The 72,089-nt window shown below is 39.7% G+C and overlaps 1 protein-coding gene across 3 annotated transcripts; it reads left to right on the top strand.

The window, feature by feature from the left end:
* Window positions 1-21,833: 21,833 nt before the first annotated feature.
* SCCPDH (saccharopine dehydrogenase (putative)) lies at window positions 21,834-59,826 on the top strand (the record flags this gene model as incomplete). Of its 3 annotated transcripts, XM_079698624.1 has the most annotated exons (12): window positions 21,834-22,023; window positions 23,964-24,076; window positions 29,656-29,736; window positions 31,864-31,993; window positions 34,090-34,139; window positions 40,058-40,188; window positions 40,848-40,965; window positions 42,976-43,095; window positions 43,185-43,241; window positions 56,679-56,790; window positions 58,052-58,133; window positions 59,199-59,826. In XM_079698624.1, the coding sequence occupies 12 exons, from the start codon at window positions 21,834-21,836 to the stop codon at window positions 59,302-59,304; spliced, it is 1,290 nt and encodes a 429-aa protein (XP_079554750.1). In that variant the 3' UTR covers window positions 59,305-59,826. The 3 variants fall into 3 exon arrangements, with proteins under 3 accessions (XP_079554750.1, XP_079554751.1, XP_079554752.1); XM_079698625.1 differs by lacking the exon at window positions 43,185-43,241; XM_079698626.1 differs by lacking the exons at window positions 42,976-43,095; window positions 43,185-43,241.
* Between the last annotated feature and the right edge of the window lie 12,263 nt (window positions 59,827-72,089).

Below are 72,089 nucleotides of genomic sequence, written 5' to 3'. Positions count from 1 at the left end.
CTAGTTCTTTCTCATTCTCCTTCGCTGATTCCTTTTCACCTTCCTCCCCTCTAAATCAACACTGTCCATTTGAACTTTCTGCAATTACGGAAACGTCCTCTATCTGGACTCGCAAATATGGTAGACACGTGTGGCTATTTACCACTTAAAATGTGGCTGGGGGTGTTCCCTGGTGGCCTAATGGTTAGGATTTGGTGCTTTCACTGTGGAGGCCAGGGTTCAATCGCTTGTCAGGGAACCATCCCGCATCCCGCATCCCGCATGCTGCTGCAGGAATCTCAGCTTCTGTACGGTGCCAAATATAAATACAGAGACAGAATTTAGAAGGAAAGAGAAAAATGTGGCTTTATTTCTTTGCTAAGCATAGTGGTGCCACAGTGGGCTAGCGCCTCCCAAAACTGCGCACCCTACCCTGGGGAATTAGAGAAGATTTTACATGTGGGGCTGGAAGTCTGGGGGTATATGATAAGGATCAAAGTAGTGAAGGTCTGGCATTCTTTTTCTCCTTGCATTATTTCAAAACAGTCATAGCTGGCTTCAGGCAGCCGGGTAATTGGGGCCCCGCAGCCTGCAAATTGGATCTGTTTGTCTCTGGTTTATCCGCCTGCCAACTTCTTTCTGAAATGCAAAAGCTACAGGGAGTGATTTGTTACAAGGGAGCATGGGGAATTTACATGAAGTTAGGGAGTGATAGGGGCAGGATGTAACTCACCCAGAGTTAGGGGTGACAGGTGCAGGATGTAATTTACATAGTGTCAAAGAATGATAGGTTAGCTTTGTGAAGTACAAATCTAGTTACAGACGTTAACTGTTAGTAACAGTTAAAATAAAACAAGGTGTGATTAACTCCTTCAGACCAGGTTATGTTTCTTCTCTAGCCTGTTGACTGTCCCCCTTAATTTCCTTGTTCTCAGGAGAGGAAAAGCTTCATTTCTATTTTTGCTGCAATAATGCCCTGTGGCCAAAATACAAAAAAAAAAAAAAATGTGGCTAGTGTAATGGCAGAATGGAATTTTAGATTTAATTTAAAATTTAACTGTAATAGCCACAAGTGGGTAGAGATTATTGTATTGAACAGGACAGCTCTAGAGAATGGAGTGTCCCAGGGCTCAGTTCTTAGACCTTTTCCTTTTCCTTTTTCTGCCTATACTCACACTGTAGGTAATATTAGCCAGTCACATAGCTTTACATACCATCCATACACCAATAACCCCAAACATATATCTCCAGGCAGATCCTACCCCTGAGCTCCAACAGAGAATATCAAATTGCCTACTTGACAACCCACACCTGGATGTTGTATAGACATCCCAAACTTAACATACCAAAACTGATTCCCTAATGTCCACCGCTACCCCACACCAACACATACCTTGAGCCCTTTTCAGTCCTTCTCATTTTAGCTCATGGTAACTCCAAACTCGCAGCTGCTCAGGCCAAATATCTTAGTCATCTTCAATCTCTCTATCAGTGCTCCCTGTCCGCATCCAATCCATCAGAAAATCCCATTTACTCTACCTGCATTTTGACCACTTCTCAGGAATTTCACTGTCAATATCCTAATCCAAACCACCATCACCTGTCACCTAGGTTATTGCAAAAACCTTGTAGCAGTTCCCTGAGTCTGTACTTGGTCTCTGTTTAGTGGATTCCCAACAAAGTAGTCAGAATAATTGCTTAAAGACAGGCGTAGAATACCTCTTCTGCTCAAAAGTGACTACTGTCTCACTCAGAGTAAAAGTCAGATCCTTACTTTGCCCTAAAAGCCCCTACGTGATATGACCTCCTATTGTCTCTCTGACCTCAGATCCTTCTACTGTCTCCTCATCAATCTGCTCAAACTACCCAGTCTTCTCACTGTTCCTGTAATGCACCAGGCAGGTTCTCACCTTAGAGCCTTGTTGTGTTCCTTTGTCTGTAATGTTCTCCCAGTTACTGCATAGCCAGCTCCCTCTTCCTCTTCAGGGTTTCCCTCAAAGCCTCCTCTGGGTGAGGCCTTCCCTGATCACTCCATCTAAAATTTCACACAGAACCCCATCCTGACTCTTCACATCTCTCTTCCCTGCTTTATTTTCCTCCTTGGTATTCATCACCAACTATCTAACATTCTGTATATTTTATTTATTATCTTATTTATGTCTTCCTAACTAGAATGTGAGTTTCATAAGGGCAGAGAATTTCATCTGGTTTTTTTTTTCATACTGCTGTATCCCTCATGCCTAGAGCAGTGTCTGGCAGATAGTAGGCTCTCAGTGAATAAGGGTAAAGTAAATGAAGGCAGGGAGGCAGGAAGAAGGACATCCGGGGTTTGGTCAAACTAGTAGTGCTTGTGTCATCAGATGAGTTTGGGATGCTGCATCAGTAACAACGCTGTGGTTAACCATATTGGAGTCTTAAGCCAAAGCAAAAATCAGAAACACTGTCTTTATTTTAAATTTTCATATTTTGTTCATCATGGATTTATTTGCATTAATTTTTATTTTAAAAAAATAAAAATAAAAAATGGAATAAAGACCTAAATGTAAGACTGGATACTCTAAAACTCCTAGGGGAAAACATAGGCAGAACACACTTCGACATAAACTGCAGCATTATCTTTTGGATCTGTCTTCTAGAGTAATGAAAACAAAAGCAAAAATAAACAAATGGGACCTAATTAAACTTAAAAGCTTTTGCACAGCAAAGGATACCATCAACAAAACAAAAAGACAACTTACAGAATGGGGGAAAATATTTGCAAACAATCTGACTGACAAGGGATTAATTTCCAAAATATACTAACAGCTCATACAACTCAACAACAAAAAAAACCCAAACAACCCTATCCAAAAATGGGCAGAAGACCTAAATGGAAATTTATTCAAAGAAGACATACAGATGACCAACAGGCACATGAAAAGATGCTCAACATCACTAATTATTAGAGATATGCAAATCAAAACTACAATGAGGTATCATCGTCCCTCCTTTCTTTTTTTTTTTTGCGGTACACGGGCCTCTCACTGTTGTGGCCTCTCCCGTTGCGGAGCACAGGCTCCGGATGCACAGGCTCAGCAGCCATGGCTCACGGGTCTAGCTGCTCCACAGCATGTGGGATCTTCCCGGCCCGGGGCATAAACCCGTGTGCCCTGCATTGGCAGGCAGACTCTCAACCACTGCGCCACCAGGGAAGCCCCCTCCTTTCTTGTTTGTAGAAAAATGTCTTTAGTCTCCTAGGCCTTGCCTGAGTTCCAAAGTGAGAGAACAGAGAAAAAAAGGAAAAGCAGTCCAGCAAGAAAAGTAATGATAGCTTAAACAATTCTTCAGGGATAAAACAAAGTCCTAGTTCTTCCTCAAGGGATATATGTATATAACAATCTGATGTATACTTTGAGTCATTCTGCAGAAATTAAGACCCTCACCCCAGTGGAGGATGGTGACTACATGCTGACCACAAGTATGAAGACCCCATACTTCTGGTTGGAACCAGAAGCTGATGATTAAGATTTCCAAAACATCACCCTGTTACTTCAACACCAACCAATGAGAAGAAAGTCCATGGCTTGCAACTCTCACCCCAAATGTTGCCTTTCAAAACCCTGCCCTGGGGCTTCCCTGGTGGTGCAGTGGTTGAGAGCCCGCCTGCCGATGCAGGGGACACGGGTTCATGCCCCGGTCCAGGAAGATCCCACATGCCGCGGAGCGGCTGGGCCCGTGAGCCATGGCCGCTGGGCCTGCGCGTCCGGAGCCTGTGCTCCGCAACGGGAGAGGCCGCAACAGTGAGAGGCCCGCGTACCGCAAAAAAAAAAAAAACCCAAACCCCCCCCCAAAAAAAAACCCTGCCCTGAAAGCCATTGGGGAGTTTTGATCTTTTGAGCATTAGCTACCCATTCATGTTTGGCACCCTGCAATAAACACTGTACGTTCCTTCACTAATAATACAGTGTGAGTAGGTTGGCTTTGCTGCACACAGGCAAGCAGACCCAAGTTCAGTTCAGTAACGATATGAGAGTTAAATGTGTAACTTGCAGAGCTGTAAATATTTGTAAAGTGTCTGGCATATAACTGGTGAATAATAGGTTGCTATTATTACTATGAGCCCACTGGAAATGCAGAATGAATATTGTGTCTAACTGCCCATCCTACCAGGAACCTGGCACTGTGATGTGTAGGGTTTCCTAAGAGGCCAGTGTTCCAAATTTTAGTCTTTGTAATACAAGGCTCAAAAGTTGATTGGAGGGCTTCCCTGGTGGCTCAGTGGTTGAGAGTCCGCCTGCCAATGCAGGGGACATGGGTTCGTGCCCCGGTCCGGGAAGATCCCACATGCCGCAGAGCGGCTGGGCCCGTGAGCCATGGCTGCTGAGCCTGTGCGTCCGGAGCCTGTGCTCCGCAACGGGAGAGGCCACAACAGTGAGAGGCCCGTGTACTGAAAAAAAAAAAAAAAAAAAAAAAAGTTGATTAGAGAGCTTGTGTTCATAACAGCTTAATAAAATAAGTCTCTACCTCCTGGCAGCAATAGCAGTGTCTAAAATGGACTTGCATAGTTCCTAACATGTAGTAGGCACTCAGTTTCACACAAGGTTAATCTTGGGGGGGGTGTTTTTTTTAAGTATCATATGCACTAAATATTACAGATAGCAGTACAAAAATATCAACACAATACTCTTTACAGATGGTGTGCTGGTTTCCCGTGGGCCTCAGCAGGAATGACACATTGTTTGCTGAAGATGAGAAGAGTCTATGAGACTTCTGTACTGGTACCTGATCTCTTGGAAGGCTCAATGTTTTCTTTTCTTTTTTATGTCTTTATTGAATTTGTTACAATATTGCTTCTGTTTTATGTTTTGGTTTTTTGGCTGCAGGCATGTGGGATCTTAGCTCCCCGACCAGGAATTAAACCTGCACCCCCTGCATTGGAAGGGAAAGTCTTAACCAATGGACTGCCAGCGAAATCCCGGCCTCAGTGTTTTCAGTGTTCAAGGGTGGAAAGCTGTTTGACTTGTCAGTTGGCAGGTAGATATGAATAAAATGTTTCTGAAGGATTATGCAGTTTTCGTGCATATTGGAAGATTAAGATATTGTGTATTGCTTCATGGGATGTTGTCTTTACAGTCTTTGGTTTTTAATTTAGAAATAGGTAAATTGAGAAAGACTATTCATGATTCATCAGGTCATTAACTGAGGACAGCATTGCCTAACCAAATTATACCACTTATAAGATGATGCACATGCATTTCACAAGTGAAAATGATCACTGCTTAAATATATATGTGCTTTGTTACATTTTTATCAAATAGGGCCTTGTCATCAGGCCCAATTACCTTTTTAGCCAAAAGGAAACCCAGAAAACAGGGGTTAAATAATTTGCCTATAACAAAGTGAATCATTCACAGGGTCAGGAAAATTAGATTCCTCTCTCTATTAAACTGATTTTTAATTTTATCAAAGAGCTTCTTCCAGACTTCTCTTGCTTTCTACAATATTCTTGATTCTTTCTCTTATTTTTTACAATACCTCTAGTGGTATGCTGGTAAATATTAACAATCACTAGGGGAAAAGTCCTGATTTCTAGCATTTGCCGATTTCCATGATATGAATACTCCCACCATGGCTGATTTCAAATTACCAATATGACTTCAACTGGCTCAAAAATTTTCTGAAAATTTAAAAACTGGCCTCATTGCACCACTGGCTACTTTGTTTGTTAAAAATAATAAAGCACAGATTTCTGAGGATTTGTACAAAGAACTTTTCATTAACAAACATTTTTACTTTAAATTAGAAAAAAGGAGGAAATTATACATAAAAGGGAAGAAAAAAAGAGAAATAGCTACTTTAATTGGCAAAAAAAAAAAGACTTTGTTTCTGTTGGTTTCCTATAAGATCAACCTAAACTAATTTGTTTTTACTGAGTCATGCCAGCAGGATGGGGAGAGATTGGTAGAAAGACTGGGTATCAGGAGATGTGCCTGTGTTGTATCATTTTGCAGTTTTCAGTATGCTCAGACCACAATGGTTCTAAATTTGGTAGCCTGTGAGGGAATTTCTGAGTTGGATTAGCTGCTTTCCTTGCTTTTTGTTTATATTTAGAGGCATGGCATTATCCACCAGAGCTCAGCAAGTAATTCTGGCAATCAAAAACACTTCTAAGTGACTCCCCACCCTTCCCCCCTTCACATTTTTTTAAAACATTTTATTGGAGTATAACTGCTTTACAATGTTGTGTTAGTTGGTGCTGTATAACAAGTGAATCAGCTATACAAATACATATATCCCCATATCTCTTCCCTGCTGCATGTCCCTCCCACCCTCCCTATCCCACCCCTTTAGGTGGACACAAAACACCGAGCTGATCTCCCTGTGCTATGCAGCTGCTTCCCACTAGCTATCTATTTTACATTTGGTACTGTATATATGTCCATGCCACTCTCTCACTTCATCCCAGCTTAGCCTTCCCCCTCCCCGTGTCCTCAAGTCCATTCTCTATGTATGCATCTTTATTCCTGTCCTGCCCCTAAGTTCTTCAGAACCATTTTTTTTTAGATTCTATACATATGTGTTAGCATACGGTATTTGTTTTTTCCTTTCTAACTTACTTCATTCCGTATGACAGTCTCTAGATCCATCCACCTCAGTACAAATAAAGCAATTTCATTTCTTTTTATGGCTGAGTAATATTCCATTGTATATATGTGCCACATCTTCTTTAGCCATTCATCTGTTGATGGACACTTAGGTTGCTTCCATGTCCTGGCCATTGTAAATAGAGCTGCATTGAATACTGTGGTACATGACTCTTTTTGAATTATGGTTTTCTCAGGGTATATGCCCAGTGGGATTGCTGGGTCGTATGGTAGTTCTATTTTTTAGTTTTTTAAGGAACCTCCATACTGTTCTCCATAGTGGCTGTATCAATTTACATTCCTACCAACAGTGTATGAGAGTTCACTTTTCTCCACACCCTATCTAGCATTTATTTTTTGTAGATTTTTTGATGATAGCCATTCTGACCAGTGTAAGATGATATCTCATTGTAGTTTTGATTTGCATTTCTCTAATGATTAGTGACCTTGAGCATCCTTTCATGTGTTTGTTGGCAATCTGTATATCTTCTTTGGAGAAATGTCTATTTAGGTCTTCTGCCCAGTTTTGGATTAGGTTGTTTGTTTTTTTGATATTGAGCTGCATGAGCTGCTTGTATATTTTGGAGATTAATCCTTCGTCAGTTGCTTTCTTTGCAAAAATATTCTCCCATTCTGAAGGTTGTCTTTTCGTATTGTTTATGGTTTCCTTTGCTCTGCAAAGCTTTTAAGTTTCATTAGGTCCCATTTGTTTATCTTTGTTTTTATTTCCATTTCTCTAGGAGGTGGGTCAAAATGATCTTGCCGTGATTTATGTCATAGAGTGTTCTGCCTATGTTTTCCTCTAAGAGTTTGACAGTGTCTGGCATTACATTTAGGTCTTTAATCCATTTTGAGCTTATTTTTGTGTATGGTGTTAGGGAGTGTTCTAATTTCATTCTTTACATGTAACTGTCCAGTATTCCCAGCACCACTGATTGAAGAGGTTGTCTTTTCTCCATTGTATATTCTTCCCTCCTTTATCAAAGATAAGGTGACCATATGTGTGTGGGTTTATCTCTGGGCTTTCTATCCTGTTCCACTGATCTATATTTCGGTCTTTGTGCCAGTACCATACTGGCTTGATGACTGTAGCTTTGTAGTATAGTCTGAAGTCCCAGAGTCTGATTTCTCCATCTCCGTTTTTCTTTCTCAAGATTGCTTTGGCTATTCAGGGTCTTTTGTGTTTCCACACAAATTGTGAAATTTTTTGTTCTAGTTCTGTGAAAAATGCCATTGGTAGTTTGATAGGGATTACATTGAATCTGTAGATTGCTTTGGTAGTATAGTCATTTTCACAATGTTGATTTTTCCAAGCCAAGAACATGGTATATCTCTCCATCTGTTTATATTATCTTTAATTTCTTTCATCAGTGTCTATCGTTTTCTGCATACATGTCTTTTGTCTCTGTAGGTAGGTTTATTCCTAGGTATTTTATTCTTTTTGTTGCAATGGTAAATGGGAATGTTTCCTTAATTTCTCTTTCAGATTTTTCATCATTAGTGTTCAGGAATGCAAGAGAGTTATGTGCATTAATTTTGTATCCTGCTACTTTACCAAATTCATTGATTAGCTCTAGTAGTTTTCTGGTAGCATCTTTAGGATTCTCTATGTATAGTATCATGTCATCTGCAAACAGTGACAGTTTTACTTCTTCTTTTCTGATTTGTATTCCTTGACTTTTTCTTCTCTGATTGCTGTGGCTAAAACTTCCAAAACTATTTTGAATAATAGTGGTGAGAGTGGGCAACCTTGTCTTGTTCCTGATCTCAGTGGAAATGGTTTCAGTTTTTCACCATTGAGGACGATGTTGGCTGTGGGTTTGTCATATACGGCCTTTATTATGTTGAGGTAAGTTCCCTCTATGCCTACTCTCTGGAGGGTTTTTGTCATAAATGGGTGTTGAATTTTGTCAAAAGCTTTCCCTGCATCTATTAAGATGATCATATGGTTTTTCTCCTTCAATTTGTTAATGTGGTTTATCACACTGATTGATTTGCATACATTGAAGAATCCTTGCATTCCTTGGATAAACCCCACTTGATCATGGTGTATGATGATTTTAATGTGCTGTTGGATTTTGTTTGCTAGTACTTTGCTGAGGATTTTTGCATCTATGTTCATCAGTGATGTTGGCCTGTAGTTTTCTGTTTTGTGACATCTTTGTCTGGTTTTGGCATCAGGGTGATGGTTGCCTTGTAGAATGAGTTTGGGAGTGTTCCTCCCTCTGCTATATTTTGAAAGAGTTTGAGAAGGATAGGGGTTAGCTCTTCTGTAAATGTTTGATAGAATTCACCTGTGAATCCATCTGGTCCTGGGCTTTTGTTTGTTGGAAGATTTTTAATCACAGTCTCAATTTCAGTGCTTGTGATTGGTCAGTTTAAATTTTCTATTTCTTCCTGGTTCAGTCTTGAAAGGTTGTGCTTTTGTAAGAATGTGTTCATTTCTCCCAGGTTGTCCACTTTATTGGCATATTGTTTTTTGTAGTAATCTCTCATCATCCTTTCTATTCTGCAGTGTCAGTTGTTACTTCTCCTTTTTTCATTTCTAATTCTATTGATTTGAGTCAGCTCCCTTTTTTTCTTGATGAGTTTGGCTAATGGCTTATCTATTTTGTTTATCTTCTCAAAGAACCAGCTTTTTCTTTTACTGATCTTTGCTATTGTTTCCTTCATTTCTTTTTTATTTCTAATTTGATCTTTATGATTTCTTCTGCTAAGTTTGGGGTATTTTTATTTTTTTAATTTTATTTATTATTATTATTATTTTCTTTGTGGTACGCGGGCCTCTCACTGTTGTTGCCTCTCCCATTGTGGAGCACAGGCTCTGGATGCGCAGGCTCAGGAGCAATGGCTCACGGGTCCAGCCGCTCCACGGCATGTGGGATCTTCGCCGACCGGGGCACGAACCCATGTCCCTTGCATTGGCAGGTGGACTCTCAACCACTGCACCACCAGGAAAGCCCTGGGTTTTTTTTTGTTCTTCTTTCTCTAATTGCTTTAGGTGTAAAGTTCAGTTGTTTATTTGAGATTTTTCTTGTTTCTTGAACTAGGATTGTATTGCTGTAAACTTCCCTCTTCGAACTGCTTTTGCTGCATGCCATAGGTTTTTGGTCATTGTGTTTTCATTGTCATTTGTTTCTAGGTGTTTTTTGATTTCCTCTTTGATTTCTTCAGTGATCTCTTGGTTATTTCGTAGTGTATTGTTTAGCCTCCATGTGTTTGTATTTTTTACAGATTTTTTCCTGTAATTGATATCTAGTCTCATAGCATCGTGGTCAGAAAAGATACTTGATATGATTTCAATTTTCTTAAATTTACCAAGGCTTGATTTGTGACCCAAGATATGATCTCTCCTGGAGAATGTTCCATGAGCACTTGAGAAGAATGTGTATCCTGTTGTTTTTGGATGGAATGTCCTATAAATATCAATTAAGTCTATCTTTTTTAATGTATCATTTAAGGCTTGTGTTTCTATATTTATTTTCATTTTGGACGATCTGTCCATTGGTGAAAGTAGGTTGTTAAAGTCCCCTACTATTATTGTGTTACTGTTGATTTCCCCTTTTATGGCTGTTAGCATTTGCCTTATGTATTGAGGTGCTCCTATGTTGGGTGCATAAATATTTACAATTGTTATATCTTCTTCTTGGATTGATCCCTTGTTCACTATGTAGTGTCCTTCTTTGTCTCTTGTAATAGTCTTTATTTTAAAGTCTATTTTGTCTGATATGACAATTGCTACTCCAGCTTTCTTTGATTTCCATTTGCATGGAATATCTTTTTCCATCTCCTCCCTTTCAGTCTGTATGTGTCCCTAGGTCTGAAGTGGGTCTCTTGTAGACAGCACATATGTGGATCTGGTTTTTGTATCCATTCAGCCAGTCTGTCTTTTGGTTGGAGCATTTAATCCATATACATTTAGGGTAGTTATCAATATGTATGTTCCTATTACTATTTTCTTAATTGTTTTGGGTTTGTTATTGTAGGTCTTTTCCTTCTCTTGTGTTTCCCACCTAGAGAAGTTCCTTTAGCATTTGTTGTAAAGTTGGTTTGGTGGTGCTGAATACTCTTAGCTTTTGCTTGTCTGTAAAGGTTTTGATTTCTCTGTCGAATCTGAATGAGATCCTTTCTGGGTAGAGTAATCTTGGTTGTAGGTTTTCCCCTTTCATCACTTTAACTATGTATTGCCATTCCCTTCTGGCTTGCAGAGTTTCCACTGAAAGATCAGCTGTTAATCTTATGGGGATTCACTTATATGTTATTTGTTGCTTTTCCCTTGCTGCTTTTAATACTTTTCCTTTGTATTTAATTTTTGATAGTTTGATTAATATGTGTCTTGGAGTGTTTCTTCTTGGATTTATCCTGTATGGGACTCTCTGTGCTTCCTGGACTTCATTGACTATTTCCTTTCCCATATTAGGGAAGTTTTCAACTATAATCTCTTCAAATATTTTCTCAGTCTCCCTTTTTCTTTTCTCTTCTTCTTCAGGGACCCTTAGAATTCAAATGTTTGTGTGTTTAATGTTTTCTCAGAGGTCACTGAGACTGTCCTCAATTCTTTTTATTCTTTTTTCTTTATTCTTCTCTGTGGTAGTTATTTCCACCATTTTATCTTCCAGGTCACTTATCCATTTTTCTGCCTCAGTTATTCTGCTACTGATTCCTTCTGGAGAATTTTAAATTTCATTTATTGTGTTGTTCATCATTGTTTTCTTTGTTCTTTAGTTCTTCTAAGTCCTTGTTAAACATTTCTTGTATTTTCTCCATTCTATTTCCAAGATTTTGAATCACCTTTCTATCATTACTCTGAATTCTTTTTCAGGTAGACTCCCTATTTCCTCTTCATTTGTTTGGTTTGGTGGGTTTTTACCTTGCTCCTTCATCTGCTGCATATTTCTGTGTCTTCTCATTTTGCTTAACTTACTGCGTTTGGGGTCTCCTTTTCACAGGCTGCAGGTTCATAGTTCCCTTCGTTTTTGGTGTCTGCCCCCAGTGGGTAATGTTGGTTCAGTGGGTTGTGTAGATTTCTTTGTGGAAGGGACTGGTGCCTATGTTCTGTTGGATAAGGCGGGATCTTGTCTTTCTGGTGGGCAGGACCATGTCCACTGATGTGTTTCAGGGTGTTTGTGAACTTAGGATGATTTTAGGTACCCTCTCTGCTAATGGGTGGGGTTGTGTTCCTGTCTTGCTAGTTGTTTGGCATAGGGTTCTAGCACTGTAGCTTGCTGGTCGTTGAGTGGAGCTGGGTCTTAGTGTTGAGATGGAGATCTCTGGGAGAGCTTTTGCTCTTTAATATTACATGGGGCTGGGAGGTCTTTGGTGGACACATGTCCTGAACTTGGCTCTCCCACCTCAGAGGCTCAGGCCTGACACCCGGCCGTAGCACCAAGACCCTGTCAGCCACACGGCTCAGAAGAAAAGGGGGGGAGAAAAAGAAGAAAAGAAAGAAAAATAATAAAATAAAGTTATCAAAATAAAAAAAATTATTAAAAATAAAAGAGTAATAAAAAAAAGAATGAATGAAGAGAGCAAGGAAACCAAAAAACACATCCACCAATGATAACAAGTGCTAAAAACTATACTAAAAAAACACAACAAACAAACAAAAAAATGGACAGACAAAACCCTAGGACAAATGGTAAAAGCAAAGCTATACAGACAAAATCACACAAAGCAGCATACAGATACACACTCACAAAAAGAGAAAAAGGAAAAAATAATATATATTTAAAAAAAACAGAATAGAGCAACCAAATCAATAAACAAATATACCAATGATAATAAACTCTAAGTACTAAACTAAGAGAAACATAAAACTAGAAACAAATTAGATGCAGAAAGCAAACCCCAAGTCTACAGTTGCTCCCAAAGTCCACCGTCTCAATTTTGGGATGATTCATTGTCTATTCAGGTATTCCACAGATGCAGGGTACATCAAGTTGATTGTGGAGATTTAATCCACTGCTCCTGAGGCTGCACAGAGAAGTTCCCCTTTCTCTTCTTTGTTCACACAGCTCCTGGGGTTCAGCTTTGGTTTTGGGCCTGCCTCTGTGTGTACATATCCTGAGGGTATCTTTTCCCCACCCAGACAGGATGGGGTTAAAGTAGCAGCTGATTAGGGGGTTCTGGCTCACTCAGGCCGGGGGGAGGGAGGGTTATGGAATGCAGGGCGAACCTGCAGCGGCAGAGGCCAGTATGAAATTGCAACAGCCTGAGGTGCGCCAGTATGAAATTGCAACAGCCTGAGGTGCGCCGTGTGTTCTCCCAGGGAGGTTGTCCCTGGATCATGGGACCCTGGCAGTGGCGGGCTGCACAGTCTCCCGGGAGGGGAGGTGTGGATAGTGACCTGTGCTTGCACACAGGCTTCTTGGTAGCTACTGCAGCAGCAGCCTTAGCGTTTCATGCCCATCTCTGGTGTCCGTGCTGCTAGCGTGCCGCCACAGCTCCCAACCATCTCTGGAGCTCATTTAGGCAGTGCTCTGAATCCCCTCTCCTCGTGCACCCCAAAACAATGGTCTCTTGCCTCTTAGGCAGTTCCAGACTTTTTCCTGGACTCCCTCCCAGCTTGCTGTGGTGCACTAGCCCCTTTCAGGCTGTGTTCAAGCAGCCAAAACCAGTCCTCTCCCTGGGATCTGAACTCCGAAGCCTGAGCCTCAGCTCCCATCCTCCACCCATCCCAGCGGGTGAGCAGACAAGCCTCTCCTGCTGGTGAGTGCTGGTCGGCAGCAATCCTCTGTGTGGGAATCTCTCTGCTTTGCCCTCTGCACCCCTGTTGCTGCACTCTCCTCTGTGGCTCTGAAGCTTCCCCCTGCCCACCCCCCGTCTCCACCAGTGAAGGGGCTTCCTAGTGTGTGGAAACTTTTCCTCCTTCATAGCTCCCTCCCAGAGGTGCAGGTCCCATCCCTATTCTTTTGTCTCTGTTTTTTCTTTTTCTTTTGCCCTACCCAGGTAGGTGGGGAGTTTCTTGCCTTTTGGGAATTCTGAGGTCTTCTGCCAGCGTTCAGTAGGTGTTCTGTAGGAGTTGTTCCACCTGTAGATGTATTTCTGTTGTGTTTGTGGGGAGGAAGGTGATCTCCATGTATTACTCCTCCGCCATCTTGAAGGTCTCTCTTCCCCCTTCATATTTAGCCATAACTGCCACACCATGTCCTCAGGTGGGTCATGCCCACGTCTGCTTTCTGCTTGCTGGGCCCCAAAGTGCTGCAGCACAACCTGCACAGTGAAAGTTGGTTTTCTTCTGTTTTCAGCATCAAATGGATGCTTAGAAATACTTGGATGTTTCTTTGTCTCTTTCTGGTTTACTTCATCAAAGATGAACAAAGCCAGATATGGGTTCATGTATAAGGATGGATTTTAATGAGTAATATATTATTGCAATAGTGAAAAGAGTCCAGTGTGAATTGAACTCAATAGAGTTGTCTGGATATCTTAAAGGGAGCAGGAGGGAATAGGGAGGGAGGTGAGCAGGGGCTCAGTAGAGTCAGGGAAGTGAAAAATTACAAAATGTGGTAAGCAGCTGGTCCATCTGTAACCAATCTGGGCTTGCTAATTGGTGCTTTCTGAAGTTAGGCTCCTACCCTCCCACAGAGGCTGGTAGACAGAGGTCCTATCCTCAGGTGTTGGCTGGAACAAACGGTAAATTATTTTGGCAGTCTTGATTTTTCTCCTGCAGGCACTGTAAGGGAGTGTAGTGTCATCCTAGGGCTGCATCCTTGAGCTGTTATAAACTATGTTAGTGTTTGTTCAAGTCTTTATAGGCCAAGGTTGAGGCCTAGTTGTGAAGAGGGCTCAGAGGAGCTTGGCTAGTGTTTGCTCAAGGAGAAAATCTTTGTTACCTAGCAACCACTCACAGCTGATGCTCCAGGAATTCTCCCTTCTCAATCCCCTCCCCCCACTTCCTACCCTTCACCTCTGAGCCTTAGAGGGCTGGGTCTCTGACTTTGTGAAGATGGTGCCTAGCAGCCTTGTCCACAAGTCAACCTGTCTTCTCTAGTAGACGAGGTGTCTTCCCTTCTTCTTTGTACTAACCTTCGGGCTGAAATGAACCTCTATGCTGGTCCCTGGAAAGAAGGAATTCCTTGGAAATCCTTCAGATGGAGGATTACTATAAGAAGAGCCTGAACCCTTCTACACTGTTGGTGGAATGTAAATTGGTGCAGCCACTATGGAAAACAGCAGGGAGGTTCCTTGAAAAACTAAAAATAGAGTTGCCATATGATCCAACAATCCCACTCCTGGGCATATATCTGGACAGAAGTATAATTTGAAAAGATACATGCACCACTATGTGCATAGCAGCACTATTTACAATAGCCAAGACATGGAAACAACCTAAATATCCATTGACAGATGAATGGATATGGTATATAGATACAATGGAATACTAGTCAGCCATAAAAAAGAATGAAATAATGCCATTTGCAGCAACATGGATGGACCTAGAGATTATTATGCTAAGTGAAGTAAGCCAGACAGAGAAAGACAAATACCATGATATCACTTATATGAGGGATCTCAAATAGGACACAAATGAACTTATTTACGAACAGACTTGTGGTTGCCAAGGGGGAGGGTGGGTGAGGGAGGGATGGATAGGGAGTTTGGGATTAGTAGATGCAAACTGTTATATATAGAATGGATAAACAACAAGGTCCTACTACATAGCACAGGGAACTACATTCAGTATCCTGTAATAAACCATAATGGAAAGGAATATGAAAAAGAATATTTATATATGTATAACTGAATTATCTTGCTGTACACCAGAAACTAACACAACACTGTAAATCAACTATAGTTCAATAAAGTAAATTAAAAAAAAAAAGAGCCTGATGTTCTGGGACTGCTCAACACAAGAGTAAATCCTTCCAAGACTCCTGTCACCATAGATTGGTTTTGCCTGGTTTGGAAATTCACATAAATGGAATCATACAGATGTGCTCTTTCTTTGCCTGACTTTCTTTGCTCAAGTTAATGTTTGTGAGATTCATTCGTATTATTGTGTGTTACAGTGGACCAAAAAACCTGCCCTGGTAGCAACAGGAACCTGCCCTGGTGGCAACAGGAACCTGGCCTCAGTGGCAGGACTGCAAATGATCAGGGGTGATCCCCACAGCTGCTCCTCAACCCCTCCTGCAAAGCCAGCTCCTGCTCCTTTTTTTTTTTTTTTAAACAACTGATGCCTGGCGTGGCATACTTCTTTTTAAAAAATTAATTAATTTATTTATTTTTGGCTGTGTTGGGTCCTCGTTGCTGTGTGTGGGCTTTCTCTAGTTGTGGCGAGTGGGGGCTACTCTTTGTTGCGGTGTGCGGACTTCTCACTGAAGTTGCGGAGCACGGGTTCTAGGCGCGTGGGCTTCAGTAGTTGTGGCACACAGGCTCAGTAGTTGTGGCTCACGGGCCCTAGAGCGCAGGCTCAGTAGTTGTGGTGCACGGGCTTAGTTGCTCTACGGCATGTGGGATCTTCCCGGACCAGGGCTCGAACCCGTGTCCTCTGCATTGGCAGGCGGACTCTGAACCACTGTGCCACCAGGGAAGTCCCTCCTGCTCCTTTTTGAAAAGTATGATCATAAAAGTAATATATACTTGCTGTTAAAAAACAAAAGTTTATACAGTATAAAAAGGTTAAAAAGTGGAAAGTATAAGTCCCTTTCCTCTTCTGTAATTCATACAAACCAACTTCTCAGTAATTATCACTATTACTATTAACAATAGCTAACAATTATTGACTAATATGTGTAAGGTATGTTTTTAAGCATTTTACAGTTTTTTTTAAATGTAAGCTTTTCTTTTATCATTCACAAAATACCATATCCATAGATTTACTTTCTGTCATATAGCTGAATGTGTTGTGTTTGGAATTCCATCCTTACATTTAAAAGTCAACTGGAGAGCCGGAGGAAGATGGCGGAAGAGTAAGACGCGGAGATCACCTTCCTCCCCACAGATAAAAGTCAACTGGATTGCCCAGAAGTTTAGATGAATTTGTTTTGTTCTTAATCTTTCCCACAATGAAGATGTAAGTAGGTCATCTGAAAGCATCAGGTTTGATTACAACCACATAACGCATGTCTTTCTTAAGGTAAGTATTGGTGTTACACAAATGGTTCTTATTCAGAAGCAAAGATGACAGGTGGAAGGAAGGAAAGGAGGGAGAGTTCTGTAAATTGCTGAGACCTGGTGACAAAGAGAAAATAAGAGACGCCAAGGATGGCAGCTAGTGAGGAGCTACCTTCTAAGCACACTGCATAGGCCAGCCTGCTCCCAGCCCTCCAGTCATGCTGGTGAGGGTCTGTCTTTTCTGGGGCTCTAGCTGACCCCGAACTGCTCCCAAGGGGATGAAGTGTGACTCAGGTGCTAAAGAATTTGTTCACACGTAAGTGTTCAAGCTCAAAAGCTACTGCCTAGCTGCCTAGCCTGGGTGAGCGCTGAACACTGTATGTGGGAGTGAATGTCCTAAAGCTGAGACCCAGTGACCTCAAGCCACCTACCAGTTATCTGACAGCTCTGCATAGTCAAATTCTCAATTCATCAAGTGAAAGAGAGTAAAGTGCCAGATTCTAGGCCCATTTTTTCATTCTAATATTAAGGGATGGTGGGAAGCACAGTATCTCATCATTACTTGTATCAGGGAACAGATAAACACAGGGAGTGATGCAGAACACACGGACAACAGGGATTTGAGAGGAAGCACAGGCCGCACTAGGAAGTGAGCCCAGCACTGTGCTACCACCTGCAGGGCCCCAAACACCTCTGCATCCAGCAGAAAGGAAACTAGAAAGCAGTTTGCTACATCCAGCCACAGAGGAGCCTCTAAAACAGCCGGTGAAAGAAGGGAACCGGTTTGGACACAGTGTTGAAAAAGCAATAATAAAGCATGTGAACACAGCAGTATATTCAGTTTATCTCCTATGTGCACACCCCACCAACAGTTCACATTATTCTTTTAGGTTTTGTTACAGCTATTTTTTAAAATTAAGATTTGTCATATATTCTTCCAACATTTTGTATGCATACTGCCAACTAAAAATTGTCATTCACCATCTGGTTCTACAAGAATGAAGTCACTAGCCTCAGTAGTCACTGATCTTCAACACACTCTGAAAGAATTTCAGGGCAGAGATCAGGAATGAGACACTGCTCTGGGAAAACCTGGCAGAACAGGCCTTCAGATAGTCAGATATCTTTAGAAGAAGATTTTATGAGCCCAATTTCTTGCATCTTCTCATACCTAGAAAAGCACTAAAATCATTAACAGAGACATCTGTTCCTCACGACTAACAGTAACCTTCTGGTGACAAGCAGCAACCTTCTGCCAAAATGTGTGCTTGATTTGATCCCCCCTTCACTAAAATCACATATATACTGACCTCCCTCCGTCCTCTTCGGATCAGTTCCTCAGAACTATCTGAGAGGCTGTGTCCTGGACTATAGTCCTTATTAGGCCCCAAATAAAATTTAACTCACAACTCTCAAGTTGTGCATTTTTTTTTCAGTCAACAATATACACGTCATTTTCATCTTTTTTTTTTTTTTTTTTTTTTGCGGTATGCGGGCCTCTCACTGTTGTGGCCTCTCCCGTTGCTGAGCACAGGCTCCGGACGTGCAGGCTCAACGGCCATGGCTCACGGGCCCAGCCACTCCGCAGCATGTGGGATCTTCCCGGACCGGGGCACGAACCCGTGTCCCCTGCATCGGCAGGCGGACTCTCAACCACTGCGCCACCAGGGAAGCCCCATTTTCATCTTTAAAAAAAAAAATTATTTAAGTAATTTATTTTTTGGCTGTGTTAGGTCTTCGTTGTGGTGTGCAGGCTTCTCATTGCCGTGGCTTCTCTTGTTGCGGAGCCCAGGCTCTAAGCCCACCTGCGGGCTTCAGTAGTTGTGGCTCGCGGGCTTTAGAGCACAGACTCAGTAGTCGTGGCGCACGGGCTTAGTTGCTCCGTGGCGTGTGGGATCTTCCTGGACCAGGGCTCGAACCCATGTCCCCTACATTGGCAGGCGGATTCTTAACGACTGTGCCACCAGTGAAGCCCCATTTTCATCTTTAACAAAGGATTTATGCTCTCAGATTGTTAGGAAACTTGTTCTTTTCACTTACAATATATCTTGAACAATTTTCCATGCCACTATACATGGACCTACCTCATTCATTTTACATGCATAGCTTCTATTAAGTGGATAGGATATTGTGCTTTATTTAACACATCCTCTAATGAAGGACACTGCAGTTGTTTCAGTTTCTTCTTATTACAAACAATGCTGCAATGAGCACGCTTGGACAAATATTTTTGCAAACGTGCATATGTGTAAGATTATTTTTTATTGATAGTCTACTGCACTAGAATGTAAATTTCATGAAGGCAGAGCCTTTGGTTTTTTTATTGCAGTATCCTCAGTATTTTATTCCTAGTGTCTAGCATGTAACAGATGTTCAATAAATTCTTGAACATGTACCATTTTATAACCACCAGAGGGACAAAAATTCAAAGTCTGACAATTCCCAGTTTTGGCATAGAGTAAACAACAGAGAATTCTCATATCCTGCTGAGAGTGTAAATCAGTACATTTGCTTTGGAGAGCAGTTTGATTACATCTCAAATGTGCATATTCCAGGACTATTTCAATTCCTAGATATGTATTAAAATATTCCCTTGCACATGTGCTCAAGGAGACATGTACAAGAATGATAAAACCAAATTGAGGCAAGTGGCCACCTAGGGGGTAGGGAAGGAAATGTGTTCAGGGATGGGTACCCAGAAGCCTCACTCCATGGAATATTTTTCTTAAGTTGTGTGGTGGGTACGTATTTGTTATTGGCTTTACCATTTTGTATGATTAATATATTTCATGATTTAAAAAGCATCCATCTATTCATATTTTAATGAGGGTTATTAATATAACTTTACTTCAAAATCTGGCCCTGGCTTCTGGATCTGGTACATATGACACACACACTGATTGTTTATTGGATGAATAAACAAACATCCGTCCCTCTCTCAATCCTTCTATATCTAAGCTCTACTAATTGAAATCAAAGTCAAGTTCCCTTGGAAGACTCCCTCTTCAGTGAACTGTACCCATGACTGCACACAGGGGTCCCTGGCATAGCTGGGCATCATCAACAGCATGTAACCTAGCACACGCTTCTCTTGTTTCTTCTGCCCTAAAGATAGTTCCTTCCTTCATTTGCCACATGTACTGCAATTAAACTATTTATCCCCCAATTAGGGAATCACTGTATTCCCAGGATCTATTTCAGAGTTTGACAAACATAAGCTCTCTGGAAATGCTTGATGAATAGCATTAAATGAGATGACATATTTACACGCATCTGATACAAATACACAAAATTCTTTTGAAATTATATGTTGGGGCTTCCCTGGTGGCACAGTGGTTAAGAATCTGCCTGCCAATACAGGGGACACAGGTTCGAGCCCTGGTTCGGGAAGATCCCACATGCCGTGGAGCAACTAAGCCCGTGCGCCCCAACTACTGAGCCTGCTCTCTAGAGCCAGCGAGCCACAACTTCTGAAGCCCCTGCACCTAGAGCCCATGCAACAAAGAGAAGCCATTGCAATGAGAAGCCCGCGCACCGCAACGAAGAGTAGCCCCCACTCACTGCAACTAGAGAAAGCACGCATGCAGCAACGAAGACCCAACGCAGCCATAAATAAATAAATAAATAAAATAAAATAAACTGTCTTAAAATCACTATTGTTAAAAAAAATTACATGCGAAATTTTACAATCGTTTTAGATTTACAGAAAAGTTAAAGATAGTACAGAGCATTCTCTGTACCCCTCACCAGTCTTCCCTACTGTTAACATTTAACTCTACTTTGGCACCTTTGTCACAACAAAGAAACCAATATTGGTGCATTGTGATTAGCTAAACACACTTTATTGGGATTTCACTAGCATTTCTTTTATGTCCTTTTTCTGTTCCAGGGTCCCATCCAGGATACCACATTACATTTAGTCATCATGTCCCTTTAGGCTCCTTTAGTTACTGACAGTTTCTCCTACCACCCTTGTTTTTTCACGACTTTGACATTTTGGGGAGTATTGGGCAGGTATTTTCTAGAATATTCAACATGGTTAGAATGAGGTTATGGGTTTGGGGGAGGAACCCGACAGAGATAAAGCATCTATCATCTTTATCACATCATATTAAGGATATGTGCTATCAACATGATGTATTGATGATGCTAACCTTGATCATTTGGCCAGGTAATTTTTACCTGGTTTCTCTTTCCCACCCCTCCTCCCCCTTTCCACATTCTTCTCTTTAAAGTATGTCACTAAGCAAAGCCTACATTCAAAGGAGAAGGAGTTAAACTCTTCTCCTGGAGAAGGTCGTAATGACAAATTATTTGGAATGCCTCTGTACTGGGAGATGTGTCTCTTCTCCCCCATTTATTTATGTATTCACTTATTCATTTATTTATATTAAAAAGTTTTTGACTATATAAATAACGACTGCTCAAGAAACTTGATTTCTTCTGCATTTCGAGGACGTCCTGACCACCATTCACCTTTACCTCACAGCTCAAAAGGCACGACAACTCTGGGAGTTTCTTTCTGGCGGAGGTTCACCATTAACTGTATTCCACATCACCAAGGGGGTCCCGGAGGTGACGGGCACCGAGGCGGTGGAGGCGGGGCCTACGACAGAGGGCGGACCCCAGACTCCGTGTCCACCCTCCACCTCCATCTGTCTCTGCAGACACCTCCTTGGACAACGTGCTTCGAAAACCAAAAAAAAAAGGGGGCGGTTTCGGCGCGGGAACTGCTCTCAGCCGTCAGAAGGTTTTCGTGAGCTCTCTCTTTGCGTAGCTCCCTACAACCTTCGGGAGAGAGAAAAGATGCGACGCCTGGGGCAGTCAGAACTATGCAGGACCAACAAAGGGGCGGAGGATGGGCCGCCGCCTGCTGCCGCCAGCCCCGCAAGCACACAGGCCTCGCGAGCCAAGTCCGCCAGCAGCAGCGCGGCGTACACCCCAGAGGAGGAGGAGGAGGAGGAGGAATAGTGGCGCCGCCGACAAAAGACGGTGTGGGCGGGGCCTTGGCGCAGCGGCGCGCGCGGGCCTTCGGGAAAGCGGCGCGCAAGCAGCGGAGACCGCAGCGGCCGCGGAGGAGGTGGCTGCTGCGTCGGGTCCTGGGTTCGCTGCTTGAGGCGCAGGCGCCGTGGACTCAGCCCGTCCTGGTCCTTGCATCGCCGTGGGCTCGTAATGGCGACCCAGCAGAGGCCTTTCCACCTGGTGGTGTTCGGCGCCTCTGGCTTTACCGGCCAGTTCGTGACCGAGGAGGTGGCCCGGGAGCAGGTGTCCCCGGAGCGGAGCTCCCGCCTGCCCTGGGCTGTGGCGGGCCGTTCTCGGGAGAAGCTGCAGCGAGTCCTGGAGAGGGCTGCCATGAAGCTGGGTAAAGGGGGCGACTGGGACGGGGCCCCGGGACACCGGTCTCGGCCCCACCGCCGCGGCTCTCGTCCCCAAGCCCCCTTCTCCCGGCTGAGGGGTTTCAGTCGCCTGAAATGAGAGGTTCTCTCCCTGGGTGCCCCTCGAGCTCCCCAACCTGTTAGCGGCCAGGAGGAGGAGCACGGGGCTCCTGATAGCGTCAGAGCTTCGTTCCGTTCCCTAAACAAAAGAGAGAGAGAGACATCCCCCCCTTGAATTTCTCCCATAGTTAGGGAATCCCCACTGGCGAAATGGGAACTTTAGTTTTTCCTTTCTCTGCTCCGTCTCCTTCTAGAGCGGGGGGAACCTGGTGGGCCTGGAAGTCTCTTGATGTTTGATCGGGTACAAAAGTAGAGCACTGGTTTCTTCAGGATGGTTTGTGCTCTCCCTTTGCCTTGTGTTTTGGAGATGGCAGAGGAAGCTTAGGAGTTTTACGGAGAACGTTGCTGTGGCTTTACTTTTTAATTTAATTTTTACTTGTAAGCATTCTCCAGCAGTCGCACTCTTCATCCAAAAAATTTTTTTTGGTGTTTTTGTTTCGGCCGTTTACTTACTCTTTCGGCATTCATTCAGCCTGTTTTTATTGAGTGGTCTTTTTAATGTCAGGTGCTAGTCTAAACGCTGGGGATACAGATGTGGCGGAGAGAGAGAGAGAGACACACACACACACACACACACACACACACACACACACACACACCCTACCGAGAGAGACGCGCGCACACACACACACACACACACACACACACACACACACACCCATGTTCCCCGTGGTGGGAACATCTAATTAGGAGTCAGTCGCCTTTTAACTTTGACTCAGTTTTCCACCCTATTGCCCTGTTTTTTTTTTTTTTTTTTCTTTGCGGTACGCGGGCCTGCCACTGCTGTGGCCTCTCCCTTGCGGAGCACAGGCTCCGGACGCGCAGGCTCAGCGGCCATGGCTCACGGGCCCAGCCGCTCCGTGGCGTGTGGGATCCTCCCGGACCGGGGCACGAACCCGTGTCCCCTGCATCGGCAGGCGGACTCTCAACCACTGCGCCACCAGGGAAGCCCTCAGAGCCCTGTTTTTGGAACCTGTTGTTTTTGGAACCTGTCTTTGGAACCTGTTTTTGGAACCTGTTTTGTTTGCGGTTGGTACAGAAGATACCATGTAGGCTGGACTCTCCTACAGCTCTCCTGCTGCCACTCCCAAGTACAGAATCTTGACCAAAGAGCTTTTTGGTCTTTTTTAAATTTTCCAAGAGAAATACTTTCACGACTAAAATATATGCTTCCCTTTCTTCTTTTCTGTTCAACGAGACTGTACAGGTATAGCCTAGTTGCCTACCATTTGTAGTGCCCAGATCAGGTTATTGCAGGAAATACACCTTGAGCCATGAAACCTGCGTTACTCTATTGATTGTTTATTCCATATTATGAACTTGAGTGTTCTTCCCTAGACTGTTTTTTTTACCTCAGTCCTCTTTTGTTTCATTATGTTGATGTTAACTCCCCTCCTCATAATTTTATCGTATGTAGTTGTTTAATCGTTGATGAGAAACTGCTTTTATAGTATAATCGTATAATTCTTCCTGGAAAGGAGGTCAGGAAAATCGTCTTCTCAGTATCTGAAAACTTGTAAAATTGGCATTTTGCATAGAGTTGTCATTTACACATTCCTTATCTTAGATTTTCTTTTAAAGGTTAGTAATGTGTTTTATTAACTCTTAGTTTTAACTCCATTTTCCTCATAGTCTTTTCCGTATTCTTAATTACCTGGTTAAAAACAGTTTTGTCCTTTGTTTGAGAGGGAGAATTAGCTTTTAGTATGTTTAGTAAATTTGCCGTCAGTGGTTATTATGAAAAGGAGGGCTGGGTGATCTAATACTGTATCGGGATTTGCTTAAAACAATTTATTTCTTATTTTAGGAAGGCCGACACTGTCATCTGAAGTTGGAATAATAATTTGTGATATCACTAATCCAGCCTCACTTGATGAAATGGCTAAACAGGCAACAGTTGTCCTCAACTGTGTAGGACCAGTAAGTAATCTGCCCTTCTTTGAATCAGAACAAACAATCTATTCATTTCTAGCAGAATCTGGTATTTTATATTCCAGAGAAACATAAGGGCAGAGGACAGAAGAATTGATTCAGGGCCTTAACCCCGTATGGGGAGTTTTTACTTCTCATGAGAAGCAAATGGATATGACCAAAGTCTCCTGAGAGAGAGAGTGACACTAGACTCCAGGAATGTGTGCTGGTTTATTTAGTGGTTACAGCTGTAATTGCCAAACTTTTTTTTGTGCTGCATGCCCCTTAACTAAAGAAGTTTGAGCATGTACCCATAATTTACTTTTTATTTGTTTTTAAATTACATTCTGTATTACTGTACCAGTACATATGTTAACGCAGGTACAAAGAAAGATATTAAAAAAGGATTTGTTCATTTATTCAATAAATGTTTATTGAGTGTTTATTATATGTACACTGAACTAGTCTACGGACATAATGGTGAATAAAACAGAAAACCCCTCATGGAGCTTACAGTCCAGTGGGGAGACAGAAAAATAATGTTATAATAGTAAATGACAGGTGCTTTGAAGAAAAATAAAACAGGGAAGGGAGATAAAAAGATTGGCACACCAGTCTCTGTTAGATGGATGGTCAGGGAAGGTCTCTGTGAGGAACTGAAATTTGCATAGGAACCTGAATGCAGTGAGGGAGTAAATCCTGTGAGTATTTGAGGAGAGGGTGTGCCAGGAAAGAGCAAATAGAAAGGTCCTGAGATGAGCATGTGCTTGGCCTGACTGAGGGATGTGAGAGAGGCCAGCGTGGTTGGGCGTGAGCAGGGCAGAGAGGTGGGGAGTTAGATTGGAGAGGTACCTCGGAACTAGGTGGTTAGGTCTGCAAGGTCAAGATCAGGGTTTGGGTTTCCTTCTAAATATGAAAGAGCCATTGAATGGTTAAAAGCAAGGGCATGATTTGATTTACGTATTTGAAGTTCTTTGGCTTCTGAGAGGAAAAATAGATGGTAGGGAACCAACAGTGGAATGGGCCAAGCAAGCCAATCACAGGGTAGGAGTGTTAGAGGTGGTGAGAAGTGGTTGAAAGCGGATATTTTGAAAGGAGAACCTCTAGCTGCTGCTCTTGGATTGGATGTGAAATAGACACTTGTGGTCTGTGTAACAGGGTGAATGTTGGTGACATTTATGGATCTGAGGAACATTTCTCAATTGTCAAAACATTTGAAAACTAAACATCTAGAAAATTGCTGATAATTTCATCAAATGAAACCAGAAAGGTTTTTGATTGTCATCAAATGAAATGTATTTCTATTGTTTATTTCAATTTATTTCATTAACTAGTTTAGAATGTCGTCTGTAGTTCGTTTCTTGAATCACTGTCTTATATACATCCTCAGCCAGCTTGTCCCTCCCTCCGAAGTACTCTGGAGAAACCCCAGCCCTGGTTATTCCAGCTTGCTGCTTACTCTACCTGAACATGTGTAACCCAGTCTGGCTGGAGAAAAATGCATCCCGATGCTGACTTGTCCCACTTTAAATGTGTGGTTACAAACCTCACATGCAGCCTCAGTACCTCCAGCAATTCTAATCTATTTTCCTAGGCTATTTTCTGTCCTACTCACTGAAGCAGCAGTTTTATAACTTCTTTTTTCTCATACTTTTAGCATCCCACCCCTTTCTTCCTTCTTCCTCTCTCTTACCTCATGATTTTCTTCCTTCCTTCCTTCTTTCTTTTCTCCCTCCCTCCCTTCCTTTCTTTCCTTTTTTTTTTTTTTTTTTTTTTTTTTGAACTATGAACATACAAGCTGTCAGAAGAGAATTTATACCACCGGATCTTCCTATCTGCATTGTATCCTGACTCTGCCTTATCTCCTTTTACAGGGAAAAACTACCCCTGCTTCTCATGGACACGGTATTCAAAGACTTTATATTTACAGGTTTACAGTTACACATATTCTTATTCTCATCAAATTTTGCCTCTTGATTGGATTATTTCTCTCAACATACAAATATGGGATTATATCTCCCATTTAAAGAAAAACTTCTCTGAATTCTGCATGCTCCTCTAACTACTCCCATTTTTCTGTGCCCCTTTTTAGCAAAACTTGAAAGAGTTTGCCTTAGTTACTGTCTCCACTCCCTCACCTCCTCCTCTATCTAGTCTTGTCAGGCTTTTATCCATACTCCTTAAATGAAACTTCTCTGCCAGCATCCCCATCCTGTCAAATCCAATCGTCAGTTCTCAGTCCTCATCTTAATCAGACCTCTCAGCATTTGTGACAATTGATCATTTTTTCCTTTCTTCACTTGGTATCTGAATTCTTGCCCTCTCCTAGTTTTCTTTTTCTCTACCACCTTTGTCTTGGTCTCCTCTGTTGGATCTTTTTATCCTCCTGTGAATGCCAGAGGCATCAGAGCTTAAGCCTTAGAAACTCTTTTCTGTTTATATTCCCTGGACCATTTTTTAATATTATTATTATTGTGGTAAAATATACATAACATAAAATTTAGCATTTTAACCATTTTTAAGTATGCACTTCAATGACATTAAGTACATTCACAATCTTATATAACTGTCACGTCTTTATTTCCAGAACGTTTTCACCATCCCAAACAAACTGTAACTGGGCCAGTAGTTTTTAAACTTTGTGAAATCAGTTCAGTAGGTTAAGACTAGGCATTGAAAAGAAAAATCAGATAGACTGAAATAGAAAATAGGGTGAATTACACGTAATACAGGTACGTACTGGTTCATGAAGCTTTTGTGTCAGATATATTTGTGTGTGGAGCTACTATGTGAAATGAATTTCTTAGGGTGGGTTGTAGTCAGAAAGAATTGAAAGCCATGGCTTTCAATACCATCTGTTTCCTGATGATGCCTATATTAATTTATTTCCACTGAGGAACTACACCTTAAACTCCAGACTGGTGGATTGAATTACCTTCTGGATGTTTCCAGTTGGATGGTTTATAGGCATCGCTATCTTTTTGCCCCCAAAACATGCTCCTTCCTAAGCTCTACTTAGAAGGTCGTTTTCACTTTGTAATATGGATTATACTCCCAGGGGTAGACTCCAGTTTACCAGTTTTGGTGTCATAATTTGTTTCTTTGAAGGTATTTTTTTTACCCATTTCTCTATTTTGTGAGGGTCTCTTTAGTGAGAGGTAAATGATAGCTGTAAAACTAGTCAGGCATATGTAAACAAATATTATGTCCAAATATACAGAAAATGACTGAATGCTTTTTTTTTTTTTTTTTTACGGTATGCGGGCCTCTCACTGTTGTGGCCTCTCTCGTTGCGGAGCACAGGCTCCGGACGCACAGGCTCAGCGGCCATGGCTCACGGGCCCAGCCGCTCTGCGGCATGTGGGATCTTCCCGGACCGGGGCACGAGCCCGTGTCCCCTGCATCGGTAGGCGGACTCTCAACCACTGTGCCACCAGGGAAGCCCCCCTGAATGAATACTTTTAAGCATTATTCTTTATTGTCTCCTGTGCTAGGAAGTGGAGGGGGAAAAACTACTGTTGAGAGAAAGATGATGAATCTGATTTTGGATGCGTTGAAACTGAGGTGTCTGCTAGATATTTTTGAATTAAGACAGGAAACGCATACTATATAGTGGAATTATTTTTTTAAGCAAGTGAGGAAGTCAGGGTGAAGAGGACATAGAGGAGAGAAAAAGAAGCCAAAGTGAAATTTGGTTTGCCCCATGTCCTGTGCTCTTGCGGGTCCTGAAGTTTATAACAGAAGCCACAGATGAGGCAGCCTCATCAGTGAGCAGCTCTGGAGATAGGAGTTGGACATCATCAGCATACATGTTGTAGTTGAAATCCAGAAAGTTGGTGAGATTTTCCAGGGAGAGTGTCTAGGGAGGTGATTCTCCACCTCTAACGTACGTAAGAGTCACCAGTGAGGCTCATTTAAAATGCAGGTTACTGCAGTCTACCCCAGAAAACTTATTACTGGAGGGAGTTGGGGTGGGACTGAGTAACCAGCATGTTTAACGAGCGACCCAGCTGATTCTGACCCAGGTGAACTACGGGACAACTTGAGGTATTCGGGGATAAAATAACCAGGAAGCCAAGGAAATTGCTAAGTGAGCTTCAAATGGATATGTGTAAAGATTACCCAAGATGATCCATTGGGTACAGAAAGTAAATAGAGCTTTGACTTGTACTTATTTTAATTTCAACTTTATGTCCATTTTATGTATGTTTAAAGTGTATATTTTATTAGTATAGTAGTCCATGTATGTCATTTGTAAATAAATTCATACAATTTAGTAGATGATGGATTTAGAATGTGAACTTGGGTCCTGCTGCCTTGAAAGCCCTTGTTTGTTCCGTTGTACTATGTTGCCTCAGAAGTTAAGTGCTTCAGTAATTTTGCACGGTTGATGAATAGCAGAGGACGAAGTAAAACTTAAACACACTTTTCTAGTCCTGTAATTCCAGTGTCATTTGCTGCTTTTAAGAAGGGGGAGGAGGATGTGGAGATGAGGCTGTGGAGTCAGGTAGAGAGGAGCCTAAGTGACCCACTTGAAAAGGTCAATCCCTGTAGTGCCCTGTCTTTTCTTTCAAGTGTCCCTTTACCTGTTTCTTGAAGGCTAGAAGAAGCAGACCATCTCCTTTCTCCATCTTTTGCTGTGAGGAATGAGAGGAGCAGAGTTTATGCTTCCGCTTACCCTTCCCTCACAAAGGGAAGAGTTGTCGTGCTTCCTTTGAAATGGGGCTGACTCTGATGTATGAACTCTTCTATAAAAGATTTTAAATTTAAGTCCTTGAGTTTGACCAACAAATAGTTCGGGAGATCCAAAATCATACGGGCTCAGAATAGCTACTTTGTACAATATTAAACGTATCCCCTCCAAACCTCTTTGTCCTTTCTTTATTTTGCTAATACTGCCATTAGTTGTTGGTCCCCATGTCCAGTAATCAGGAAGTCCAGTCATTTCTGTCTTTTAAGTATATCTCACTCTTAGTATATCCTTCCGCTTCCTTAGTTTTGTCCTTCATTTCTTACCTGCCATCAGTTTTGTTTTCCAATACTACAGGCAGAGTGATATATCTGTGTTCTAAACGTTCCACCACTGTCCTGTTTAAAATACTCTAGGAGGGCTCAGCAATGCAGAAAAGATAAAGCTCAATCTTGATAACATGGCACTCAGGGTCGTTCCTGATCTGGCCCAAGTGTTTCTTTCCAGACTCATCTCTTACCATTTCCCTCTCCACTACTCTGTGCTTCAGGTATCCTGAGCATCACCCTATTTTACACTTTTACATATAATTTTTCCTTTATTTGGATTTTCTTTTTCCTGGCAAATCCTTACCGTTCTTCAGAATTCAACTCAAATGAGTCACTTCTTTTTTAAAACTTCCGACTTTGTCTTCAGTTAGAGGTAATTCCATCATGCTTTTATTTACACTGTGAGACTCAGTAAATTGCAGTTATGTTATTTTCTCATTTTTTCATTAGGCTACTTTATTAATATTTGATTTCTTAATAGTGAAGACTGTACTTCCAACACTCAGTGGTATTCCTTCATTTAAGCTTGCTAAGTAAGAGTAAACTGTTGGTTTTCTTTATTCTCCCAGTACCGATTTTATGGAGAACCTGTAGTAAAAGCATGTGTTGAAAATGGAACTAGCTGTATTGACATCTGTGGAGAACCTCAGGTATGTAAAATGGAAAAGAAGGAACAAAATTAACAATACAACTTTCTGTTAAAGTGAAAAATATTTAGTGTAATTTTGCAGACAGATTTTAGAAGGTGATGACTCCGTAGCATTTAGAGATGGTATTTCATTGAAAGCGTGAAGGAGAGCATGATGGTAAGGTCTTAGCTTCAGTTTTCTTGAATTTTTCTTCCCTACATCCTGATTTTTTCCGTGGCCTTTGTGTATAGGATGTGTTGATTTTTATTGCTGCTGCATGCTGTAAACAGAATTAATTAAAATAAAACTTGCTCAGAGTCATGCAACCATTAAGTAGAAAAACTAGAACTTGCATTGAGGTTTGCCTGAATTAACACTGCAGGAAGTGGAGTGTTAATAAGCACTGAGCTACACTAGCTCCATATGTAACCTCATATGTCCCTATAGTCTCTGCTGAGTACCATCATCAGTGTGCCAGTATATACATACTTAGAGCTTATCAGTTGGTGATGTATATTGGAAAGTGTTAAGAAAGTGTAAATTACCAAGACTGATAAAAGAAGAGGTAGGAAATATGAATGTAAAAGAAACTGATTCCTATCTTATTTAAAAGATTCTAGAGCAAAGAAAATGGTGGAAAGCTTCTAAGTTATCTTATAAAGTACCATGAACGTGGTATCAAAACCTAGTAATGAGCCAGAATATATATAAGTCCAAAATACAAATTTAAATAACCCAATTTAAAATGGGCAGAGGGAAGAAAAGAGGCAAATCACCTGTGCAGAATTCCACATAATTCACATAACTACTGTGCCCTCGAGGAGGGGGAGCTTCACTCCTCCCTCTTTATGTGTGGGCTGCACAGTCACTGCCTTCCAGTGAGTACAGTATGGAAGGGGGGTGGGGAGAAGAACTTTACAGTGGAGACACCAGACAAACGCCGCCTCAGCCAGGTGTTCAGAGTCAACATCACCAGTGAGAAATTATGTTGATAGTATGTACTCTTTTTTGTTTTTTAATGATTTACAATATTGTGTTAGTTTCAGATGTACAGCAAAGTGTTTCAGCTATATATATATATTTTTTCAGATCTTTTTCCATTATAGGGTATTACAAGATACTGAATATAGTTCCCTGTGCTATACAGTAAATCCTTGTTGTTTATTTTATACATAGTGGTGTGTATCTTTTAATCCCATACTCCTAATTTATCCATCTCTCCCTCCCTCCCACTTTGGTAACCATAAGTTTATTTTCTATGTCTGTGAGATAGTATTTACTCTTGATATGACATCAGGAAATGGCACTTTACCCCGTCTTCCTCCCCAAAACCTGTAACTCTAGTGTATTCATGAGAAAATCATGCGAGAGGCATTCTACAAAGTACCTGACCACTACTGTAAAGGTCATCAAAACCCAGGAAAGTCTGAGAAACCATCACAGCCAGTGGAGCCTAAGGAGACATGACAACTAAATGTAGTATGGTATCCTGAATGGGATCCTGGACAGAGGAAGGACATTAGATAAAAACTGAGGAAACCTGAACAAAATAGGGACTTTAGTTAGTAATAATGTATCAATATTAGTTCATTAATTATAATAAATGTTAATGTAAAAGATGTAATGATAAGGTTAACTGAGTGTGGAGTACCTAGGAACTCTCTAGTACTCAATCTTTTTCTGTAAATCTAAAACTGTTTTTTAAAAAAAACAGGCAAAGAATTTGAACAGAAATTATTCCCTTCTTGCGTTCCCTCCTTTCCTACCACTTTCTACTTACATATGTGCACAGATACATGTATGTAATGATGTTCATCTGGAAGTTGTGATTCGGGGTAACTTTTTTTTGTTTTCTTTGTATTTTTCTATATTAATTTTTCATAATAGGTATTGCTTTTGCATTTAAATGTCATTCTAAAAAATGAATTAAGTCAGATCTACATACCTCTCACACCACCTGGAACATATGTTTGCTGAGTATGTTTGCTGAGTAAGTGCCAACTATTTGACACTTAATATTTTGCTGCAGAGCCATCTTGGTTAGCATTTTCACAGTTTAATTGCTTTGTTTTTAAAGGTAAATCATTTAATTTTGGTCTAGATGTTTCTCTGTAGCTCTGATTCAGATCTTTTGTCTTGAATCTTTAGTTTCTGGAACTAATGTATTGGAAGTATCATGAGAAAGCTGCAGAAAAAGGGGCTTATATCATTGGAAGCAGTGGCTTTGACTCCATTCCAGCAGATCTGGGAGTAATATATACCAGAAATAAAATGAATGGTAATTATTGATCAAGAAGCAATAATGGAATTTAAAATAGAGGTGTTTCATGTTTGTAATTGTGGTGAACTAAAATCTTCTTGAGAAAAGAAACAGAACTATTAATGGGTAGTATTAAAACACATACTTTGTTTTTAATATAGCTGTACTTGTTAGAAAATGATATTGACACTTGTTTTTTGAGGTATGGATAGTACTATAAGTGTTCTAAAGGAAGGAATTCTCCATTAGAATTTAGTTGTGGTTATAGCTATAAAATTTCTGGAAAAAAATTTTTGGCAGGCATTATAAATTCAAACTTGCTTTGTTTAGGAATTAATACATCTTAAAGTATAATTTATACACATACTATAATTGGAAAGTTTTAATTTTTTTTAACGAACAAAGCTAGAAAGTATTGAACAAGGTTTTTGACATTTTTTTAGCTCATTTATAAAATGGAGACAATAAGAATGGAAAAAAATCACTATTATAGTAAAACAGTGGAATGTTATACATATATAAAAAGTGTCCCTTTATAAAATGACCTGAAGCAAATAAGTCCAGTTCTATATAAACCATTCTAGAGCTTAAAACTATGGAAAGTGTTCCAGTTTATATTAGAAAGGTAACTCTGAAACCAAAGCTCAACAAAGGTAATATGCATGCCCGCCATTTATTGATTTTAGATTTTTAGAAATTGAGGAATAGAATACTTTCTTAACACAGTGAATGTCAGAAAGTAGTAGCCAACATCATACTTAATGATGAAACGCTGGAACCATTTCCAATAAAGAGAAGGGCATGAGTTGAACATCTTTAAAATATTTATTTAGTTTTCAACCCATGGATCTGGTATATTTCCAATTATTAAAAAACGTACTAAAAAAATCTCCATTTACTGAAAAAGTTTAGAGTATTTTTCATGGTGGTCCTACATGTTTCTTATTGAGGTTATTCTTAAATATTTAATAGTTGTTATTTTGAATAGGTCCTTTTTTATTTTTAAGGGAGAAATATTACTTTAAGATTTATTTTAGAACTTTTTTTCAGACACTGAAACCTAGGAGTCAGCATTTAACAAATACCCCAGCTATTTGTTGATTCAGGTGGCTCACATTTCATTACATACTACCTTAAGCGATACATGTTCTTTCTGTGCACAGGGTTAGATCAAAGAGCCATGTATCCAGGCCACTTTCTCTTAACAACTCTCAGAATCCTCTCCAGTGAGTTAAGAGTTTAATGATCTATTCTTGGTTTTTGACAGTGTTAGATAAGTGATATTTATGTGGCTTTAGTTCTTTTCTGCTGTAACATCATTGTGGATGGTGTGGTTATTTGTTACCTTGCTCAGTGTCAGCTTTCTAAGGCCCCATGCTTTAATTTTCTCTTGGAATTAAAACTAGGAATACTGTCTCTTAACAAACTGGTATATTTTACCAGATTTTGAGAATTAGCTAGCCCGTTATATTTTTCTTTTGTCTTACTGCTCTCGATAAGCTCAAAGATTAATTAAATACTTAACCACTATACGTACGTATTAGTCCTCATGGTTAATATAATTGATTTCTCCCCTTTTTTTCTGGCCTTGGTTTTCTACTTTGTTTTTACTCATTATATTTTTATTTCATTTAAATAGCCTTTAAGTATTTAATAAGCCATCACAAAGGCCCATTTTGGTAGGGTTTCTGTATATTCATTGTAAGTCACTACTAATGAGTCTTCTTGAAAGCTCTCATGTTGGAAAATAGAATAATTCCCATAGATGTAGTTTTGAGAACTGATGGCCTTCCAGAATCAGTGAGCTAAATTGTTGCCTTATTGGAAGAGATTTTTTTGCAATGTCAGTTTGAATACTAGAAAAGATTTTGTGAGTACCAGCAGTTAATTTATACTAAACTACTATTTTTCTGATAATTTATCTGACTTTAGCTGCTCCTTAAATCTGTTTACAGTAACCTAATAATACTGTTATAGCACAGATTTTCCTGATTATATCAGCTGTAGGCCTAATAAAAATGTTCCCTAAATGAATAGGAATAGCTTATTATTACTTATCCTGGGTTAATAGATTTTTATTTGATTTTACTTTTACCATTTTCCTTCTCTTTTAGGTACATTGACTGCTGTGGAAAGTTTCCTGACTATACATTCAGGACCTGAGGTTAGTTTTTGTTTGTCATGTGTTTTCTTTGTTAATATTAAAAACATTTTGGAAGTGATACTTGCCTGTTAAAAAGGTTTCGATTAATTAAATTGTATATACAGTTGTAATTTTTAGTGTTTGAAAGTCACTGTTTAATTTTGAAAAGTAAAGATTGCTGTGAGTTATTTTGACTTAAAATAGAATTTGTTTAAAACTGCACAGTTCATTATTAGAATGAGTTACCATCATCCTAACACTAAAGATCTATCATTGTTATGTGATGAATGTTGTCAGCCTAGAAAATTATCACCTTAGAGCAAATCAGTGCATTTTTATTATGTGCCTAACTTGGAGTTAGGTGCTCTTGTGGCCATACAAGAAATGTATAATGTAAATGTAATCTTACTGAATTTATGGTCTATTTGGGAGCATAAGATAGTTGCATTTCTGGGAAAGGGCCATGTTTTGTGGTAGTAGTTTTACTGCCAGTAGTGTCTAACCCAATTCTCTGTCTATACTTGAGGCTTCATAAGTATTTGTTCTCTTTAAAAAATATTCAGTATTTCAAATATTGTGTAATGCAAGTATATATAGTAGTGCAAGATAGTGTGACACATATGAACAACATGCAAACCCTTAAAGAGGGAATAATTTAGATGAGCAGGAGACAAAAATTGTTATTAAAGAGGTCAGATGAAATACTATAGGATTCTGAGAATGGGGAGTTACATCTAGCTGGGAGGCCAGAGATCAAGGGCTTTTTGGAGAAGCTGGGATATGGAATTTTAAAGGTTGGTGCTGAGGAGATGTGGATAAGGGAGAGGAAATAGTTTAATAAAGATGTAACTGTGGGATGGAGTGGAGCATGTTTAAGTAATGGTTTTATTTGTCTGGATTGTAGGTTCAGATTAATAAACATGAAGAGCTATGTAAAACTTGCTAAAATTTGTGGTTACAGATAATATCCACTAGAGTATCAGAATAAAGGGAAGTGACAGTGGGCCTGAGTAATTTGGGAATGCCTCATAGAAGCCTTATTAAGTTGAACCTTGAAAAGTGAATAGCATTTGGAAGGTGAGAGGCAGCAACCTAGACAAAGGCTCAGAAATGAGAAAGAAGGACATGCTTGGAGCTCTGGGGAACATGAGTTAGAAAGCCAACTCAACCTGGTTTAAACCAACAAAACAGAAAGGAATTTATTGATTCATGTAACCAAACATCTGCAAGTAAACAGTATGGCTGGATCTGGATGTTCAAATGGTATTATTGGAACTCATTTTTTTCTCTTCCTCTTCCTGTCTCTGCATTACTTCTGTGCTCCTCAGTGTAGGCTCTCACAATTGGGGTGGGGGGAAGGTGCTGGCAGCCCCAGGTATGCATTGTCCATAAGGTTCATGATTTCTCAGGAACAGCTGGCAGAGTTTGAATATTCAAAGATGGGGAAGATTAGTCAAATATTAGGTCATTTGGTCATTCTTGAGCCAAACAGTGTGATCTGGGGTAATGGAGTAATTAGGTTGCCCAGGCCTGGGTCATGGGCCTCTGGAGAGGGAATCATAGGGCCAAGCCCTTCTCAACAACATGTAACAAACTCCCAGTAGGAAAGAGAGTGTTGTAAGCAGAACATAGGGTAGGGGAATTAAGAATTCCCTGCAGGAAATTAGTGCAGGACTGACAAAAAAACAGATGTCCACTACAGGGAGATAGTGAGAAAACAGAGCTAGAAAAGAGGCTTCTTTTGAAAGAGGAGCAGGAGATGATCTGTAACAGAAGATGATAATAGTGTCTACTTCATATGGTTGCTATGAGGATTAAATTAGTCAATGAATATAAATCAGAACAGTGGTTGGCACTTTACAATCACTCAATAAATGTTATTAAGTCCTATTATTATAAGGACTCAAAGTTGGGCCTTAATCAGGACAAGACATTTGAAAACATCGAAATCAATGCAGCTCCTTCTCATTCCCCTTAAAGCAAAATACAGAGCCTTAATTTCACAGGGATGGACAGAGGTAGCTCCCTTGATTCTATGCATCCTTGGCACAGGATTGTTCTCCTTCTACTCCTTATCCTACTTTTCCCCTTAAGCTTTGTTACTTTACATAAAAAATTGAATCTTAGACTATGTATTAGACCATAAAGCAAGACTCAAAAGAATTTCAGAGAGTTGGAATCATATACTCGAGGACAGTGCTGTCCAGTAAATCTTCCCTCAGTCATGAAGGTGTTCCATATATGCTATATAATGGCTTCCATACCAGATAGTGCAGCTCCAGAGCAGGGTCAGCCCATGGCCTACTTTTATATGGCTGCAAGCTAAGAATAATTTTAACATATTTAAAGAGCTATAATAAAAAAAAAATACGCAGCAGAGACCAGATGTGGCCTGCACAGCCTAAAATATTTAGTTTGACCTTTTACAGAAATAGTTTGCCAACCCCCGTTCTAGAGTATGTTTTAGACTATAATGAAATTATACTAGAAATCAGTGAAGAGGTAATAAGAATTCAATGTCTTCACTTCTTATAGGTTGTTAGGATTTTCTGTATACTCTTAAGTCCATTTTGGTAGTTTGTGTCTGCAGTAGTTTCTTAGGACTCCCGTAATAAAGTACCACAAACTGGGTTGCTTAAACAAGGGAAACATTGTTCTCACAGTTCTGGAGGCTAGAAGTCCATGATTAAGATGTTGGCAGGGTTGGTTTCTTCTGAGGGCTGTGAGGGAGAATCTGTTCCATGTTTCTCTCCTAGCTTCTGGTGGTTTGCTTGCAATCTTTGGTGTTCCTTTGTTGTAGATGCATCACTCAGACCTTTCTTTCATCTTCATATGTGTGTGTGTGTCCAAATTTCTCCTTTTTATAAGGACACCAGTGGTTTGGGGTTGGGGGCCCACTTCCTCCAATATGTATGAACTCAACTTAACTAGTTACATCTACAACAACCCTGCTTACAATGTAAATAAGGTTACATTCTGAGGTACCGGGGGTTAGGTCTTCTACATATAAATTTGGGGCGGGTACAAAATTTAATCCATAACAGTGTCTTTCTAGGAATTTGTCCATTTCATCTAGGTTGTTTAATTTGTTGGCATACAGTGTTCATAGTATTCCCTTATACTCTTTTTTATTTCTGTAAGGTTGGTAATGCCCCTTCTTTCACTCCTGATTTTAGTAATTTGAGTTCTCTCTCTCTTTCTTTTTCTTTCTCTCTCTCTGTCAGTCTAGCTAAAGGTTTTTCAATTTGGTTGATTTCTTCAAAGAACCACCTTTTGGTTTCATTGATTTTCTCTATTGTTTTTCTATTCTCTGTTTCATTTATTTCCACTCTCATCTTTATTGGTGCTGGATATAACAGTAATATAAAAATCAGTTGCATTTCTGTATACCAGCCACAGTTAGAAAATGAATTTTTTAAAAAGAGACCATTTATAGTAGCATTAAAAAATCAAGTACTTAAGAATAAGGGATATAAAATGTACAAGATTTCTGTGAAGAAAACTATAAAATGTTATTGAGTGACCTTAAAGAAGACAAATAAATGGAAGAATCCACCATATTCATGGATTGGAAGCCTCGATTTTGTTAAAATGTCAGTTTTCCTTAAATTAATTTATAATCCCATATAATTCCAATCAAAATCACAAACAGGTTTTTTTTTCCTTGCTTGTTTTGTTTTAGTGTGCAATTTGACAAACTAATTCTAAAATGTACGTGGAAATGCAGAGGGCCAAGAATAGCCAACACTTTCTTAAAGGAGAGTAAGGTAGAAGGATACTCTTGAATATCAAGACATTATTAAGTCAGAGTGTTACATTGGCAGGGAGATATCAATAGGCCAGCAGATTAGGATAAAGAACTCAGAGTAGTTTGTGCATATATGAGCACTTGATTTACGGTAAAGGGTCTTTTTCAGGAGACGATGGGTATGGGGAAACCATGAAATTGGACTCATACTTCGCACTGTGTACAAAAATCAAGTTTAGGTGGGTTATAGACCTAAATGCATAAGGCAAAACAGTAAGCTTTTAGAAGATGACATATTTCATGGCCTCAGCGTCAGGAATGGCTTCTTTTTTTCCAGAAATATATTTTATTTTGTTAATTTATTTTTATTGAGGTATAATTGACATATAACATTGTACTATTCAGGTGTACAACAGAATAATTCAATATTTGTTTATATTACAAAATGATCACCACTAGTTAGCATCCATCACCATTCTTAAGTTTTTTTTTCTTGTGATGAGAACCTGTATTTATTTTTTTTGAACTATCTTTTCTTTATTTGGAATCTGATTATCAGCAGCTCTTTATATGTTTATTTTTTAAGCATATAAACAGTTTTTTAAATTTTATTTATTTATTTATTTATCTTTGGCTGTGTTGGGTCTTTGTTGCTGCATGCGGGCTTTCTCTAGTTGTGTCGAACGGGGGCTACTCTTTGTTGCAGTGCGTAGGCTTCTCACTGCGGTGGCTTCTTCTGTTGAGGAGCATGGGCTCTAGGTGCATGGGCTTCAGTAGTGTGGCTCACGGGCTCAGTAGTTGTGGCTCACGGGCTCTAGAGCACAGGCTCAGTAGTTTTGGTGCACAGGCTTAAGTTGCTCCGCGACATGTGGAATCTTCCTAGACCAGGGATTGAATCCGTGTCCCCTGCATTGACAGGCAGATTCTTAATCACTGCACTACCAGGGAAGTCCTAAGAACTTTTAAAATCATCTTTCCTGGCAAATTTCTAATTTTCTATATAATATAAACTATAGTCACCATGTTGTACAGGGAATGACTGCTTGAAAAAGACACGGAAGGCATTAAATATAAAAAAAAAAGTGGAATGCACTTAAAATTTTAAATTGAGTATGTCTTTTTATATCACAAGACACCATTAAGAAAATGGAAGGTCAACAGCAGAGTAGGAGGTCCTTCTAACACATGATGAATCCTAACATCACAATTTTGAGCAAAAGAAGCCAAACTCAAGGAATATACATTGTATGGTTCCATTTCTGTAAAATTTAGAAACGGGCAAAACTCACTGCACTGTTTAGAAATGAATACTTAGGTGGTAAAACTCTTAAAAAAGCAAGGAGTTTTCTTGATTACCACAAAGGCAGGACAGAAGGAGGGCCTTCTGGGTTTACATAGATGTTAGCTTCATAATTATATTAAATTATACTTTTGTGTCTTGTGCACTTTTCTATTTTTCAACAAAATTAAAGGTTTTTAAAATGGAATGTAGTTTTTGCCTTTTTGATGGCTTATTTGTATGAGAAGATACTCTTAACGTTTTTAAAAAAACTATTTTCTCCTGATTTTTGGAAATCTTTGCAAGTAGGTCAAATTGGCTAGGTGCAGATTGAGGATAGTTTCACAAATCAAACTCTTAAGACTTTTAGCTCTAATTTAGTTTTAACAAACAGAAGAAATTAATCTGTACCGAAATAGAAATTAGGTTTGTGTCTCTTTACCTTTCAGTTTCATCAAAGCTGTTATATGAAAACCTGAATCTTCTGATGGTTTTAGTGTTTCTTTTTTTTCTGCTTAAAGCAATCAGTGATAAATAGTTGAGTGAAAATGATGAAATGAGACTTATTAAAAAGAGCATAAATAATGGTAGGAGGAAAGAAGAAAGGGCATATGTTTGTAAATATATAACATATAGAGTGTAAATAGTGAATGTGATCAAACTAATGAGTTTTACTGCTGCCTAGCCAGTTATAAAAATTTATCTCAAGATTATTAAATAAGGGATTATGCCTTGCTCAAATAGAGGTGAAATGTTCTTTGTATCAATTATAAATTACTTGGTTTTACATTTTAGTAATTATCCCTTAAGACATGTTTCTTCTAATATTTTAATTTTATTGGAGTATAGTTAATTTACAATATTGTGTCAGTTCTAAGACAAGTTGCTTTAACTCTTGAATTACTTTGTTAGGGGTCATGCATTCATGATGGTACCTGGAAGTCAGCGGTTTATGGTTTTGGAGATCAGAGTAACTTGAAAAAACTACGAAATGAGTCCAATTTGAAGCCTGTCCCAATTGTTGGTCCAAAATTGAAAAGAAGGTATATTATCTCAAAATCTATTCTTCAGTTTATCTAACCATATTGTTGTTTATCTGACTGTTAATAACATATGCTACTAAGAAAAGCCTGGAGACTTTTATAGTGAGTTCAGGATTGTTTTCAAAGATAAATAAAATATAATTAATATGTTACCCTAAGTTTAATTACTTCATATATAATAATACATTTGGACTCTGAGAAAATTCTGGAAAAAGTCAGTTTTATGACTCTTCACTATCAATATCAAAATTAAACATCAATTAAATTTCATGCAGTAAAAATGTGATGATCTTATGTATATTAATCAACCTATTAATAGTATTTATATGTGAGAACTCTAAACTCAGAGTTTGTTGAAATGAGTGTTCTTTTTATCATTATCTAGGGAAATTGATGGGGTATAAAACATGGTTAAACTATATGTGTTAAGTGCCCATGGTGTGAAGAATACTACATTGTTCCAACTTGTCACTTGTTTGGGTGCAGATGTAGAGAACAAAGGACAAATACTGAAGTAAATTTTAATTAAGAGCAGATCTGCCATCTTTACTGTTATTATTAATTGCCTCAAGAAGAGTTAAGGTTTTTATTCAGAAATTTACCAGTTAAAGTTGTGGTCACTGTAAATGGAGAAGATGCAACATACTTCTGTCTTGCAGGTGGCCAATTTCTTACTGCAGAGAACTCAACAGTTATTCCATTCCTTTCTTGGGAGCGGATGTGTCTGTTGTGAAGCGGACTCAGCGTTACTTGCACGAAAATTTAGAGCAATCACCTGTAAGTGTAGATGATTTATTTTTTACTAAAGAGTATTCTATGTTTGTTTCAGTTCCCCTATCATTTTAATGTAGGATTTTTATGTTTATAAAGCAAAAAAAGAAAGAGCTAAAATAGTGCATGTTTCAGTTTCTGGAAGCATAAAGAATTAGTAGTGTAGAACATTTTGCATTTTATGGGGGTGGTAATAGCCTTCTCCCATAATTCAAATCTGACCTTCTGAATACCTTTTTAATGTAACACAATAGCAGCAAGTTCAATATAGGAAATCCTGGTATTGTAAACACCCAACAGTCCTGTTGAGAGTTTCAGCTGCTAGGATACTCTTTCTGTTGCTTATACAGGTGTCTAGGTTCTTCTCTCTTATCTCCTTGCTACCTCTAGAGAACTATCCTACTCCATTTGGTGAGGGAAGTAATTATTCCCACTGCTGAGACTTGAAGAGGAAACTATCTCAAGTTTAAAAAAAAAAATGTATTTTCTTATAGAAGAGATTGTAAGTGGAGTCTACACTCTATAATGTATAATTGTTAAACTCAGGTTTATTGTTATGGACTTTTTATATATAGATTATCTGGACTTGTGTGTTCAAGTAGGGGGAGCTAATTACCTTTTGCAACAGTTTTTTTTTTTTAACATCTTTATTGGAGTATAATTGCTTTACCATGGTGTGTTAGTTTCTGCTGTATAACAAAGTGGATCAGCTACACATATACATATATCCCCATATCTCCTCCGTCTTGCTTTTCCCTCCCACCCTCCCTATCCCACCCTTCTAGGTGGACACGAAGCACCGAGCTGATCTCCCTGTGCTATGCGGCTGCTTCCTACTAGCTATCTGTTTTACATTTAGTAGTGTGTATAGCTCCATGCCACTCTCTCACTTTGTCTCAGCTTACCCTTCCCCCTCCCCGTGTCCTCATGTCCATTCTCTACGTCTGCGTCTTTATTCCTGTCCTGCCCCTAGGTTCTTCAGAACCCTTTTTTTTTTTTTGGATTCCATATATATGTGTTAGCATACAGTATTTTTTTTCTCTTTCTGACTTACTTCATTCTGTATGACAGACTCTAGGTCCATCCACTTCACTACAAATAACTCAATTTCGTTTCTTTTTATGGCTGAGTAATATTCCATTGTATATATGTGCCACATTTTCTTTATCCATTCATCTGTTGATGGACATTTAGGTTGATTCCATGTCCTGGCTATTGTAAATAGAGCTGCAATGAACATTGTGGTACATGACTACTTTTGAATTATGGTTTTCTCAGGGTATATGCCCAGTTGGGTCATATGGTAGTTCTATTTTTAGTTTTTTAAGGGACCTCCATACTGTCCTCTATAGTGGCTGTATCAATTTACATTCCCACCAACAGTGCAAGAGGGTTCTCTTTTCTCCACACCCTCTCCAGCATTTATTGTTTGTAGATTTTTTTTTTTTTTTTTTTGCGGTACACGGGCCTCTCACTGTTGTGGCCTCTCCCGTTGCAGAGCACATGCTCTGGACGCGCAGGCTCAGCGACCATGGCTCACGGGCCTAGCCGCTCTGCGGCATGTGGGATCTTCCCGGACCGGGGCACGAACCCGTGTCCCCTGCATCGGCAGATGGACTCTCAACCACTGCGCCACCAGGGAAGCCCATGTTTGTAGATTTTTTGATGATGGCCATTCTGACTGGTGTGAGGTGATACCTCATTGTAGTTTTGATTTGCATTTCTCTAATGATTAGTGATGTTGAGCATCCTTTCATGTGTTTGTTGGCAGTCTGTATATCTTCTTTGGAAAATGTCTATTTAGGCCTTCTGCCCATTTTAATAATTTCTTTTTAAAAATGTCCTCCCAGTGTCTGATTTCTGGACAAGCTTTTGGAACATAACACATTCATAAAATGGAAACTGCTTTTGTTCAATATTTATGACTATAGAGTAAGTTATTAGTAGCTAACGTGCTTGTATTACCTGGTCTAAGAAAGTAGGGAGTAATATCCTGACTTTATGTTCTTCATCTAGGTTCAGTATGCTGCTTATGTAACTGTGGGAGGTGTCACCTCTGTTCTTAAGCTGATGTTTGCTGGACTTTTCTTTTTATTCTTTGTGAAGTTTGGCATTGGAAGGCAACTCCTCATAAAAGTAAGTAATATTTCTATGAAATTAGACCTTTAGAAGTATTTTCCATGAATTTTTGAAAATATCACTAAAGGTTTTTTTATTTCCTTTAGTTCCCATGGCTCTTCTCCTTTGGTCATTTTTCAAAACAAGGTCCAACACAAAAACAGGTAACCCTTTCCTTTGTATCCAGGTCTCTAAAATAATATTTTTCTTTATTTCATTTTTACTTTTCCTCAGTATAGTGAAAATAACAGCTAAGACCTGATGAAGCACTTACTGTGTTTCACACACTCTTTTATGTTCTTTACATAAATTAGATTACTCAGTCTTTTTGAACACTCCTTGAGGTGTTATCTCCACTTTACAAATGAGGAAAATGAGTCACAGAGAGGCTAAGAAATTTGCCAAAGTCTTATAGTGAGTAAATGGCCAAGTTAGGATGAGAACCCAGCTATCTGGATCCAGAAATTATATTTTACTTCATAGAGATTTCAAATATTTTTACTCTTCAATTTTTCTCCTTCATTATCTCCTCCTTTTTTACGTCCTCTCTCCCTCTCCCCCAAGCTTCCCTTCCCTTTCCTCTTTCACACACCCTGGATCCCCATGGTAGATAAGTTGAATTACCATCTGTCTGGTATCCTCAATATAACTGCTTCAGGCACTTCAGATTTCATGTGTAAAATTTAAACTTCTTTCCACCGAACCCTCTTCTTCCTTCTGTATTTCCCATCTCAGTTGGTGGCACTGTCATCTGCCCAGTCCTGAACGTAGGCATCATTCTAGATTTTTCTCCAAATCCATCACAACTACCTTAGTTCAGGCTCTTATCCCTCTTCCCTTCTCTTCTCTCTCTCTCTCTTCCTTCTAATTGTGGTAAAATACACATGACATAAAATTCCCCATCTTAACCATTTTTAAGTGTTCAGTGGTATCAAGTACTTTCATATTATTATACAACCATCACCACCATCCATTTCCAGAGTTGTTTATATTGCAAAACTGAAACTCTATACCCATTAAAAAATAACTCTCTTTTCCCCTTTTTCCCCAGTTCCTGGCAAACACAGTTCTACTTTGTGTCTATGAGTTTGACCACACTAGAACATAATGAGTGGAATCATGCAGAATTTGTCCTTCTGTGATCAGCTTATTTTACATAGGATAATGTCCTCAGAGTTCATCCATGTTGTAGCACGTGTCAGAATTTCCTTTCTTTTGAGGCCAAATAATATTCCATTGTATATAGGGTTGTTTCTCAGTATCTTCAGAGGATTGGTTCCAGGATGCCCCACAGGTACCAAAATCCATGATGCTCAAGTCCCTTATATAAAATAGCATAGTATTTGCATATAACTTATAGACATTGTCCTGTATTCTTTAAATCATCTATAGATTACTTTATAATACGTATGTATTCTTTAAATCATCTATAGATTACTTTATAATACGTATGTAAATACTATGTAAATAATTGTAAATGGTTTGTTAATAGTTGGTGGCATGAGACAAATTCAAGTTTTGCTCTTTGGAAATTTCTGGAAGTTTTTTCCCAAATAATTTGGATTTGACATTGGATGAGTCTGTGGACACAGAAATCATGAATATGGAGGGCTGATTGTATATACCATATTTTGCTTATCCATTCATCTGTCCATAGACACTTGGGTTACTTCTATTTTTGTCTATTTTGAATAATGCCTTTATGAAATTGGGTGTGCAGATATCTCTTCAAGACACTTCTTTCAGTTCTTTTGGGTTTATTCCCAGAAATTCAATTGTTGGATCCTGTGGTAATTCTATTTTTAAATTTTTTAGGAACCAACAAACTATTTTCCACTGTAGCTGCACCATTTTACATTCCCACCAACTGTGCACAAAGGTTCCAATTTCTCCACATCCTTACCAACACTCGCTATTTCCTTTTTTTTTTAATAGTAGCCATCCTAATAGTTGTGAGGTGATCTCTCATTATGGTTTTGATTTGCAGTTCCCTAAATGATTAGTGATGTTGAACTTCTTTCCATGTGCTGCTTATTGGCTTATTTGTATATCTTCTTTAGAGAAATGTCTATTCATGTTGTTTGCCCATTTTTGTACTGTATTGTTGAGTTCGAGGAGCTCTGTATATATTCTGTATGTTAATATCTTATCAGATATGTGATTTGCAAATATTTTCTCCCAGTCTGTGGGGTTGTCTTTTCACTCTGTTAATAGTGCAGGCCCTTATCTTTCAGCTGAACTATTCATAGCCTTCCTATGATTCCTTTCTAATTCATCTTCCCACTGCTGTATAAGAAATCTATGATGCAAATCTGACCCTGTTCCCAAGGATGGTTCGACATATGCAAATCAATCGGTGTGATACACCACATTAACAAAAGAGAAGACAAAAATCATAGGATCATCTCAATAGATGTAGAAAAAGCATTTGATAAAATTCAACATCCATTCATGATAAAAACTCTCACCAAAGTGGGTATAGAGGGAACATATCTCAACATAATAAAAGCCATTTACCACAAACGCATAGGCAACATAAAAGTAAACAGTGGGTCTTCCCTGAAGGCGCAGTGGTTTAGAGTCCACCTGCCGGTGCAGGGGACACGGGTTCATGCCCCGGTCTGGGGGGATCCCACATGCCGCGGAGCGGCTGGGCCCGTGAGCCATGGCCACTGAGCCTGTGCGTCCGGAGCCTGTGCTTCGCAATGGGAGAGGCCACAACAGTGAGAGGCCCGTGTACCGCAAAAAAAAAAAAAAAACAACAACAACAAAAAACTAAACAGTGAAAAGCTGAAAGCCTTCCCACTAAATTCAGGAACAAGACAGATGATGCCCACTCTCATCACTTCTGTTCAACATTGTATTGGAAGTCCTAGCCACTGCAGTCAGACAAGAAAAAGAAATAAAAGATATCCAAATTGGAAGGGAAGAGGTAAAATTGCAGATGACATGATACCCTATATAGGGAACCCTAAAGACTGCACCCAAAAACTATTGGAACTAATAAATGAATTCAGCAAGGTAACAGGATACAAGATTAATATACAGAAATCTGTTGCAGTCCATTACACTAACAATGAAATATCAGAAAGAAAAAGTAAAAAAAAAATCCTGTTTAAAATCTCATCAAAAAAAAAACTAGGAATAAACTTAACCAAAGTGGTGAAAGACCTATATGATGAAAACTGTAAAACATTGATAAAGGAAATTGAAGATGATTCAAAGAAATGGAAAGCTAGCCCATGCTCTTGGACTGGAAGAATTAATATTGTTAAAATGGCCATACTATCCAAAGAAATCTACAGATTTAACGTCATCCCTATCAAATTACCCATGACATTTTTAACAGAACTGGAACGAATAATCCTAAAATTAATATGGAACCACAAAAGATGCAGAACTGCCAAAGCAATCCTGAGGAAAAAGAACAAAGCTGGAGGCATAACCCTTCTAGACTTCAGACAATACTACAAAGCTATCATAATCAAAACAGCGTGGTATTGGCACAAAAACAGACAGTTAGGTCAATGGAACAGAATAGAGAACCCAGAAATAAAACCACACACCTATAGGCAATTAATCTTTGACAAAAGAGGCAAGAATATACAATGGAGAAAAGACAGTCTCTTCAGCAGGTGGTGTTGGGAAAGCTGGACAACTTCATGTGTCAATGGAATTAGAACACTCCCTCACACCATATACAAAAACTCAAAATGGTTTAAAGACCTAAATGTAAGACACGATACCATAAAGCTTCTACAGGAGAACCTGGGCAAAACATTCTTGGACATATATCATAGCAATATTTTCTTAGATCTGTATTCCAAGGCAAAAGAAATAAAAGCAAAAGTAAACAAATGGGACCTAATTAAACTTAAAACTTTATGCACAGCAAAACAAACCATCAGCAAAATGAAAAGACAACCTATGGACTGGGAGAAAACATTTGCAAACAATGCAGCCAAATGGGTTAATGTCCAAAATATACAAACAGTTCATACAACTCAATATTTTTAAAAATCCAATTAAAAAATGGTCAGAAGATCTAAATAGACATTCCTCCAAAGAAGACATACATGTGGCCAAGAAGTACATGAAAAGATGCTCAACATCACTAATTATTAGAGAAATGACAAAACCACAATGAGCTATCACCTCACACCAGTCAGAATGGCTATCATCAAAAAGTCTACAAATAATAAATGCTGGAGAAGGTGTGGAGGAAAGAGAAGCCTTCTACACTGTTGGTGGGAATGTAAATTGGTACAGCCACTATGGAAAACAGTATGGAAATTCCTTAAAAAACTAAAAATAGAGCTACCATATGATCCAGCAATCCCACTCCTGGGCATATATCCAGAAAAGAGGAAAACTCTAATTCAGAAAGATAAATGCACCCCAGTGTTCATAGCAGCACTATTTACAATAGCCAAGACATGGAAACAACCCAAGTACCCATCAACAGACAATTGGTTTGAGGAGATGTGGTGTATATTACTCAGACATAAAAAAAGAATGAAATATTGCCGTTTGCATCAACGTGGATGGACCTAGAGAATACCGTACTAAGTGAAGTAAGTCAGCCAGAGAAAGACAAATATTATATGATAACCCTTATATGTGGAGTCTAAAAATTGATACAAATGAATCTATATACAAAACAGAAACAGACTCAGAGGACAAATTTATGGTTACCAAAGGGGAAAGGGCGAATAAATTAGGAGAAGGGGATTAACAGCTACAAACTACTATACATAAAATAGATAAGCAACATGGATTTACTGTATAACACAAGGAACTATGTTCAATATCTTGTAATAACCTATAATGGAAAATAATGTGAAAATATATATATACACATGTATAACTAAATCACTTTTCTGTACACCTGAAACTAACAGTACTGTGAATCAACTACAATAAACAATAAAATCTGACCCTATTATCACCTTCTTTAAAATACTTCCCTGGCTTGTTGCTTTGGCAATGACTCTTACAGCTGGGACTTTATATATCAGAATCACCCAGGGAGGTTTTTTCAAATACACGTTTTGACCCTGGCCTCTGGACATTCTGATTCAGTAGGTGTGGAGTGGGGCCTTGAAGGATAGGTCAGTGGTTCTCAGCTTTGGGAGAGAGCCCAAAACAGATGACCAGAGATGCGGGTTTGATCGGTGTGGAATGTGGCCTGGGCACTGGGCTTTTTGAAAACTCCCCAGTAATGTTAATGCACTGCCAAGGTTGTGAACCACTGATGTGGAGGTAGGAAGGTTCTTGGTGAGGTTTGGGTTATTTTGGTTCACACTCCTAGAGCACCAGTGACTGAAGTCCATCTCTGCAGATGTGAGGCCCTTCGTGAGCTAGACCTGGATAGCAGATAGGCTTTTTTTTTTTTTATGCCAACTCTGATTAATTGGTAGTAGCATCCTAGAGACTGTTGAAAATTGTCTCACACTGAATATGTCAAGCCTGAGAGAGTTACGATCAGATAGCATGTGTGCCTCAGGCAGGGGAGGAGACAAGTACAGCCTGTGTGTATGACTTTCTTCACACCACTGACACGTTAATGCCACCCTGTTCCTCTTCAGTTTTATGTTCTAGCCATGTTAGACTGCGATCCACCATGCTACTGCATCCCTTCTCAACTTTTTCTCCTGAAAGGGGTTCTTGAGTTAAAAATTAGGAACCACTGGTGTAGGAGCAGTGCAAGTGTGAAAAGAAGGAAGAGCTTACAATGGTCCTGATTCCAGTGCTGAAACTTACTAATCATTATATGGGTTCTTAACACTGTTTAGATTTATCACGGCCAGAAGAATTGGTTACTCACTGTAACTAATTCACAAGAGCCTGAGGTATATAAACCACGATGCAATTAATTAACTTAGCCAGAAATATATCTATTAGGTAGGTAAGATAATTTCAGGACAAGGCATTTTCCTGCTTACTTATTTTCTCCATTTAAGCAAATTACAGAATACAATTCACTTTTTTTTTTTTTTTTTTTTTTTGGTGGAATCAGTCTTCACAAGAGATGGACTACAGTTCAGGTAGCCTGGAAAAGTTATCCTCTCCCTTAGACATGTTTGGACAGAAAAAATCAATAACTTCTCTCCCTTTTTGTTTCCTCTTTTCCTTTCTTCTCTACTTGCCAACACTAATTCTGGGAGATTTAGTGTATAGTGAACAATGAATGAGGCCTTGAAAGGCCTGGATGCCATCCTATTATTTTATTTTTTTCATCCTATTAAGATAATCTCTGCTTGGATCTCATGAACTCACAATTTATAATGTAATGCTCAGGCATTTATAAGGCTACATGTTGTAGGATGAAGTGAGGGAAATGGGAAGGAAAAGTGGTCATGCCTGAGAAAGCTGCCAAATATCTTTGCACCAAGGAAGTCCACTTGGTTTCTTTTGTGAAACTTATCCAACTTGGCTTCCTCCTATTTTTATTTGGAATTCATCTTCTTTGGTATTGGCCTTTGACAGCATATGACCTTGGGCATACATGAGTAGATGAATCTATTGCTACTTTTAAATAATAGTTACCTAATTTTGATAAATGTACTGAAAAGCTCCTATCTTTTTCTTTGTTTTTTATTCAATTTATTTAATCTAAAAAAAATATCCAGTTCATTGATTTCTTCCACCCCTACCCCTTGCCTGACTTTGGAAGCATTTCTTCCTCTGCATTTTTTTGGGATAGTTTGAGAAGGTTAGGCATTAACTCTTCTTTAAATGTTTGGTAGGCTTCACCTGTGAAGCCTTCTGGTACTGGACTTCTGTTTATTGGGAGTTGAGGGGTTTTTAAATTACTGATTCAGTTTCATTCCTGGTAACCAGTCTGTTTATATTTTCTATTTCTTCTTGATTCCATCTTGGGAGATTGTACATTTCTAGGAATTCATCCATTTCTTCTATATTGTCCATTTTATTCACATGCAGTTGTTTCAGAAATCTTTTATGATCCCTTGTGTTTCTGTGATGTCAATTGTAACTTCTCCTTTTTCAGTTCTGATTTTATTTATTTGAGCTCTCTTTCTTGATGAGTCTGGCTAAAAGTTTATCGATTTTGTTTATCTATCCAAAGAATGAGCTCTTAGCTTCATTGATCTTTTCTACTGTTGTTGTAACCTCTCTTTCACTTATTTCTGCCCTGATCTTTATGATTTCTTTCCTTCTACTAACTTTAAGTCTTGTTTGTTCTTATTTTTCTAGTTCCTTTAGGTGTAAAGTTAGGTTATTTACTTGAATTTTGTTTGTTTGTTTCCTGAGGTTGGCTTGTAATGCTGTAAGCTTCCCCCTTAGAACTGCTTTTCCTGTGTCCTATAGATTTTGGATTGTTGTGTTTCCATTTTCATGTGTCTCCAGGTATTTTTTTGATATCCTCTTTCTTCATTAAGCCATTTGTTGTTTAGTAGCATGTTGTTTATCCTCCACATGTTTGATTTTTGCAGTTTTTCCTTATAGTTGATTTCTGGTTTCATAGTGTTGTGGTTGGAAAAGATGCTTGATATGATTTCAATTTTCTTAAATTTACCAAGGCTTATTCTGTGGCCTAGCATGTGATCTATACTGGAGAGTGTCTGTGTGCACTTGGAAAGAATGTGTATTCTGCTGCTTTTGGATGGATTGCTTTGTATATATCTATTAAGTTCATCTAGTCTAATATGTCATTTAAGGCCAGCATTTCCTTATTGATTTTCTGTGTGTGTGATCTGTTCATTGATGTTAGTGAGGTGTTAAAGTCCCCTACTATGATTGTTACTGTCAATTTCTCCTTGTATGTTTGTTAGGGTTTGCTTTATGTATTTAGGTACTCCTATGTTGGGTTGTTGTTATATCCTCCTGTTGGATTGGTCCCTTTCTACTTAGTAATATCCATCTTTATCTCTTGTTATAGTCTTGGTTTTAAAGTCTATTTTCTCTAATATAAGTATTGCTACTCTGGCTTTCTTTTCATTTTTTTTCACATGGAGTACCGTTTTCCATTCCCTCACTTTCACTCTATGTGTGTCTTTATATCTGAAGTGAGTCTCTTGTAGGTAGCATATATATGGGTCTTGTTTATGTATCCATTCAGTCACTCTGCATCTTTTGAGTAGAGCATTTAGTCCATTTACATTTACTGTAATTATTGATAGGTATGTACTTACTACCATTTTGTTAATTGTTTTCTGGTTGTTTTTGTAGTTTTTTTATTTTTTCTTCTTTTTATCTCTTCCCATGTAATTTGATGACTATCTTTAGTGTTATGTTTGTATCTCTTTCTTTTTTGTGTATGTGTATCTATTATAGATTTTTGGTTTGGGGTTACCATGAGGTTTATATATAGCAATCTGTATATATTTGTGATTATTATAAGTTACTGATCTCTTTAAGTTCGAACACATTTCTAACAGCCCTGCATTTTTACTCCCCCCCACCCCATGTTAATGTTTTTTGTTTTTTTGTTTTTTTGTTTGTTTTTGTGGTACACGGGCCTCTCACTGCTGTGGCCTCTCCTGTTGCAGAGCACAGGCTCCGGACGCACAGGCTCAGCGGCCATGGCTTATGGGCCTAGCCACTCCGCGGCATGTGGGATCTTCCTGGACCGGGGCACGAACCCGTGTCCCCTGCATTGGCAGGCAGACTCTCAACCACTGCACCACCAGGGAAGCCCCATGTTAATGTTTTTGAAATCATATTTTACATCTTTTTATTTTGTGTATCCCTTAACTACTTACTGTAAAAATAGGTGATTTTACTACTTTTGTCCTTTAACTTTTCTGCTAGCTTTACAAGTAGTTGGTCTACTACCTTTACTATATATTTGCCTTTACCAATGAGATTTTTCCTTTCATAATTTTTATATTTCTTGTTGTAGTCTTTTCTTTTCCACTTAGAAAGGTCCCTTTAATGTTTCTTGTAAAGCCTGTTTAGTGGTGCTGAACTCTTTTAGCTTTTTTGCTTGTCTGTAAAACTTCTCTTTAAATCTGAATGATAGCCTTGCTGGGTAGAGTATTCTTGGTTGTAGGTTTTTTCCTTTCATTCCTTTAAAATATGTCATGCCACTCCCTTCTTCCTGGCAAAGTTTATGCTGAAAAGTCAGCTGATAGCCTTACAGGAGTTACCTTGTACATAACTGGTTGCTTTTCTCTTTCTGCTTTTAAGAGTCTCTCTTCATCTTTAATTTTTACCATCTTAATCACAGTATGTCTTGGTGTAGATATCTTTGGGTTCATCTTGTTTGGAACTCTCTGTGTTTTCTGGGCTTGGATGTCTGTTTCCTCTAAGTTAGAGAGGTTTTCAGCTATTTTTTCTTCAGATAAGTTCTCCCCCTTTCTCTCTCTTCTCCTTCTGGTACCCCTGTAATGCAAATACTAGTAAATTAGTACATTAGTACTTAGAGGTATCTTTAACTGTTCTCATTTTTAAACATTGTCTTTTCTGTTCAGCTTGGATGATTTCCACTACTCTCAGTTTACTGATCTGTTCTGTATCTTTAATCTGTTGATTTCTTCTCATGTATTTTTTATTTCAGTTATTACATTCTTCAGCTATGTTTGGTTCTTATTTATATTTTCAAACTCTTTGTTAGACTTCTCAATGTGTGCATCCGTTCTTCTCCCAAGCATCTTTGAGTACCTTTATGATCATTATCTTGAACTCTTTATCAAGTAGATTGCTCATCTCCACTTATCTTAGTTCTTCTGGTGTTTTATTTTGTTCTCTTTGGGAACACATTCCTCTGTTGCCTCCTTTTGCCTCTGTCTCTCTTTTTTATTTCTGTGTATGATATTAAGTAAGTCAGTTACATTTTGCAATCCTGGAGAATGGCCTCCTGTAGGAGACTTTCAGTGGAGCCTAGCAGCATACTCCCCCCTGGTCACCAGAGCTATATGCTGTAGAGGTGCCCCCTATGTGGGCTGTATGGGCATTTCTGACTACTGTGAGCACACTAGTAGGCAGAGCTGGCCCCCAGATGGCTGCCAGGCCCTGCCTCATGCCGAGGCTACTGCCCCTCTGGTGGGCATGGCCTGGTCCTGGAGAGGCTGGCTGCAGGGCCCTGGGGGTTCTGGGCTGGTACCAGCCTGATGAGAGGTGTGGCCAAGTCATGGCATGCTGCGCCAGGTATCCAGGGGGCTCAGGCTGGTGCCACCCCCCTGGGATGAGCAGTACTGGGTCCCAACATATCTGGCTGCAGGACCCAGGGAGTCCCAAGGCTGGTATTGGTCTGCTACTGGGCAGGGAAGCACCTGGTGCTAATGAGATAGAGGGAGGACCCCAAAATGGTGCTTGCCAGCACCAGTGTCCTCATGGCAGAACAGGTGCCCCCAAGTGGCTCCCATTAGCATCTCTGTCCCCAGAGGGAGTCCCAGTTCCCTTCTGCCTCCCTGGAAGGCTCTCCAAGATCAGCAAGTGGGTTGACCTGGGCTCCTTTCATATTACTACCTCTGCATTGGATTTCAGAGCATGTGAGATTTTGTGTGAGTCCTTTAAGAGTGGAATCTCTGTTTCCTATGGCCCTCCAGCTCTCTGTATGCAAGCCCTGCTAGCCTTCAAAGCCAGATGTTCTGGGGGCTTGTTTTCCTGGTACAGGACCCCCGGGCTGGGGAGAGCCCAGTGTGAGGCTCAGACCCCTCGCTCCCTGGGGGGAATGCCTGTAATTGTGATTATCCTCCCATTTGGGGGTTGCCTACCTGGGAGTTTGGGTCTTGCCTACACTGCATCTCTGCTTCTCCTACCCATCTTGTTGTGGTTTCTTCTTTATATCTTTAGTTGTTGAAAATCTTTTCTGCTAGTCTTCAGGTTGTTCTCATTGATAGTTGCTCTGTACATAGTTGTAATTTTGGTGTGTCCAGGGACTTCCTAAACTCCACCATCTGGGTCATTCCTCTATTTCTAGTTTTTTGATGGTAGCCATTCTGACAGGTGTGAGGTGATATCTCACTGTGGTTTGATGTGCATTTCCCTCATGAGTAATGATGCAGAGTATCTTGTCATGCACCTATTGGCCATCTGTATGTCTTCTTTGGAAAAATGTCTTCTGATCTTCTGCCCATTTTTCAGTTCGAGTGTTTGGTTTTTGCTAGTGAGTTGTATGAGTTCTTTATATTTTTGGGGTAATAGCCACTTATCAGATATGTGATTTGTAATATTTTCTCCCATTTAGTGGGTTGCCTTTTCATTTTGTTCATGGTTGCCTTTGCTGCACAGAAGCGTTTTACTTTGATATAATCTTACTTGTTTATTTTTGCTTTTGTTTCTGGTGTCAAGTTCAGAAAAAGTATCTTTAATACCTATGTCAAGGAACTTACTGCCTATGTTTTCTTCTAGGAGATGTATGGTTTCAGGTCTTATATTCGTCTCTAATCCATTGTGAGTTGATTTTTGTGTATGGTGTAAGAAGCAGTCCAGTTACATTTTTTCAACACCATCTGTTGAAGAGACTGTCCTTTCCCCATTGAATATTCTTGGCTCCTTTGTCATAAATTAATTGACCACATATGTGTGGGTTTATGTCTGGGTTCTCTGTGCTGTTCTGTTGATCTATGTGCCTGTTTTTATGCCAATACCATACTGTTTTAATTACTATAGCATTGTAATATTGTTTGAAATCAGGGAGCATGGTACCTCCAGCTTCATTCTTCTTGCAAAGATTTCTTTGGCTATTTGGAGTCTTTTCTGGTTTTATGTAGACTTTAGGATTTATTGTTCTAGTTCTGTGAAATATGCCATTGGTATTTTGATAGGGATTGCATTGAATCTGTAGATTGCTTTGGGTAGTGTGCACATTATAATGATATTCTTTCAATCCATGATCATGGACTGTCTTTCCATTTATTTGGGTCTTCTTCAATTTCTTTTGTCAATGTCTTGTAGTTTTCAGCATGTAGGTCTTTCACCTCCTTGGCTATATTTATTCCTGGATGTTTTATTCTTTTTGATGCCTTTGTAAACGGGATTGCTTTCTTAATATTTCTTTCTGATAGTTCATTAATGTATAGAAATGAAACAGAGTTTTGGGTGTTGATTTTGTATCCCATGACTTTACTGAATTCATTTTAGTTCTGATTTTTTGATGGAATCTTTAGGGTTTTCTATACATAACATCATGTCATCTGCAAATAATGATGGTATTACTTCTTCCTTTCCAATTTGGATACCTTTTATTTCATTTTCTTGCCTAACTGCTCTGGATAGAACTTCCAATACCATGTTGAATACTGTCGACAAGAGTGGGCACTCTTGTCTTGTTCCTGACCATAGAAGAAAAGCTTTCAGCTTTTCACCATTGAGTATGATGTTAGCAATGGGTTGTCATATATGGCCTTTATTATGTTGAAGTATATCCCCTCTATATACCCACTTTGCCGAGATTTTTTATCATAAATGGATGTTGAATTTTGTCAGATGCTTTTTCTGCATTTGAGATGATCATATGATTTTTATCCTTTATTTTGTCAGTGTGGTATATCACATTGACTGATTCATGGATGTTGAACCATCCTTGCATCCCTAAACTAAATCCCACTTGATCATGGTATACAGTCCTTTTAATATATTGTTGAATTCAGTTTGCTAATATTTTGTTGAGGATTCTTGCACTTAACGTTCATCAGTGATATTGGCTGTCATTTTCTTTTCTTGTGGCATCCTTGTCTGGTTTTGCCTTTAAATAATGGTTTCTCCTTTCTGATACTCACCTTACTTTTCTATGTAATAAACTTCTCTATTAGAATGTGTGTGTGTGTGTGTGTGTGCATGCGCATGCACGCACATGTGCGTACACACACACAATTCAAAACCCTCACCTCTTCTTCAGTAAACTTAATAATGCTCTCTGCTAAACTAGTCCTGCACTTCTAATTCATGTCTCATATTGTTATTAGATCTCTTATGTGTGTATGTGTGTGTGTGTGTGTATATATGTATATATTTCCACACACACTAAACTGTAAGCTCCAGGAATGCCTTTTCTTTTTCTTTTAATTTTATTAATACTTTATTTATGTCTCAGGACCTAACATAGTGTCTGACCCTTGGTTGATACTTAATAAAAATTTGTTCACCATGGCTTTGTTATTTTATTTCTAAATTTAATGATTGTGACAGATGCTTGGATAGATCTTCTATAATTTAATTTTTGAATCAAATTTTTACACTTCTAAGTGGAGCAATTTTATATCTATACCCTAGGCCCATACTGCCATTACTTGTTGACTGTTTTTGTCTTGTCACCTCAAACAGATATCTAAAGCCAGAGTACCATATTCTATCCTAAAGTAAAAACTACCTCCAGCTTTTCCTCTGAAACTGCCTATTCTGGTGGTGCTGTTCTTCTTTCAGCCACAACCTAAGACTCATCTTTATATCAGCTTTATTCCTCACTACCTCCCTCCTCTCAACATCACTCCAGTCAGCAAAACTTGTTGTTCTTCAAATAATTCTTTTTTGCTCCATGCTTAAGTAAAGGATGACAGGATATTCTGGCAGATAGAATATTGATTTTTTTATTTATTGAAAATGTCTTATATGAAGTATATTAGTAGGTTTTATTGTGTTCAAGGAGGAAATGACATATTTATTTAATAAACCCTTTGCTTTCTTTTCCTCAGATTGATGCCTCATCATTTACGTTGACATTTTTTGGTCAAGGATACAGCCAAGGCTTTGGTCCTGATAAGAACAAACCAAATATCAGAATTTGTACTCAGGTGAAAGGACCAGGTATTTCACATGTGACTTAAGAATGCTTGGGAGTTTTACATTGTCTTAAGCTATAAAGTGGTGTGCTATTACAACAGTTTCTTTTTAAAGTTTATTTGTTTTAGAAATAAATTTGCACAAATTATTTAAGTAATAATGATAAATAATTCTGTCAAAAGAAGGATTGGAATTATTGGTATCATTCAATTTTATTGTTGTGTCCCTCTATCTGTTTTTTTTTCTTTCAGCATGATTCAGTAATTCTGAATGGAATTTTTAATACTAAGAAGACAAGGGGCTGATTGATATATATCTGTTCTATTCTTATAGTCAAGGGTCACTTTAAAGCAGTGTAGTTATACCATAATCAAAGCTGTGATCCAAGCTTTCTTTGGAGTTTGGACCACCCCTGACATTGTTTGTAAAGTGTGTGCACATGTGCATTTTTCTGGGCAAGGTAAAAGTTTTGATAGATTGTTAAAAAGAACTATCACTCCAAAACATTCAATAACTTATGCTGTAGATTTTAGAGAACTGTACAGAGACAATCCCACTTGTGAATTATAGTATAAGTTTAATTACCATCATTCCTAATAGATCACAGGGGGTCTATTGTGCAGTTTTAATCAAGCCCAATAGCAAAGATATCTTTGCATCTTGCCTTTTTTTCAAATTTCCACTTGGGTTTTTAAGAAAAGCTATGTTCTTATTTAACATGAATATAAACACTAATGTTCTCCTTGTTTATAGACTTCTTTTAAAGTTACTTCTTAAAGTTAGACTTCTTTGAGAGTTAGTTGTTCTTTAAGAAATGGAGTCTTTTTTTAAAAGTGAAGTTTGATGTATTTGATTGATAAAGATCAGTGTAGTGTATGAATAGAGAAACAAGAAACCTAGGATTATTGGTAAGAGTGTGGACTTGAGCCGGCTACCTGCATGTGATTCTGTCTCAACCACTACCTAACTTTGTGAATTTGAATGAGTCTCTTAACCTCTCTATGCCTCAGTTTCCTCATCTGTAAAATCAGTATAAAATAATACTAGCCTAGATTGTTAGGAGAATTAAATGAGTTTAATGGATTTAAAGCACTTAATACAGTTCCTAACACTTAATAAGTACTATATAAATGTTGTTATTTTTGTTATTACATGAACAGAGTATTTATTGAGGAAATTCTGTACACTGATACTTAAATATAAAGTCTACCATTTGATTTTTGGGTGTTGTTGAATGCATCTTTTATGAATACTTTCTTTTTCTTTCATCACCTGTTATCTGCAGAAGCGGGCTATGTGGCTACCCCCATAGCCATGGTCCAGGCAGCCATAACTCTACTAACTGACGCCTCTGATCTTCCTAAGGCGTAAGTCTGGTTTTCTTCAAATTTGAAGATATCTTTTTCATTTATGTTGTATTTTAGCTTATCTTGGTTCAGTTTTCAGGCATTGGGTTTGTACATAAGCATTTACAGTACCTTTGATCCAAAGACAGAGGTAAACTTAATATTGTGAGAAGGACAGTTCCTTATTGGCCTCTAGGAACAGTGCAGAAGTAAATGAGAGGAGACAGAAAAGTTTGAGAGCCATGCTTCAGTTCCTCCTGAAAATAACTCAGATCCAAAGTCAGCTACTCAAAAAAAGGTCCCTGTAGTTAAATGTTATTGGCAGGAGCCCCTAATCCATGCTGAATGATACCCAGCTGGCAGTGGGAGCCTTGACCCCAAGCATGAGTTGATTCATGGCATCCTGGCTAGAAAAGTATCAAGTGAACTATCTTTCTGAAGCATATAGCTGTTACCCTAAAAGTAGGCCAACTTTACAAATGAGCATAGGCCTGCAGGCTTAGAAACAAATAAATTTAGGTCTGACCTGAAACAGTAGTAAGTAATAAACATAAAAATTATATAAAGTGAAACTTAATTAAATTTTCTTCAAATATTTGTATACTCTTTGAAAATATTTAGCATTTTCTAAATGTAACCCATTACATTTAAAGAAACTTTTTTTTCACCCAAATTGTCTTGTTTATGCTTTAGTAATAATTGATTACCTAAATTTATTTTGCCCATGTGCATATTTAGTCCTCCTGAGTCTAAGGGCTGACTTAATAAACAGCAGCTGTTACTTGGGTTAATAACCCTCAGTGTGCCCCTTCCAACACACACACCAGTATTATGGAAACAGTCTCATTAGTCACTGAACCAACCTCGACGGGTTTGCTGGGTACTAGTTTACTCTTGAATAATAGCTACTTGCTCATTTGGCTGATTTTAGGAATGGAACCAAAAGCAGTCCATGATGGAATCAAGAATCAGGTTTTCATAAGCTCTGCATTGATTCGATAGTTAGTCCTCCAGTAAATCACACTAGCAGAGGAAAGGGCTGGAGCTGGGCTTTGTGCACTGTTTCATCTTGTTATTGTCTTACAGGGGTGGGGTCTTCACTCCTGGAGCAGCTTTCTCCAGAACAAAGTTGATTGAGAGACTCAACCAACGTGGCATTGAATTTAGTGTCATTAGCAGTTCTGAAGTCTAAACATTTGAATAATTAACCGAAGTCATAAAATGCATGAATTAACAGCTTTTTAATTTGATATTTGAAATTCTTCTATAAGCCTGTCTGACTATATGAGGAAAAGATTGTCAAATCTAAAATATGTATACAGTAAAAGCAGGGAATTGTACTAGCTTACCCTAAATTTCAAATCTTAGCTGATTTTTGTGATTTTATTGCTTGTGAGAAAAAATTAATATTTGACTGACATTTTCATTGAAGAATTCAAGGTCAGTTTTTTAAGTGAGCTGGAAGATCAGAGGGTGGGATGGGTGGCTCTCTCTGTGTGGCTGACACGCCCAGGCTGGTGGTCATGTAAGACGGCAACTGCTCGTTTCCTTGCCATGATATTGAATGGGATGTCACTTCCCCATGAATTTCTCTGCATAGTGTAGGCCTTTGCCAAATGAAACTGCAGTTTTTGCTATTTTAGCCTACTTTTTCACCCATCCACACTGACTGATTTTGGACTCTTACCTAAGTTTAATAATAAAGGATTGTCAATTGAACAGTGGTTCTGTGTTTGGACGTGCCTGTGTATTTGAGTAGTGGTAGAAATGTGCTTCATAAGTGGTCTGTGTACTGCTAACAATTGGGCTTATCATTCATTTTCCCTGGTTCTGTACCTGTGTGCCTTAGATTTAAGGATATAGCTGGTACGTTTCTATTGATTTTCACTGCCTAAGCAAAATTTTTCTCTAATTTACTTTTTATATTTTAACCAGGTTTCCACTGAAGCCCAAAAATAAGGCAAAGGACTTTTCCTTTTGTAATAAGCATATAATAAACACACATAAGTGTTCTGTTTCATTCATTATGTAAAGAGGACAGCCATTGCCGTCATGGAATTTCTACTCTACGGTGAGAGGCATGACATTGATAGGAATCTTATTCATGTTGGGAGGTCCGTCTGTGCTGCCTGTACAGAAGAGAGGGTCTATTTAACTTGAAGAGGGAGATCCTTGGTCATAGTACTGTCCATCCTAACTTTGCTTCCTCTGCCCAGGGCTGGTCGAATCAGGTCTCAGCTGTGCACTAATTTGTGAGGCCTTAGAAGAGGTTTTATCATCTCTAAAATCAGGAAGATGGACAGGAGCAAGAGATCTCATGACTAGTTGCGTATCCGAACCACAAACAATATAGGTTCCCCAGCGGACCCCAGCAGTTTGCATTCGGGAGGTGTGACGGTTGGGCCCTAGGAATCCGTGGCTTAGATCTGCACTTGGGAGCTACTGGGTGAGACTCCATGTGCATCTTTACACTTTTGCAACGTGTACTGTGTTGTGCTCTAGTGTTGATGCTGATATATGACCACCTGTGTGACCCTGTCCTCCAGCTTGAGGTACAAGTGTCTCATCCTGATATTCTTTCTAACCCTCCAAGGCTCCACCTGCTCACTTGCAGAAAGTATATTTACTTGCCTCAAGCAAATTGTCCAAGAACTTTAAGTCTCAGTCCAAGAGGTAGAAGTCGTTCCTGCTTCCCATGGCCTCACTGCTATCCTGCCTCAAGGGCAAAGGCTTTCCTGGATTCTGTGATGCTTTGCTGACCCTTGTCCCTGCCATCACCAACATGGAGCTCCACACCTGGGCTCCAAGGTTACAGGTTATTTTTTAGTTCATGTGCATACATTCAGCCAGGACCTGAGCTACAGGCAAAACCCAAGCCCCTCCCATAAGCCCTTGGGTCCTGGTAGTAAGCTGAAGTCACCAGCCCAGATGCCTCTGCCTTCCCAGGGAGACTCCTCTTGGAGCCCTTGATAGCGTCTCCTGCCAGTAGAGTTTCAGTGCCCCTAACTTTATATTTTAGGGAGCAAGTATTGGAGTTGTCACCTCTATTGCCTCCTTCCTGTTCTTATGCAAATCAGTCAAACTGCTCCTTGGGACAGTCCTGCATATTAAGACCCCAGGCCTTTGGTTAGGAATGCAGTCCCAGAGTCAGCCCACTGCTTACAGTGGCCTGGACAAGCCTCGTTTTTTTAACCTTAAAGCCTCAAAATGGGGAAAGCAATAGGGCCAAATTCATAGAATTATGGTGAAAATTAAATGAGCTCACAGATGTTTAGCACTTAAATTAGTGCCTGGCACACAGTAAGCAGTGGATAAGTCTCTGTTATTGCTGCTATTGTTAGTCTGTCTGAGGCCGCAAAAGTTTTCGTTACAAGCCTTTCCCCAGAGCACTCAGTGCCTGTGGGTCCTTAACTAAGACTCATCAATCAGTTCTTTGTGGAATCAAGATCTCTTTGAGATTGACTAATTCCCAGCAGATGTCATAGTAAATCTTAATCTCTGCCACCCCAGGCCCTTGCACTGAACAGGTCCCACAGTACAGGCACTAACGATGCTTAATGAATTGAACCTATTTCAAATAAACCTATGAAGACAGAAAATAAGTGGAGGTAGAATATCAAATTTGTTCAGAACAATGATACAAAATGAGGGGCATGAAATAACCATTCTCTAGGTGAGACAGCAAGAAACTTATCAAAAGAGCTTTTATTTCAAGTTTGGAGCTGTTGATCTTGAAAATATTAACGGCAGTTGTTTATCAATTCCTTCTGTGTGCCAAGCACATTCTAAGTTCTTTATATTCTTTTATATTTGTTAACCATCTGCAGTAAGTACTGTTACCCTTCCCCTGTAACAGATAAGGAAAGAGACTTAGAGAGGGGAAGTCGTTTTCCCCAAACCACACAATTGATTAGTGATGGATTCAGCCCCAGGCATTCAATCCCAGAGCTCAGAGGGCTGACCATTCACCTTTCATATTTCCCACCTCACCTTCACCCTGGTTATGGATTCATTTTTACATGATTTTAACTCAAATTGAAGAAGAGTTTTGCTTAAAAGTGGTATAATAGGTTGAGTGAGTGGGAAATGGGTTGACTAGGTTGAGTCCACAATTCAGCTCTGAGAGCCAAGTTAATTAAGCTTACTAGCTGCACAGATAATCTTTACAACTCAAAGCTCAAATGTTTTCAGTTGGTGTATCCTCACTATTCCATATGCAATAAACATTCTCTCTTCTTTTTCACTATAAGAGCAACATCATTTTTCAGTTTCCACAAGCTGGATTCAAGTAGGTCCCCAAAGTCCTTTAACATTTGTGACTGCTGGTGTACAAATGGTCGAAGCATTTGATCGTCTTCCTAAAAATAAAGAAAAGAACAATATTGTTGTCAAACCCAAGTTCGTTTGCCCGACACACAGTGAGGCCAAACTGAAATGGTGGAGTTTGGAGCAGAGAAACTTGTATTAGTCAAGGAGGCACCAACCCCAAAGATGGGAGACCTAGACTCGTCTCAAATCCATCTTGCTGGCTGGCCAGGGGCGCAGGGTTTTTAAAAAAACAAGTAAAGGGGAGGGGGTCTTTATGATTTCAGCTTTCCTGTAAGACTTCAATTGCAGACTTCCCAGCACTGTCTTGGGACTCGTTGTGTCTGTCATTGGTGAATGTGATTGATCTGTGTGTTCCTGCAAAGCAAACTAGTAAATCATGGTCTTGTGATCCCTTAACTTCTTTTTAGGAGAAAGCAAAAGCAATGGTTGAGGCATTTTGTTATTTACTTCGTGATGGTTCAGGAGTTTCAGTTCTTAATTGACCTTCCCAGTGTCACCAGTTTTAAGTCCACTTGGGGCCAGCCAGTTGAAATCACAGGACATTATCTCCACAGTTTGGGGTCATAAGTCAAGGCATTACTTTAAGCTAACAATCATGGAAAAGATTATGTTGGGCTTGCTTTTCCGTTGTTTCTGCATTCCCTCACTCGCCTAGTTAATAACGGCTTGAATCTGCTCTTTGGAACTCAGGGAAGGTCTAGGAGATGAAAGACTTTCTATAAACAAGAAATGGGGGACACAGAGGGGATTTTGTACCCAGGAGGGCCCCGCAGCATCCTGCTCGGTTTCAATATTAGTGGACTCACTTCATTACAGTAAAAGTACTGTGTGTGTACGTGAGTGGGGTGCCCAGCGAGTTCTCCCTTTGGGCCAGAAAGCTGCATTTGAAAGCTGCTACCAGAGGCGACAAATCACCTAGGAGCATGTCCTGTTTCAGGAAGGCTGCCTAAATGACCCTTTACTTACTGCCAACAGGGAACATTGGTGAGATAATCCAAATATTTGAGATTGGTATGGTATATGTTCTTTTAATACTGTAGAAGTTCTGAGGTTTGCACAGGACCATGTTGGGTGGGGATTCTCCCACTGAGAGTTGGCTGATGTGTCCCCTGCCCCATAGGAGCAGGTATCCCTGAGCAGGGATTGCAGGGGCCCACTGTGGGCCAGAGCGCCAGTGAGCAACGGTGGAGGAGGTGACGGTGCTCACAGAGATGCGAGCAGGCAGGGGGCCGATAGTGTGTCGTGGCATCTCGTTTTAGTTTCTGTTTCCCTGATTATTAGTGAAATGCCTGCTCAGATACTTTGGCCATTTTTTCCAGTGTGTTTTCCTACAAAGAGAAAGAGTTGTCTTTCTCTTATTTTAAAAGTATGTAGGGACTTCCCTGATGGCGCAGTGGTTAAGAATCCGCCTGCCGATGCAGGGGATACGGGTTCGAGCCCTGGTGCGGGAAGATCCCACATGCTGCGGAGCAACTAAGCCCGTGCGCCACAACTACTGAGCCTGCGCTCTAGAGCCGGTGCTCCACAGCAAGAGAAGCCACTGCAATGAGAAGCCCGCGCACCGCAACAAAGAGTAGCCCCCACTTGTGGCAACTAGAGAAAGCCTGCATGCAGCAACGAAGACCCAACGCAGCCAAAAATAAATAAATTTATTTTTTAAAAAAGTATGTAGTTGTTTATATTTTCTGGATACTAATCTTTGATGATAAATAATACACATAGATTCTCCCAGGTTGTGGCTTATAACTTTATTTTTAGTGTGTTTATCACACTGGTTTTTCCTTCTTTTTTATTGTGAGGTGTACAGACAAAAGACTACCCAAAATGTATGCATAGGTACAGTTAAAGTGAACATACCTGCTCAAGATAACACACTGCGTCTCGAGCGCCTCCTGGTCACACCCATTTCTCTACCCCCAGCAGCAACCACTAACCTAAATTGTGTGATAATCATTTTCTCGCCACCTAGAATGCAGCCCTAAACAGTATATTTTGCCTGTCTTTTGGCCATTTGTGCCATAAATTACTTATCTTCTGTGGGTGTACATTAAGATGTTTCCATTTGGGGGCTATTATGGAAAATGTTGTTAAAATACAGCCAGTGCACGAATGCTTGGGTTCCTACAGAATTTTTCAGCTGGTCCATCATCTGAACTACAGAACAGAAAATGACTTGAGTGACTATTTTCCCAGTTCTCTCAAGAATGGTGTATAACTAGTACCATTCTAGATAGGTAGGAGAGAAAGTTCATTACATATGTAGGATGCCTAGAAAGGTGGTTCTCAAACTTGAAATTTAAGGCAGAATCATCTGGAGGACTTGTTAAAGCACAGATTACTGGACCTCACACCCAGAGATTTTGGTTCAGCAGGTCTGGGAGGGGACCCTGGAATTTGCATTTCTAACAAGATCCCAGATGATGCTGAAGCTGCTGGTGAGAAGACCACACTTTGAGAACCTCTGCCTCAGGGCATTAAGGTGCAGAGAAGTGCAGAACCAGTTTACTCTGTGGAGAAGAGGAGTTGAGTTGCAGGCTTACAGGGTAGATGCGTCTTTGACTTTTATTAGATAAATGGCAAACAGTTTTTTAAGTGGTTGTACCGATTTATACTCCTTCCAACGTGACATGAAAGTTTCTGTTGCTTCATAGCTTTACCAAAACGATATTTTCAGATGGAAATTTTTGCCAGTATGGTTACTTTATACTAGCATATCACTGGTTTCAATTAGTGTTTCCCAAATTATTAAAGAAGTTAAGTACTTTCTCATATATTTATTGGCCTTTTTGGTTTCCTCTTTTGTGAAGTTCCTGTTCGGATCTTCTGACCATTTTTTCCTACTGGGTCAAAATCTATCTCTGTTTTTCTTTTTGGTTTGTAGTAGTTCTTAATTTTGGATATTAGCTCATTATATATTAAATGTGTTGCAAATGACTTTTCCTATCCCTTTCGACTTTGTTTTGGTTTCTGGACCAAACTTCACAATTTTAATGTAGGTGAGTCTATCAATTTTTTCTTTAAATCTAGGTATTTTTCTTGTCATGTTTAAATCCTTTTCCACCGTGAGGTCATGAAGACATCTCCTAAAGTATCTTCTGTAAGCGTTAGGGGTTTACCTTTCACGTATAGGTCTTTAATTCTCACCTAAAATTGACTTCTAGGTATAGTTTTAGATAAGACTCCAATTTCGTTTATCTTCATGTGTATTCTGAATGCTCTGAACACTGTTTATTGAAAAATCCATCCTTGCCACACGCATCTTTGGTTCCACCTCGGTCATATATCAAGTCTCTAATTCTGAGTGAATCTATTTCTTGGCCTTCTTTTCCTTTGGTTATCTTACCTACATTTGGGCAATACCTTACCCTCTATTACAATAGCATTAAAATAAGCCTTGATATACAGTAGGGCAAGTTCTCTACTTTGTTTTTGAGCCTTGGATTTTCTCGGCTAATCTTTGCTTTTGCGATTCCATCTAAATTGTAGGATCGTGTTGTCAGATTCCATTGCATTTTATTGGGATTATATTGAATCTCAAGAGACTTGACAGATTTACAGTCGCAAATCTTCCAAACCATGGAGCCATGGCATGTTTCTCCATTTCTTTAGATCATCTTTAACATCTCTCAGACAAGCTTTAAAATTTTCTCCATAGAAGTCCATACTTTATGTTAGCTATAGGCCTAAGTACTTCTTACATTTGATGCAATTATAAATGCTATCTTTCATTTTAAAAATTTTGTTCTATTGCTGTTATATTCAAACATAATTAATTTTTAAATATTGATTTTTGTATCCAGCAACCTTGTAATTTATAAATTCTTTTGGATTTTCTATTTACATAAACATGTCATCTGCAACTAATACTAGAGGCATCATGGTGTAGTGGGAAAGAGTATAGACCATGGAGCAGCCCTGGGTTTGGAGCTTGGCCCTGACACTTACTAGTTGTGTGTCCTTACATAAGTTACTTAACCTCTCTTGTGCCTTAGATCCATCAACTGTATAATAAACCTAATGATAGTACCTACCCATCAGGTTGTTGCGAGAATTGAGTCAGTAAAGGTAAAAGCACTTAGTATTACATAAATGTATACTATTATTATTATTACCTTTTTTTCCTTTCCAATCCTTATACCTTTTATTTCTGGGCTTGCTGCACTGGCTAGAACCTAAAGTACAATGTCAAACAGAAGTGAAGATAGCTGGCATTGGTGATTTACCGTTAAGATTATGCTTACTGTGTGTTCGTTTAAGATTGCCTTTATCAGATTAAGTCATGTCCATTTTATTTCTAGTTTGCTAGAAGTTTTTATCGTGGTAGGATGCTGAATTTTATCACATGCTTTTTTTGTATATATTGAAGTAATCATGATTTTTCTCCTATAATATCTTAATGTGATGAATTATATTTATTTGGTTTTATAATGATAAAGCGAACTTGCATTTCTGAGATACTCTGTACATAATAAAGTGAAGGAATATCAGTGCTGCAGTGGCCATGGCTGCCTTGAACCAGCCAGATGTACACTAAAGTAAAAATGGGAGCAAAGATGGGTGGAGCCCCGAAAGCAGCAGACTCACAGTGTTCTAGGCCTCAACCTGCTCTTCGGCTTAAACACACCCATGTCCCCATGCTCGGGAAATGCAGTTCTATCAAACAGCTGCATTTAATGGAAAGAAATTCCTTTTGCTCCCAGGATTCTGGTTACTTACAGGAGGTTTATAATGTCTCAATTTGAGAAACTGCCCTCTTGCCACATTCATGCTTTGGTAGAACACCTTAAGAGCTTTGGCAAATTCTCTGTCGTAGCTGGCTTGCTGGGTGTGCATCTGATTAATCTCTCTGGCTGCTGGCAATTGTGCTGTCATCCCAGTTAACTTCAGGGTATTGGAAGGCTTATGTGCTGAGGTTGAAAGATAACATTTATTTATTCATCTGTTTATTTATCCAGATATTTATATATTTAATTATCTTGGTGCATTTTACTACATCAGCATTTATCAGGAACCAATTTGGACCCATTCAAAGAAATCTTACAAGGAAAAAGGAAAAAAAGTTCCCCCTCTTTTTTTAAACTGAAACAAGATACTAACTCATTTAAAATCTCATTTCTTAGAAAGAAAATACACATCACAAATGTAGGCGTTTAGAGAAAAGCTAAACACCAAGACTTGAGCGGCCTCTTACCTTGTTGACTAGAACCAGTTTTCTCAAGAGATTCTTTAAGAAACACATGTTCCTCTCTGAGCACTCTGTTAATGTTTCTGAGCAGTTCTGTCTCCTGTTCTACCTTGAGCAGTTTCAGATAAAGTTCTGGTATCTGGTTTGATGTAGTCTACAAAAAACAGGTCAGTTTATCCTTTTGCTGGATTATTTGCATACCCTTGGAGAGTGGCAGTTCCTACCATGTGAAAACTATGTGGGGTGGAGGGGTGTGGTGACCAGGGTTTAAGACCCTCAGGGTTCACAGGAATAAATCAAGAAAAAGGTTTTTTAATGGGAAGGAACACTGATGATCCCCAAGCAACTGTCATCGGAGATATTTTTAGTCATTTGTGACAACTATTTTTAATGTCACTTAAGTATACACACCTGGCCCTTATCCATCACAGCGGATATTTTCTTGGTGTCCACCATGATGTGGCCTTCACTTGTGACCATGAGGCCTGGCTGAGAGCAGCTCAGTTCGGCACAGCCTTCTGTAGTGTGGAGGAGACACCATCAAGGAAAGAAATGTCTCAGTTGTCCAGCCCCCCTGTTGTGTGAGGAGATTTAAGCCATATGATCACCTGTGGACTAAAACCCAGAGGCCCAAGGGACGATAGCTCTTGGCCACTGCTGTCAAGACCCTGACCACCTCCCTCCATCTCCCTCCTCTGCAGCCCTAGGTATACAGACATGCTATCTGACTGAGGAATGCACCATGCAAAAGAGGAAGTAAACGTACCTTGAAGGCCCCATAAATCAACAATGAGAGCATTTGTCTGTAAATAATTCAGAAACTCCTGAGATGCATTTAAGGCTGTAAATTGGACAGTCTCTTCAATTTGGGGATTCAGAATTTTCCATACAGGCTTGGTATGTAAAGTGTTTGGAAGATCATAAATTCTGTACCTGAGGCAAGAACAGAAAACATAACTTAAAACCATAAGGGATACATTTGTAAAGAAAAGTATCAGGTGAGCCAAAGAATTATAGCCTGCTTTGGTTAGGTGATAAAAGGTGACCTATAATTGATTCTTGTGATTGCCACCTCCAACATCTCAGCTATTCAATGTGGGTATCATCATTACATAGATAATATTAAATGTCTAACAAAAAGAGAAAAGGATTTTGATAAATACTTTCCACTTAGATAATCTAAAATTGTTAATTTTCCACATGAGGTTGCAGTTTGTTTTTGTCCTTCAAAGCCTGCCTTTTTTATTGCTTTATCTTTTAATATCCTTTTAGCTTAATTAGTTTAAGCATATCTGGTGCCTCTGCCATATTGTAATACAGTCCTTTTGTTTCCAACTAAATAAAATAAACCCAATCGTCCTACTTAGATAACACAGTTTTACTGGATAGTCTTTCTGATAATTAAAATTTCTGACTCTTTGCTTCAATTACTTAGGAGGATCAGTACGCACTGATCACATTCCACTGACCTGGAGGGGCATGCGGCTTATCTGTCTGTTAAACAGTTGGAGGAAATAGTCATTTGGGGGTTGAACAGGCAAAAAAACTTAAGAAAATGACATGATAGCTCATTCTTAAAACTTGAGGAAAGACTCCCTCCCACCAGGGCCCACAAAGTGGGCAGTTCGTGTTCAGCAGCTCTGCGGGGCAGGCTGGTACCCCATCTGAACACCCCGCTCTGCATCTTCCTTTAGCCACTTGGTGCCAAGGCACCACACAATGCGAATCTGGAAATCCATTCTCTTGCCCAGCAGCTCCAGTGGGTCAATAACCACATCCTCCTCACCACGTGCTCTACAAACAAAGGAGGTAAACATTGTCACAGGTTAGCCTGGGTCCAAGCAAGTTAGGACTGTGATGACAATGGGAATTACATAGACTCCTAAGAGATGGCCAGATTCTCTGAAGGAAGGATGGGTAATATTACCAGCAGTAGAATTCATTCATTCAAGAGACATATAACAACAGCCCACTCCATGCTCTAGTACTTCAAGGTAAGATATGGACTGTCTCAAGGAGGAGACAGGAATATAACAGCTTCTTGCAGTAAATGCACCGACATGTGGGTGCCAAACTAGCATTGAAGTTTTAGGTAGGTTCCCAGTGGGATAGAGGGGCTGCCACCCAGAGGAAGCCAGCTGGCTGCCCAGATGCAGCCTCTCCGGGTGTCATTTACCTCGGTGAACTCCTCACGGTCTAGGGTCAACCCCAGGCCCTCAGGCTCAGAACCCAATAGGGACAGCTTTCCAATAGGGGACCTCTCTCACATCAATGAGCTCATAAAGATTGAAACCTGTAAACTAGAATGCTACTTTATTGATTCAGAGTGGGAAATATAACCATCAGGCAGCCTAGAAGACCGAGGTAGCAAAATGACCAAGAAGTTTGCTTAGAGTCCCAGTAAAGACAGTGAGTCAGTGGTCATCTTGGTCTTTTAGTCACAGCACTTTGCAGTTTTCTTGCTCCCTTCTTCAGCCTGTTTCCTCTTCAGAAAGAGAAAAAGATTGCATCAGGTACCCATGAGGACCCTGGCACCCAGACCAGACCTCCTGCCAGCCTCTTTGCTTAGAATTGCTAAGAGACTTTAGCTTTTGTAAAAACTCCCTTAACTGCCTTTGGCCCAAAGAGAGAAAACAGATGAGACACCCTGAGGGGACAGTAAACGTAATGGAGTGGAGTTAGAACAAAGGTTGGATAACAGCTCAGAATGAGGCCACATAAGGAAACAAAGACACCACAGTTCCTTCCTTGAGAAAAGGAACAAAGAAATTACCAGAGTCTGTGCAGGGAGATGAGCTTTCTGCTTCTGGCTCTTGGGCCTCATCAGCAGGGATGAGGATGAGCACTGGAAAGAGCAAGTGGGTGTGGTGGGTGCCAGACCTCACGGGCGCTCCGGGCAAGGTGGGGGGTGCGGGTGGCTGTGAGTAGAAGGTCCTACAGCACCCTTGGCTTCTCTACCAACCAGGTCTTTTGGTTCATGTCCACGTTTCCTTCTACTATACTCCTGCCTCTTTGCAGGATATCCTCCTCACTCCTTTGGTCCCCTAGGGCAGTGCTGGGCTGCTCAAAGGCTGCTGGACATGGGATTTTAAGTATTCCAGGTCAGCTGCTTTGGCTGCCATGGCAAAATCAGATTTGATAAAGCCAAATTATGAATGAGCGAGTTCATTCATTTGCCTCACGAATGACCTCTTCAGGGTACCAAGCTGACCACCCCCTCCAGGAGAACTCAGGCGTGCTATGAGTTTTCTGTGTGACCGACCCAGAACTAGACAGGGTGGCGGAGGAGATACCCACTGTCCTGTCAGGGAGCAGGGGCCCATGTGGATATGCAACACTGCATCTTCTAGCCTGTCACAGTTCAGAAACTCCACTTGCTCTTCGAACTTCATGCAGTAAGTAGGCAAGTGACTGGAGCCAGATGTGAGCTGAGCCCAAGTGGATGACCTCAGCAGGATCCCAGAAAGGGTCATCTTCCTGAGCTATGTGGCTATCTTCTCCATCCAGAAAACGCTGGTAAAGTTCCTCCATTAGGAATTTCCTATTGATAAACTTGGCTTTTGACCAAATCCACACCTGGAAACACAAAGGTAGGTCGCCAATATTTGATTCCATCTGCTGCTCTAACGATTCATTTCTATGATTTTTCCCAGCATGCTGTCTCTGATGGGCTGCATTTTGGGTACCCAAGACCAATAACACTCTCATCAAACTTAGCTTTGGTGAGGTCCTTCAAGATCACTACATTCATTCCTGACCTATTTACTTCAGCATTGCTGGATCCCAGGAAATGACTTAGAAGAAATGATGGAGTTAGAAAACAGACCCTCCCAGGAGAAATGAAGGTTTGGGCTTGTTGTACACAGAAGAATGACCCTCAAAGGTGTCCATGTCCCAGTCGCTGGAACCTGTGAATATGTTACCTTATGGCAAAGAGGAATTAAGTTTGCTTATCAGCTGACCTTAAAATAGGGAAATTAGCTTGTATTATCCAGATAGGCCCGGTGTAATCACATAGCCCTTAAATGTGGAAGAGGGAGGCAGAAGAGGGGGTCAGAGAAAGAGAGATGGTGATGGAAGCAGGGTCAGAGGGATGCTATGTGGATGACTTTGAAGATGGCCATGAGCCAAGGAATGTTGGTGGCTCTAGAAGCTTGAAAGAGCAAGGAAACATACTCTCCCCTCAAGCTTCCAGAAAGCAAAACATTCCTCCTGACACCTTGCTTTTAGCCCGGTGAGATCTGTGTTGGACTTTTAACCTACTGAATTATAAGATAATAAACTTGTGTGCTCACACCCAATGAGCAGAAAATCTAGGACGAGCCTGGCACTGTCTGTCCCTTCAGTAAGTGAGGGTTACCAGGAGGAGTGGCCAAGATGGAGGAGTAGGAAGTCCCTGAGCTCACCTCCTCCCATGAGCACACCAAAATTATAACTTTTTCAAAAAAATAAATTTATTTATT

This window comes from Hyperoodon ampullatus (genome assembly GCF_949752795.1).
Source record: "Hyperoodon ampullatus genome assembly, chromosome: 2".
NCBI classification, from domain to species: Eukaryota; Metazoa; Chordata; class Mammalia; order Artiodactyla; family Ziphiidae; genus Hyperoodon; species Hyperoodon ampullatus.
The sequence above is the reverse complement of the archived record's forward strand: the minus strand, read 5'-3'. Positions and strand labels throughout refer to the sequence as shown.